This window comes from Triticum aestivum, chromosome 7A, assembly GCF_018294505.1.
Source record: "Triticum aestivum cultivar Chinese Spring chromosome 7A, IWGSC CS RefSeq v2.1, whole genome shotgun sequence".
NCBI lineage: Eukaryota > Viridiplantae > Streptophyta > Magnoliopsida > Poales > Poaceae > Triticum > Triticum aestivum.
The window spans coordinates 697,309,117-697,381,205 of NC_057812.1; the positions used below are offsets into that span (position 1 = coordinate 697,309,117).

Here is a 72,089-nt window from a genome sequence, read left to right on the forward strand (position 1 = left end):
GACATGGTTTAGTTGATTTGGATCACGTAATCACTTAGAGGATTAGAGGGATGTCTATCTAAGTGGGAGTTCTTAAGTAATATGATTAAATTGAACTTAAATTTATCATGAACTTAGTCCTGGTAGTATTTTGCAAATTATGTTATAGATCAATAGCTCGCGTTGTTGCTTCCCTGTGTTTATTTTGATATGTTCCTAGAGAAAATTGTGTTGAAAGATGTTAGTAGCAATGATGCGGATTGGATCCGTGATCTGAGGTTTATCCTCATTGCTGCACAGAAGAATTATGTCCTTGATGCACCGCTAGGTGACAGACCTATTGCAGGAGCAGATGCAGACGTTATGAACGTTTGGCTAGCTCAATATGATGACTACTTGATAGTTTAGTGCACCATACTTAAATGGCTTAGAATCGGGACTTCAAAGACGTTTTGAACGTCATGGACCATATGAGATGTTCCAGGAGTTGAAGTTAATATTTCAAGCAAATACCCGAGTTGAGAGATATGAAGTCTCCAACAAGTTCTATAGCTAAAAGATGGAGGAGAATCGCTCAACTAGTGAGCATGTGCTCAGATTGTCTGGGTACTACAATCGCTTGAATCAAGTGGGAGTTAATCTTCCAGATAAGATAGTGATTGACAGAATTCTCTAGTCACCATCACCAAGTTAGTAGAACTTCGTGATGAACTATAATATGCAAGGGATAACGGAAACAACTCCCAAGCTCTTCGTGATGCTGAAATCAACGAAGGTAGAAATCAAGAAAAACATCAAGTGTTGATGGTTGACAAGACCACTAGTTTCAAGAAAAGGGCAAAGGGAAGAAGGGGAACTTCAAGAAGAACGGCAAGCAAGTTGCTGCTCAAGTGAAGAAGCCCAAGTCTGATCCTAAGCCTGAGACTAAGTGCTTCTACTGCAAAGGGACTGGTCACTGGAAGCAGAACTACCCCAAGTGATTGGCGGATAAGAAGGATGGCAAAGTGAACATAAGTATATTTGATATACATGTTATTGATGTGTACTTTACTAGTGTTTATAGCAACCCCTCAGTAATAGATACTAGTTCAGTTGCTAAGATTAGTAACTCGAAACGGGAGTTGCAGAATAAACAGAGACTAGTTAAGGGTGAAGTGACGATGTGTGTTGGAAGTGGTTCCAAGATTGATATGATCATCATCGCACACTCCCTATACTTTTGGGATTAGTGTTGAACCTAAATAAGTGTTATTTGGTGTTTGCGTTGAGCATGAATATGATTTGATCATGTTTATTGTAATACGGTTATTCATTTAAGTAAGAGAATAAATTGTTGTTATGTTTACATGAATAAAACCTTATATGGTTACACACCCAATGAAAATAGTTCGTTGGATCTCGATCGTAGTAATACACATAATCATAATATTGAAACCAAAAGATGCAAAGTTAATAATGATAGTGCAACTTATTTGTGGCACTGCTGTTTAGGTCATATTGGTGTAAAGCGCATGAAGAAACTCCATGCTGATGGGCTTTTGGAATCACTTGATTATGAATCAGTTGATGCTTGCGAACCATGCCTCATGGGCAAGATGACTAAGACTCCGTTCTTCGGAAAAATGGAGCGAGCAACAAATTTGTTGGAAATCATACATACTAATGTATGTGGTCCGATGAATATTGAGACTCGCGACAGGTATCATTATTTTCTGATTTTCACAGATGATTTCAGCAGATATGAGTATATCTACTTGATGAAACATAAGTATGAAACATTTGAAAAGTTCAAACAATTTCAGAGTAAAGTGGAAAATCATCGTAACAAGAAAATAAAGTTTCTACAATGTGATCGTGGAGAAGAGTATTTGAGTTATGAGTTTGGTCTTCAGTTAAAATAATGTGAAATAGTTTCACTACTCACGCCACCTGGAACACCACAGCATAATGGTGTGTCCGAACGTCATAACCGTACTTTATTAGATATGGTGCGACCTATGATGTCTCTTACCGATCTACCACTATCGTTTTGGGGTTATGCATTAAAGACAGCTGCATTCACGTTTAAAAGGGCACCATCTAAGTCCGTTGAGACGACACAATCTGAACTGTGGTTTGGCAAGAAACCAAAGTTGTCGTTTCTTAAAGTTTGGGATTGTGATGCTTATATGAAAAAGTTTCATCCTGATAAGCTCAAACCCAAATTGGAGAAATATGTCTTCATAGGATACCCAAAGGAGACTATTGGGTACACCTTCTATCACAGATCCGAAGGCAAGACATTCATTGCTAAGAATGGATCCTCCAGAGAAGGAGTTTCTCTCGAAAGAAGTGAGTGGGAGGAAAGTAGAAAACTTGATAAGGTAATTGTACCATCTCCCGTATTGGAAAGTAGTGCATCACAGAAATCTGTTCTTGTGACTACTACACCAATTAGTGAGGAAGCTAATGATGATGATCATGTAACTTCAGATCAAGTTACTACCAAATCTCGTAGGTAAACCAGAGTGAGATCCGCACTAGAGTGGTACGGTAATCCTGTTCTAGAAGTCATGTTACTAGACCATGATGAACTTGTGAACTATGAAGAAGCGATGGTGAGCCCAGATTCCGCAAAATGGCTTGAAGCCATGAAATCTGAGATGGGGTCCATGTATGAGAACAAAGTATGGACTTTAGTTGACTTGCCTGATGATCGGAAGCAATAGAAAATAAATGGATCTTCAAGAAGAAGACTGACGCTGACGGTAATATTACTGTCTACAAAGCTAGAATTGTCGCAAAAGGTTTTCAACAAAGTTCAAGGTGTTGACTACGATGAGATTTTCTCACTCGTATCGATGCTTAAAAGTCTGTCCAAATCATGTTAGCAATTGCCGCATTTTATGAAATCTGGCAAATGGATAACAAAACTGCAATCCTTAATGGATTTCTTAAAGAAAGAGTTGTATATGATGCAACCAGAAGGTTTTGTCAATCCTAAAGGTGCTAACAAAATAAGCAAGCTCCAGCGATCCATCTATGGACTGGTGCAAGCATCTCGGAGTTGGAATAAATGCTTTGATAGTATGATCAAAGCATATAGATTTATACAGACTTGCGGTGAAGCATGTATTTACAAGAAAGTGAGCACTACAACATTTCTGATAAGTATATGTGAATGACATATTGTTGATCGGAAATAATGTAGAATTATTCTGCAAAGCATAAAGGAGTGTTTGAAAGGAGTTTTTCAAAGAAAGACCTCGGTGAAGCTGCTTACATATTGAGCATCAAGATCTATAGAGATAGATCAAGATGCTTGATAAGTTTTTTTCAATGAGTACATACCTTGACAAGATTTTGAAGTAGTTCAAAATGGAACAGTCATAGAAAGGGTTCTTACCTATGTTACAAGGTATGTAATTGAGTAAGACTCAAAGCCCGACCACGGCAGAAGATAGAAAGAGAATGAAAGTCATTCCCTATGCCTCAGCCATAGGTTCTGTAAAGTATGCCATGTTGTGTACCAGATCTATTGTATACCCTACACTGATTTTGGCAAGGGAGTACAATAGTGATCTAGGAGTAGATCACTGGACAGCGGTCAAAATTATCCTTAGTGGAATAAGGATATGTTTCTCGATTATGGAGGTGACAAAAGGTTCGTCGTAAAGAGTTACATCGATGCAAGTTTTGACACTGATCTAGATAACTTTAAGTCTCAATCTGGATACATATTGAAAGTGGGAGCAATTAGCTAGAGTAGCTCTGTGCAGAGCATTGTTGACATAGATATTTGCAAAATACATACGGATCTGAATATGGCAGACCCGTTGACTAAAATTCTCTCACAAGCAAAACATGATCACACCTTAAGTACTCTTTGGGTGTTAATCACATAGCGATGTGAACTATATTACTGAATCTAGTAAACCCTTTGGGTGTTGGTCACATGGCGATGTGAACAATGGGTGTTAATCACATGATGATGTGAACTATCGATGTTAATCACATGGTGATGTAATCTAGATTATTGACTCTAGTGCAAGTGGGAGACTGAAGGAAATATGCCCTAGAGGCAATAATAAAGTTATTATTTATTTCCTTATATCATGATAAAAGTTTATTATTCATGCTAGAATTGTATTAACCGGAAACATAATACATGTGTGAATACATAGACAAACAGAGTGTCACTAGTATGCCTCTACTTGACTAGCTCGTTAATCAAAGATGGTTATGTTTCCTAACCATGGACAAAGAGTTGTCATTTGATTAACGGGATCACATCATTAGTTGAATGATCTGATTGACATGACCCATTCCATTAGCTTAGCACCTGATCGTTTAGTATGTTGCTATTGCTTTCTTCATGACTTATACATGTTCCTATGACTATGAGATTATGCAACTCGCGTTTGCCGGAGGAACACTTTGTGTGCTACCAAACGTCACAACATAACTGGGTGATTATAAAGGAGCTCTACAGGTGTCTCCAAAGGTACATGTTGGGTTGGCGTATTTCGAGATTAGGATTTGTCACTCCGATTGTCGGAGAGGTATCTCTAGGCCCTCTCGGTAATGCACATCACTTAAGCCTTGCAAGCATTGCAACTAAATGAGTTAGTTGCGGGATGATGTATTACGGAACGAGTAAAGAGACTTGCCGGTAACGAGATTGAACTAGGTATGGGATACCGACGATCGAATCTCGGGCAAGTAACATACCGATGACAAAAGGAACAACGTATGTTGTTATGCGGTCTGACCGATAAAAGATCTTCGTAGAATATGTAGGAGCCAATATGAGCATCCAGGTTCCGCTATTGGTTATTGACCGGAGACGTGTCTCGGTCATGTCTACATTGTTCTCGAACCCGTAGGGTCCGCACGCTTATGGTTATGATGACAGTTATATTATGAGTTTATGCATTTTGATGTACCTAAGTTTGTTCGGAGTCCCGGATGTGATCACGGACATGACGAGGAGTCTCGAAATGGTCGAGACATAAAGATTGATATATTGGAAGCCTATGTTTGGATATTGAAAGTGTTCCGGGTGAAATCGGGATTTTACCGGAGTACCGGGAGGTTACCGGAACCCCCCGGAAGGTATATGGGCCTTAGTGGGCCTTAGTGGAAGAGAGGAGAGGTGGACATAGATGGGCCGCGCGCCCCTCCCCCCCCTTGGTCCGAATAGGACAAGGAGAGGGGGTCGGCTCCCCTTCCTCCTCTCTCTCCTCTTTTCCCCCTCCGTGAATCCTATTCCAACTAGGAAAGGGGGGAGTCCTACTCCCGGAAGGAGTAGGACTCCTCCTGGCGCGCCACCTCTTGGCCGGCCACCCCCCCCCCCTTTTGAGCCTTTATATACGGAGGCACGGGGCACCCCTAGAGACACAAGTTGATCCACGTGATCATATTCTTAGCCGTGTGCGGTGCCCCCTTCCACCATAGTCCTCGATAATATTATAGCGGTGCTTAGGCGAAGCCCTGCGACGGTAGAACATCAAGATCGTCACCACGCCGTCGTGCTGACAGAACTCTTCCCTGACACTTTGCTGGATCGGAGTCCGGGGATCGTCATCGAGCTGAACGTGTGCTAGAACTCGGAGGTGCTGTAGTTTCGGTGCTTGATCGGTCGAGCCGTGGAGACGTACGACTACATCAACCAAGTTAACACTTCCGTTGTCGATCTACAAGGGTACGTAGATCACACTCTCCCCCTCTCGTTGCTATGCATCACCATGATCTTGCGTGTGCGTAGGAAATTTTTTGAAATTACTACGAAACCCAACACATTACTACCATCAGAAAGTTGTGTCCGTTGAATATTCAGAACTATTTCAGTTATACAATCAAGACGCACTCGACAAATCTATCGTCAGTTGCTATTGTCTGTAAGTGATTTCTTTCTGTAATTTAAGTCTCAAGCTAGCTGTAGTGATCATTTTGATCGATCATTACCTGTAATTATCCTCACTATATTCTTTTCCGTGGTATTATGCAGGATGAAGATTTATGAAATGAAAAAAGGTGAACGCTATGGCATTGGGTTCATTGACCCAAATACCATTAATGAATACACATGGAAATTAGATCCATATTATGAAAAAAGTGTAGAGGAAAGCATGCTAGAGTTCTTCAAGCGCCTTAATACCGATGAAGATATACTACTTCCTTACAACTTCGAGTGAGTCACACTGTCTTGTACTACAAATTCTGTTTTTGCCTACTAGCTAGCTACATGTTTTTGCTTACATATGCCCGCTTAATTAAGACATGCAAACGTGTGTGCATGCAGATTTCACTGGATCTTGTTAATCATTAAAGTTGAGGAAGAAACAGTTGAAATACTGGGCTCACTACTTAAAAAAGCAAGTGACTACACCATCTTGTCTGGGATAGTCAACAGGTAATTTCAATCATTATTAACTATATCTTGGCCTATTTAGTTCGTCATTTCCTTATATGAACTATTTAATAACCCCTTTATTCATTTTATTTGTCGGCGGGCAGGGCTTGGTCAAAGTTCATTAGCGTCACTCCAGGCCAATGGAACCAAAAGCTGAAATGTTATTGATCCAAGGTAAGTAATTAAGTAGTACTAGCTAGCTAGCTAGCTGCCATCTCTTTAATTATCATGCTTGATTAATTATTCTGATCAAATTCCATTCTCGTAAAGGCCCTGAAGCAGGCGCCGGGGAATAATCTGTGTGCATACTACGTTTGCGAGAACATTCGTATGATGGCGTCCGAAAGGAGCAGATCTCAAAGACAGGAGTGGGTACGTTTGTCAGAACACTATTCACAATTTTTACACCATTATCGATATCTAGTCACACAACTAATACACATGCATATTGATCTCCTTCTTAACAGTTCAAAGAGGTGCGGGAGCAGCTCCTAGCAACGGAGCGCATACAAGCAATTCAAGAGGAAATAACGGGATTTTTGCTCGACCAGGTCATAGATCCCAAAGGAGTATACTATTACCCGCTACCGCCCCCATGAACCACTTCCAATTGTTATCGTGCTCCAAAGGCACCAATTAGGCTAATGCCGCTGGCTCCAAAGGCACCAATTATGAGAAATTGTATATAGCTAGCTAATTGTATATATATATATATATATATATATATATATATATATATATATATATAGTGTTACTATTCATCACCTAGGGTGCAGAATAAGTTATTCTTCACCCGAGGTAATCTTACAATCATTTCATAATTAAATTACATTTCGAATTCAAATAGTTACATTCCTATTGATTCACAACGTAAAATTTGACATAAGAAAATAAAAATATAGGTAATAAGACAAGAAAATTTGCAGTTATGTGTATTTTAGACTATATTTTTACGTTTCTAATTTTACATAACATAAAATATTTTTTACGGTGATTATATATTTTCTTACGGTCCCTTTTTGCGTCGGAAATAAGACAAAACTTACGGAACGTAAAATTACGGTGCATTGATGGTAAAATAGAGAGGGGTGAAGAATAACTATTCCTCACTCAGGGTGAAGAATAGCGCGACCCTAGCAAGTCACCATATGTCTTATTATGTGTGTATATATGTGTGAATTAATTAATATATATATGATCGGTTCTACTAGAAATTCTATTTATATATATGCATAACATGTACAATATGTAGTATCGTAAAATACCAGCAAACGAAAAAGAATTAAATGGAAAACACAAAATTAAATGAAAAAGAAATCATAAACCCAAAACCACCCAACCTTTTAATACCGGTTGGTGTCACCAACCGGCCGGTACTAAAGGGCTCCCTGCCCCCGGAGCTGGCTCGTGCCACGTGGTTGCCCTTTAGTACCGGTTCATGCTAAACTGGTACTAATGGGGGGGGCTTTAGTGCCGGTTACCGAACCGAGACTAAAGGCCTTACGAACCGGTGCTATTGCCCGGTTCTGCACTAGTGATAGATGGTTCCCAAAAGTACCACTTCTAAATCAAAATGCAAAATGCAACATACATTGTATAACATCAACAAGTCACCATATGTCTTATTATTGTCGGTACATTTGGTACAACCGACGTAGTGAGTTTCTTACATGCAAGGATTACTCCTACAATGATGATTATCCATGCATGATCGTCATATACAAGGATTACTCCTGCAATAACGAATCGTGTGATCATCTAAATGACGGAATTTGAGATGAAGGATTTGGTTATACCTCGAGCACCTTCACTCATGCATTATAGTACACCATGTTGTCTATATCCAGAATATTGGAGAAACTGACTGTGGAGAAGTCTTATCCATCCATAATTTCCATGGTTATTTGTTCTCTAGACGTAGAGAAAGATTCATCTAGACAATGAGGAGATGGAAATAAGATGTTGGGACCTAAGGTTCCATATCAGAGTGCATGTATTGGATCCGGCAAGCACAATTGGTTGAGACTCAAAAATATCTTTCGATATCTCCAATGGATCAAATATCTTGTCCTAATCTTTCATTTTCAGAGAAATCTGGAAACCAATATCATTGGATACACCAATCAGATCCCTAGTATGTCAAATCATAGACAAGCTTTGTGTTCCTGTTAGGTGTGGTAGCCATCCCATGAGAGTCTTCAAAACAGGCCTCATGGTTATATAATAAGCAATATCACTATATTGCATATCTTGCAAGTCAAATCATGTGACTGATTTCCTCACGAAGTCCCTACCAACTTCTTTGTTCCAGAAATATGTTCATGGAATTGGTATGTAACGGCTTCTAGTTTTGCAAGAACCAGGGGGTGTATCTTCCTGAATTGTTCCTCCTCAATGCATCATATTACACTCTTTTTCCCTTCATGAAATCACTATACATGTTCTTATAAAAACATTTAGTGAGGTAATATCAAGTTATCAACACAAGATTATATGTCATACTTTCCATTTTCCCCACCGGGGTTTTTAGGAAAGTATATACGACATATTTATTGTCCTCTTGATTCTATGAGTTTTCATATATTGAGTTGAAAGAGACAATAATCATTATATGTTGCATAATTTTCTCCTTATTTTTCCACTAGGTTTGTCGGAGTTTTAGCAACATATCAAACACATATATCCTCACTTTTTCCCACAGGGTTTTAGAGGAGTTTTCAAGATGATAATACTTACACTAAAAAGCATGGATTAGGAGGAGTGCTAGGATTTAATTAATCCTATTAATTGCCCGCAAAAAATAATAATTAATCCTATTAATCCCTGCTTTTCCTGACAAAGACGGTTGCCTCATGTCCCTTTGGACACATCCCTTCGGGGGCTATATATATGTGTGTAATCCCATCATCAATGAGAATAATTGTTCACTTTTACATCTCTGTCTCTTGTCTCTCTTGTTTTACATCTAACATTTTTTTCCATGCATCACCGCGCGTGCACGGTGCTTTCCTGCGCTGCCATCATCAGGTCGATGACGCGCACGGTGCCCGCCCGACCCTCTCTCCTTGAATTCAACCTCTTCAGTCACACTGAACCACTTGCACTGATTTTCGCCGGCGACCGGAGAGCACGAGTCATACGATGTCCGTGAGCCTTTTTCCTTTTGATGAACAACTCCGTGAGGCGTGACCGCATCCATCCAACCATTTAAAGCCACTGCACCATCCGGGCTGCAGGTGCAACATCTAGAAACCTTTTGTAAAGCCAAGGGATATCCGGTCTTCCTAGGTCGGAGGTAGAGCGGGACCATGCCGATCATGCAAGCGCCGGGACAAAGCACCGGGCCAGTGAACGTGCCGCGGCGTGGGCTGAGCAGCCGCGCGTGGTTGCTGACATCGCCCGCCACCCCGCAGCCGCGCTACGGGAGCATCATCACCGTGCTCAGCATCGACGGTGGCGGCGTCCATGGGGTCATCCCTGGCACCATCCTTGCTTTCCTCGAAGAAAAGCTCCAGATGACTAAGTAGAGACAGGCCTTTTAGGACCCGGTTGTCCCGGCACCCTTTTATCGCCATCGTCAATGCAGAACAGGAGTCCTGGAGATATGTGCCACGCACTTTTTGTTTAGCAGACTTACTGAAACAGTAACAAGTAACAGCGGGAGCTGGGCCTCGTAGGCACTATAGCAGATTCCACTGCACCTGTCACTTCCCGGTCGGGCCGATTGATTTGTCTTGTCGATCGACATAGCGAGGTTGACTGCACGATTAAGAGGGTGTAATTCTTACTCCTTCGTTCCATAATGTATAGATTTTTTTAAAAGTTAAACCTCACAAACTTTGATCAAGTTTGTGGAGAAAAATATTTACATATAGAGTGCGAAACATATATCACTAGATTCATTATAAGATGTAGTTTCACATTATATATTTTTGGTATTATAAATATAAATATTTTTCTCTATAAACTTGATCAAAATTTGTAAAGTTTGACTTCTCAAAAAATTCATAGGCACTATATTATGAAACGGAGGAAGTACAATTGAAACTTTGTCTGACCACTTTGACGGCAGACTCATAGCTAGCAATGGGCCAATGGCATTAAACAGACTCATCTTACCACTGCCAGGAATGCCCTTTTCCCACCGTTCAAAGGCCATACAGCTGACATGGATTGATTTGACAACACTTCTTTACTGCATTAGCTCCGTCTGTAGCAAAATTAAATTGCAGTGCATGCCCCTGCCTCCTCACACCACACTTGTACGAAGGCATGGCCGGTCACATGGCAAAAACAGTGACCTCCTCATACCTGTCGGGTACAGGCTAGTCACAGATACTAGGTGCCTATCGCTTATAGCCACTGACCAGTCCAACGCAATTAGACGAGGGAAATGATCTGACAAAGCTGGCTCTTGCTGTAAATGGTCTGATCCTAGTCAGACCTCAGCACGAATCTCAGCACTACTGGACGGGGCTGATAATGGGGTGCCGGGACTCCCGGGTGCCATCACACCTTTTCTAATTAAGTTTTCCATATAATTTAGGCAACCATCCTGCTTGCACTTCCACGTATCCACCATCGGCACAAATCGGCAAATGAATTCTTGGGTGTGCCTAGGAGCTTGATGGGCCAGACGCGAGGATCGCGGACTACTTCGACGTGGTCGCCGGGACGAGCATGGGGGGCCTCACCGCGCCCAACGCCCAAGGCCGCCCACTCTTCGCCGCCAAGGATGTCAACACGTTCTACCTCGAACACTGCCCGAATATCTTCCCTGCCGTCTAGTAAGGATTACATTCGTGGAATCAAATCTTAAACGAGAGTACTCATGAACTATGTACTCTCTGTCGTGCAGCAAAGGACCTCTGGGCTGGCTCAAGAGCATGATGGGGCCCAAGTACAACGGCCAGCACCTGCACAAGGTCGTCAAGGAACTGCTTGGCGACACGCGAGTCGATCAGACGCTCAAGAACATCGTCATCCCCACCTTCGATATGAAGCTCCACCAGCCTACAATCTTCTCCACCTATGACGTACGTGCGTAGAAGAGCAGAAAAAAGATTCATGTGCATCCATGTAAAGAGGAACAAGTTGTTTCATGCAATAGAGTTGAACTACAAGGAAGGAAACCTAGAGTAATAAGGAAATCTTTATAGGCCATGAGGGATGTCTCCAAGAATGCTCTTCTGTCGGATGTCTGTATCAGCACGTCCGCAGCACCGACCTACCTCCCTGGCCACCATTTCGAGACCAAGGAGACAAAGATGGCAAGACCCGGGCTTTCAACCTCATCGATGGAGGCGTCGTTGCTAACAATCCGGTAACTCGTGCTAACCTTGATGGCGTCTTGCTAAAGCTAAATTAGGCTTATATGATCTGTACTAGTTGACTTATGTGATGCTGATGTGCGCCTCACTAACTTACATGGACGTGCATGCGCAAACGCTGCTGGCAATGACCCATGTAAGCAAGCAGATCCTGATGGGAAACCCGGACTACTTCCCTATCAAGCCTGCGGACTACGGCAAGTTCATGATGCTTTCGCTGGGCACCGGCACCGCCAAGATGGAAGAGAAGTTTGACGTAGCCGAGTGCAGTAAGTGGGGCCTTCTCGGGTGGCTCTACAAGAGGGGTGCCACGCCGATCATTGACAGCTTCAGCGAGGCCAGTGCCGACCTTGTCGACATCCAGGCGTCTGTGCTCTTTCAAGCACTACACTGCAACAAGCATTACCTCCGGATCCAGGAGGACAAGCTTACCGGCGACATGGCCTCCGTTGATGTGTCCACATCAAAGCACCTCAACGGGCTCATTGCTGTTGGCGAGGTGCTGCTAAAGAGGTAGGTGTGCATGGTGAACGTCGAGACTGGCAAGAACGAGCCCAATCTAAAGAGGGGCACTAACAAGGAGGAACTGGCCCGTTTCGCACGCATGCTATCGGAAGAGCGCAAAGCCAGATTTCAGAAGTTGGCCAACGAACTTGGTGGATAGTTTGAATATTTGCCCTTGTTTGAATTTGATGCTGTATGTATGCCTGTTGGATATTTATATGGCTTTCAGCATTTCTTCATATAGTTATTGTCCAATGTGGCATTATTCATATTATTAACATATGTAATGTGGAATTCTTCATATTATTAACTCGAGGAAAAGAAGGCGGAATCGTAAGTAGTACTCAAGGTGCCTAGGATGGTTATGCTGGAATACAATACAGAATAAACACATGCAAATTGAGTATTTTATATGTAAGTATGTGTACTTTCATAGCAGTATAGGGCCAAAGACTTGGTTTTGTTTTGCAAGATCAGCTCTACAGGCTGTTAACCCACGTGATTAGAATGGAAATGATCTCACATGCACAATTCAATTGTGTGTGCTAGAAACTAGTACATAGACTCAAAACCAACACATTTTATCATGGTTAGTTAAGTTGCTTGGTGTTACATGTTTTTTCGGAAACAGTGAAATAATCAAACACACGGAAATTGAGTCCACAAATAGGTCTCTATAGTCTAGTCTCAACATTGTGAGTGGCACCACAAAAAAGGCAGTTGGATATTGTAAGTAGCATCACCAAAAAGGCAGTTGAATAGAGGGTATTGGTATCACAAGCTCAACTCTGGCATGAGTCTTATCATAGTCGCAAGCTCACACAAAAGCATGACTAAAATCCGGGCCGAATCAACCTATTTGTTTCAAAATAAACAATAATATTTTGTTTCTGGTAGGGGCCAGAAAATCCGGTTTCCAAAAATTTCAAAAATTTCAGGAGCGTTTGTTCCTAAAGTGTCCAAAAGAATTTCAGGAGCGTTTGTTTCCGCCATGTACTGCTCTGAAAAGCACAACCGTCCTCAAAACCACGAGTATTATTTTCTTGAGTAATATTCCACCTTTTTTTTGTCAAGTTAATTATATGAATAATTCCACATTAGACAATAACCATCTGAACAAATCTCGAAAGCCACATAGATATCCAACATGCAAGGGTCATCAAATACAGACAGAAGCAAATATTCATACTATCCATGTTTGTAGCCCACCTTCCGAGTGTCGCGCTCTTCCGACAACATACGGGCAAAATGGACTAGTTCCTCCTCGTTGGCGCCCCTCTTTAGATCGGGCTCATTCGTGCCTGTCTCGACGTTCATCTTGCACACCTGTCCCTTTAGCAGCGCTTTGCCAACGCCAACAAGCCCGTTGAGGTTCTTCGATGTGGACACGTCAACGGAGGCCATTTCGCTGGTGAGCTCGTTGTACTGGATCCGGAGATAGCACTTGTTGCAGTGCAGGGTCTGAAAGAGCACGGATGCTTGGATGTCAACGAGGTCGACACTAGCCTCGCTGAAGCTATCAATGATCGGCGTGGCACCTCTCTTGTAGAGCCACCCGAGAAGGGCCCACTTGCCGCACTCAATTGCGTCAAACTTCTCTACGATCTTAGCGGTGCCGGTGCCCAGCGAAAGGATCATGAACTTGCCGTAACCCGCAGGCTTGTTGGGGAAGAAGTCCAGGTTTCCCAGCAGGATCTGCTTGCTTATGTGGGTCATCGCCAACAGCGTCTGCGCATGCAAGTCCATATAAGTTAGTGAGGCGCACATCAGCATCACAGGAGTTAGCTAGTACATATCATAATTATGTTAGCAAGCTCATATCAAGCTGGCTTGTCGTGTTAGTGCTCACGAGTTACCGGATTGTTAGCCACGACGCCTCCGTCGATTAGGTTGAAGGCCCGGGTCTTGCCGTCTTTGTCCTTGGTCTCGAAATGGTGGCCGGGGAGATAGGTCGGCGTGGCGGACGTGCTAATGCAGACGTCCGACAGAAGAGCATTCTTGGAGACATCTCTCATGGCCTGTACAAATTTCGTTTCATATATATGTTATTAATTTTATATTTTTACTTTGAAAGACAGATAAACCTTCGGTCACTGCATCGCTTGATGTACACAATCATACTTTATTAGTTATGTAAAAACAATGGCAACCAAAATAATTCAATTTGAATGACATGCCACTATGGATTTGTTTGTGTTCTTCTACGTACGTACATCGTAGGTTGAAAAGATGGTAGGCTGGAGGAGCTTGATGTCAAAAGTGGGAATGACAATGTTCTTGAGGGTCTGATGGACTCGCGTGTCGCCGAGCAGCTCCTTCACGACCGCTTGGGCCCCATCATGCTCCTGAGCCAAACCATAGGCCCTTTGCTGCAAAACAGATTGTAAATAGCTCATGAGTACTTTCATTGAGCGTAGTTGCACGAGGCAGCTAGTCATATACTCCCTGTGTAAACAAATATAAGCCGTCTTATATGTGTTCACAGAGTAGTAGTTCAACTTTTAAATAGAAGGGCGAATAGCGACCGGAGTATGCGCGATAAGTTGACACTATAGCATGACAAATGATGTGAAATGACGCTAAATAGATTAGCATGATGCTCCTCCAAATGCTATAGCACCGCGAGCACTAGTTTGTATTTCTGCGTGACAGCGCGCTATTTAAAAGTATGCATACAGTAATCATCTCCTCACCAGATGGCAGGGAAGATATTCGGGCAGTGCTCGAGGTAAAACTTGTTGACGTCCTTGGCGGCAAAGAGCGGGCGGCCCTTGGGGTTGGGCGCGTTGAGCATGGCGGCCACCAGGCCTCCGGTGCTCGTCCCTGCGACCACGTCGAAGTAGTCCGCGATCCTTGCGTCCGGCCCATCGAGCTCCTACGCACGCAGCCACGACAACTGCTCAAACACACCATATATATATACCGATGGATGCGTGCAAGTGCAAGCAGCATGATTGCCTAAATTATATGGAGAACTCCGTTTCAAGAAAAAAAATCATATGGAGAACTTAGTTATTAGTAACCTGGAGCTTCTCTTCGAGTAAAGCAAGGATGGTGCCGGGGATGATCCCACGGACGCCGCCGCCGTCGATGCTCAGCACGGTGATGATGCTCCGGTAGCGTGGCTGCGGGGAGGCCGGCGACGACAGGGACCACGCGCGGCTACTCATCAAGCGCCGCGCCATGTTCACCGGCCCCGTGCTCCGCCCCAGCGCTTGCGTGACCAGCATGGTTCCGCTCTAGCTCGGAACTTTTAAAACCCGAGATCCCTTGGCTTTACAAAAGGTTTCTAGCTGTTGCACTTGCACCCGATGATGCAGTAGCTTTAAATGGTCGTATGGATGCGCTCGCGGACACTGTACGAGTCGTGCTCTCCGGTCGCCGGCGGAGCATCGTGCTAGTACAACTACAAGTGGGTCACTTTCTCCTTTTATTTTATGTTGTAGTTTGTTCTTAGGTCTAACCAAAAGGTTTCTTTAATAGACAGAGATAATACCCATGCATTGCAACAGATATAAATAGTCCAATACGTTAGTTTGTGATTTACCTACTCATGTTAATGTGATTACAGAAATAAATGTTTATCAAATTATGGCGGTGATTTATCTTATACTCCCTTCGTCTCAAAATAAATGTCTTAAGTTTAATACAACTTTGTACTAAAGTTGGTATAAAGTTGAGACACTTATTTTGGGATAATGAAAATAATTCACAAGAAATTTGGAAAGTAAATTAGAGTGAAATTGATTCCAAAGATAAGTAAATTAACATGTTTGATTATCATACGAAGAATGTTGGACGAATGTATGTTGGGTAATAAAATAAAACATGAAACTTTACATTCTTTTTAAGTAGTAGTAGAGAAATCGGAAAGGTAGTCTCTTCTTATGCTGAAAAGAAAGTACAAGTGGGTATGAAGAAGTTGAATTCAAGGAGCGACGGATGTCAGGCACCGCTTGCATCATCGGCCTGACGATGGCCGCAGAAAGCACCGGCACGCACGATGATGTTGATGCATGGAAGGAAACACGCGTGGCGGCCCGTTATAATTTCAATCTTCTTCCCCCTTTTCCATGTCATGTACTACCCGCCACTAGCTTTCTTCAGTCTTTGTGTTTACTCCACGGGACACACACGTTTTAAGAAGCGACACGTTATCACATCAAAAAAAAAAAGAAGCGACACGTTATCTTTTCCTCATTGGTACTCGAACCCATAGCCGTCGCGGTTGGAATATCGGATGAGCGCGCCCTCCTATTTGCACAGTTTTGGTTCTTTTTGAAAGCAAAATTCAGTGAGGTCACGTCTATGATCTAAATTTGTAGGTGTCGTAGCACCTTTTATGCTATATCATACGTAGGATCGAGTATATATATATATATGTATATATATATATATATATATATATATATATATATATATATATATATATATATATACATACATATATATATATATAGTGTTACTCCCTCCGTCCGCGAATAAGTGTATATATAGTTTTTGGTCTTAATCAAAATTTTAAAATTTTGACCAACTTTATAGAAATAATAGTAATACATATGATATCAAATTGGTATATTATGAAAGTACATTTCAAAACGGATCTAGTGATATTAATTTAGTGCTATAAATGCTTTTACTTTTCCTTAGAAAGTTGGTCGAAATTTTAACACGTTAACTTAAGACAAAAGCTAGATGTACACTTATTCGCGGACGGAGGGAGTACTATTCATCACCCAGGATGCAAAATAAGTTATTCTTCACCCGAGGTAATCTTACGATTATTTCGTAATTAAATTACGTTTGCAATTTAAATAGTTACATCCCTATAGATTCATTATGTAAAATTTGGCATAAGAAAATAAAAATATAAGTCATAAGACAAGAAAATTTGCACTTTATGTGTATTTTACATTATGTTTTGACGTTTGTAATTTTACATAACATAAAATATTTTTTACAACGATTATATATTTTCTTACGGTCTCTTTTTACGTCGGAAATAAGATAAAACTTACGGAACGTAAAAATACGGAGCATTGATGGTAAAATAGAGGGGGATGAAGAATAACTCTTCCTCGCCCAGGGTGATGAATAGCATGACCCTATAGTGTTACTATTCATCATACAGGGTGCAGAATAAGTTATTCTTCACTCGAGGTAATCTTACGATCATTTCATAATTAAATTACGTTTAGAATTCAAATAGTTACATTCATATTGATTCACTACATAAAATTTGACATACGAAAATAAAAATACAGGTCATAAGACAAGAAAAATTGTAGTTTATGTCTATTTTAGACTATGTTTTTACGTTTGTAATTTTACATAACATAAAATATTTTTTACGGTGATTATATATTTTCTTACGGTCTTTTTTTACGTCGGAAATAAGACAAAACTTACGGAATGTAAAATTACGGTGCATTGATGGTAAAATAGAGGGGGCTGAAGAATAACTATTCCTCAACCAGGGTGACGAATAGCGCGACCCTTATATAAAGTCTATTTGGGGCCCAGGGCGAAGAATTAGTAATTCTTCACCCCGGTCGGACGAACCACGCCACAACCCACTGGAGTTTACTCCTCCCCTTGCCGAAAGGCAAGCCACGTACACACTTCCGTGCCTGTCCAACATAATTTTTATTTTCAGTCAAAAATAAAATTATACCGATGGTTCGTTCCTAATTCCCACATCCCACAGCTCTCGCCCCGATCTTCCTCGGAGAACCTTCTCTCTCCCCATGGCTGAATGCGAGCGGCTGCTTCGATCAACATCGCGACGGTTTCACGGCGAGTTGATTCGGCTGCGGGAGGATTCGCGGCGTGGTGGGTGGCCTTGGTGGCGTGCAACACTTGGTGGCCTAGTCAACGGTAGGCTACACGGCAGGCGGAGGGAGAGGAACGGCTCGCACACCTGCAACCTTGGCTCCAGCAGGAATCGAGTAGGGCCATCGCTCCGTCACATCACTCTCCACCAGCAGGCTGCTTGTACTTGATGATTGCCACTCGTACGTGAGTACCACCAGCCACCTGCAACGAGATCCCCTATCTCCAGATCCAAGTTACCTGAACTTCATATGCCTCCCAAGGTTAGAGAGATTTTGATTTCGGTCCAATTTCCTCAACATGTGACCCTGTTTTTAAAATAGGTAGAGAATTGTGACCCATCTTTGTGACTGTAAGCAGTCTTGATTGTGAGTATCCCCAATTGCGTCAATTTTTTCTTTCTTGCATTGAATTGTCTGAACCAGTCCAATTTTTGTTATGGTGGGTTAATACTGGGTTAGATTCTATGATTCTGTGATGGACTTAAACTCAATGTGAATGATCTGATGTAGGTAGATTCAGTTGTAGGAGCTCAAGTTTTTGTTCTTGGTTGGATCAATCAAAATCTTGTTTATGTGATGGTATTATGAAAATAACAAGTGGAGGCTTCATATTGCAGGCAACAAGAATAGTACACATTAATTATATTCTTATAATGCTGGTCTTGTTTGCTTACAAAGTAGGCCGCCCATGCGTTTTTACAACACATACTCATGACAAATTGTTCGAGGTTCATTCACCCATTCATCTTTTTCCTACTAGCTTTTTCTCATCATTGTGTGTGAGGGAGGTAGTTCTCTTTGTCTTCATGTGCTTGACGCATGGGGTGATCTTGAGCCTGAGTCCAGCGATCTTTTTTTTAGTTGGTTGTGCTACAGATTTTTGTTTCAGGTTTTGTGGTCTAGTACTGTTTTTCATCGCAGAAAGGCCTGCTAGTCGTCCATACAAACTACGGGCTTGCTTTATTTGCAGTTGCTCTTTTCTATGCAATTTCTATCAATGCTGCCTTTTCTTCTTCAAGAATTATGAAATTGATACTAAAATCCTACTTGTTTAATCAGATGCCTAGTTGTTTATTTTGATTTCAGTTGACTGTCTCATATATTATTTTTGAAGGTATCGCCACGAGAAGGAGAAGAAGCAAGGGGAACTACATTTCCAAGCAGATGCCAACCGTTGCAATTGGAGTCTATAACTTGTTCTCATGGTATGCACACTCGTTTATGTACTTTCCTGGGTTTACATGCCATATATTCTATGCTAGTTCATCATAGCTGTAACCATGGTTTGACTGTTCGTTTCTATTTACCAGCAGTCATGTATTAACCATTTTTTTTTACTCCATCCTAGTTGATCTTGCACTTATTGACTAAATAGGTGAATGGATATTTTATCTTGTATGCTCTGTATACAAGTACTATGTACTTCAATAAATACTAATGAAAGTACAAAATTGATATGCAAAAAAATTGGCTCACCTTCTGTGTGTTGCCAATGAATAATTTCTCATCCCTCATGTGATGAGTTCTCAATTTTTCTTTTCTTATCATGCTCATTGTTGCTACCAAAATATAATAGTACATAAAATTTGGCACATTTACTGAAACAAAAATTCTATCTGTTTTAGCTTGCAGACTTAGCATGTATTTTGGCATACCTTCGGATCTCATTCTTTCTGTCTCGGCACTTGGTATTTCTTCCATGCGGGGTGTTTGTGTTAATGCCTGAGTGGGAATTGCTGCAACAGCAGTGATACACTTTAGGAGAAATCTGGGATAAAGGAAGATGCAGGCTCAAAATTTCATTCGCTAGTTAGTTTTGAAAATAGTCCCTGACCGTAGTTTTTCCAGAATCCTGTTTTGTGGCATTTATTACTAATATAAGCAATCAGATTTGTGGGTTCCTACTCTATATTGGAGCTTGAATATGTAGCACCTCTTTTGGCACATTCTGTAAACAAACATAAAAAACATGACTTATGTTTACCGCATAACAATTAATCCCATAGGGAAGGTCCATGTCATATTTTTTGCTTCAGATTATTATTGCCGTAAGGCATTGATCTTGTTCATCTTTAACCTATTTACATGTCTCTCAGAGCTACCCTTTAAAATATGATTAATTACTTGTAAGATGTGTATTCCTCAGGTGATTTACTATTTTAGTGATTATTTGTGTGCTTGTCCATTAAATGATTATCCAGTCTGCTGTTGATAGCCCATTGTTTACAAAGACAGTTTATGGGCTCCAGATTTATTTAAGTTTATCTTGTGCTTTTAGGAATTGGTGGTGGCAGTCGTCTCAAAAAGACAGTGAGTGCAAGGCGCTGGTTTCGTATGATGTTTTGTTATGCAACACCATTTTGCCTTTCATTCGTCGTCCAACAGATCAAAAGTAGTCTCGGAAGTAATGAAGGTTGTGCTTGATGCCTGTAAATTATCTGATTGACAAATTCTGAACCATGTGGTCCTGTGGAGACATTTTTGCAAGTTCCCTTGATATACTATTAAACCTGGTAGGTATAATTGTATAAGTACACCTATAAGCGTCATCTGATATAGTGGATGCTCTCAGTCAATGACTATACTTATTGTTCCCTTTGTTATATGCTCTTCCCTTTCTTTGCAACCAGTGGCATTGTTTTAGTTCTGGATCTTTCTTAAAAGAGCAAGTTGTATATGTCTCTTAGTAGAGAAAAGGCAAAGCCGTTACCTTTATACCGAAATGCTTGTCGTTGAGGAAAACCAGTACAAGTTCCCCAGCAACAAGTACTCCCTCCGTCCTAAATTTAGTACAAACTTGAGTCACTTATTTTAAGACGGAGGAAGTATTGTGGTACAGAGCGAGTATTACACTGAATTTATCAAGCAAGCATGCAGTTCTTCTATGACTACAAATGTTTTGTAATAATATATAGGAAGGAATCTACGCATTACCACTACATTAGTCCATGACTATGATGCATGGGAAAGAAACTATGGTGGTACTGTTTATGCCATTTATTACATGTAATTATCAGCAAATTAGAAAACATTGGCAATCTCAAAAAACAAAACATTGGAATTCCTGTACGTTCAAGTTTTGCAAAAATGCCTCTGTAATCTTAAGTTGGCTAGAGTGGTGGGGACTGGTGAGGTAATCTTACAACTCATGCACTGTTTCTACGTTAGCTAGTGGAGAGGTAATACGTTAGCTAGCTAGTGGGGAAGTAATCTTACGTCTCGTGTAAGTGATTACCGGAGGCTGGTTGGTTTGCGGTAGCGCACCATCTGGCTACGGTGAGGAATAACAATTCATCACCCTGGGTGACGAATATCACCCTGGGTCGCGCTATTCATCACCTTGGATGAGGAATAGTTATTCTTCACTCTCCCTCTATTTTACCATCAATGCACCGTAATTTTATGTTCCGTAAGTTTTGTCTTATTTTCGACGCAAAAAGGGACCGTAAGAAAATATATAATCGCCGTAAAAAATATTTTATGTTATGTAAAATTACAAACATAAAAACATAGTCTAAAATACACATAAACTTTAAATTTTCTTGTCTTATGACCTATATTTTTATTTTCTTATATCAAATTTTACGTAGTGAATCAATAGGAATGTAACTATTTGAATTCGAAATGTAATTTAATTATGAAATGATCATAAAATTACCTCGGATGAAGAATAACTTATTCTGCAGTCTGGGTGATGAATAGTATATATATATATATATATATATATATATATATATATATATATATATATATATATATATATATATATATATATATATATATATATATATATATATATATAAGCATCTCATAGTGCACTGCACGCATGAACTTTGTAAATGTACAAGTTATAAGATGAGGCACATAATGCATATCCGCATAATAATTGGATTCCATCATGAGTTAACGACACATGGCAACAAGATCTGCTTCATGTGGATGACTCTACTCAACTCTCCAACCATAAGAAACAACGTGCTCCCCTCAACAAGTCATAATTCATTACCCACTTTTGATTCTCTCAAACTAAAACTGACCTACTTTCTTTTGTCTGAGAATAAAAATGACCTACTTTGGTTACATAAAGATTTGACCAGAATCAGCACTCACGCAACATGATATGATACTTTGTACATTCTCCTGTTTCCACAACAAATGGTATTTTAATGAAAAGAAGACATTTAAGCCATGTTCGGTAATGATCCGCTTCCAGAATCTGCGGAGCGGGTAAATGGCAACTCCATCATTTTGACGTACAGTTCCGCCAACTCCACTCCGGGAGTTGTGGAGTGGAGCGATGCCGAACAGCCCCTTAGAAGCTCACACGAACAATACTGAATGAAACCAACGATCTAGCCTAATGAATAGCATTTGCACATGGCGCACTTGTCCGAATATGGCGATGCTCGTCTAACTAGGTAGTTTCAGAACAACATACTAGACTTCCTCTCGTCTTCCTCCCCTAACCCTAGAAGGGTAGGACAAACTCTTTCCTCCAGGCTCCACTGGTGAGTCCATGGATTCACCTTCCCTTTGCCTGCCACTCTAGTGGCCGGTGGCAGGGAGGGGAATTCCGGTGCCTCCGCTCAGATTATCGTTTTAGGTTAGGTTTTTTTAGTCCTCGCAGGTGCAGCACTCGGGTGGATGGCCGCCTTCTTATTCGAGTTAGTCTTTCATGCTCCGGTCCTCCTCAAATTTGTCCATTTGGACGTAGTCAACGGAGCTCAGACGTATATTCCCGTCGTCTCTTTGGGGCGATGAGGGTAGGATCACTTACCATGTGGCAAGATTTGGTCCGCTTCAGATATACAAGGATTCAACGGTGATGACAACGGCTCCAGGGCGCTGGTCCTTAGCCACACGTGTACGAAGACTCTTGATTGTCATACAAGGTCAAGCCGGCTCGGGGAGCGACGACAGTGGCGCGTTGGCAACTCGTTTTGGCGGCTGTAGTGGTTGTCCGATGGTTTCGGAATCTCGATATAATTTTTATTATATTTGAAATACTTTGTACTTCCGATGAACTTTTATAATAGATCTGATCCTTTTAGCCAAAAAAAAACATGCTATACATACTATAAGATGTATGTTACAACTTGCAAGTATCCAGGGGTTTACTCAAGCTCGGCACGGTAATTTTCATATTTGATACAACGGGTAACATGATGAAAAATATGTGTGATCTTATGCTGTTACATTAAGACATCCGGTAATTTTCTCTTTGGTACCAGCCTCGAAGTAACACTTGTCGCCACAAGACTTGGCTACACCGTACCTATCCTGGTTGGTTTTTTTTCACCACTTTGATCATCTACAAAATAATGTCACCCGCTTTGTGTGAAAAGGACTTGGATAAGAATCAGCACTCACGCATGACATTATTGGCAATGAACCTACCTGGGTCCTGAACTCGAGATGGCTCTGGTAACATGTTAAATTACACACAATAGCCAATTCATACAAGGTCCAAACTCATGAAGAAAGGTCGTCAACATATTTCAACCCTTCATGTTTAGGCTTCAGCAAATCCTTAGACACGGGATTGATATAACTATTTTTTATGAATAGTGTGTTGGCTAGAGTCTTTAATCAAGACATATTGACACTAATGCCATATTGAATTTGCATGTACAAAACATTTCACCTAAATCCAAATTAGTGGAAGAAAGGTTATAGCACACTTCTAATTCAGCGGGTTGGCTGGACATCACGTCTTTGATGGAGCCTATCCTAGTGATTAGACGACTGGTAAAACCCAGCTCCAGTAGTTGTGCTTGAGGACTACGGCGTAGCACCAGTCATGAAGGAACTCGGTCCTCCACCGCCAGGGTGTGTTGCTCCGTTGAAACCCATGACGTGGAACCAACAGGGGCCAAACGCAAACAGCGGAGCAACACTTCATGTTTAGCCTAAAACGACTTTGGTTTCTCTAAATGAAATCGGAGGGGGAACCCTCTTTTGTTAAAAAAAACAGCTGATGCGGATGCACGCTTGGTGAACGCATGATCGCGCCTCTTGTCCCACCAACGTTGCATATGGGCTGTAATATGGAGCCACGTCGAAACTCGAAATTGACAAAATGGACCATTTTTTGAAAATCCTTTGGTTTGGAGGATTTTTGTAGGAATTTCATAGGATAGGATTTTTATAGGAAAAATTTCTTCAGAGCCATTTGGTTTGTAGGAATGGAATCCTATTCCTATGGAGGAATTCTTCCTATCCTCCATATTTTATAGGAAAATAAACATTAGGCTAGACTCAATGGAAAAAATCCTATGAAGTAAATTAAAGGGCATCTTCTTTTCTATTCCTATTTATAGGATTTGAGATGCATGTCATCTCATTTCCTATGACTTTCCTATTCCTATGATTTCCCTACCCTATGAACCAAAGGAGGCCAATCCTTTTGCTTAACGTCAGTCTTTCCGGCGCTGAACTTGTCTATGCTACCGCCATATGTCTTGGCGTTGGAATTTTGTTAATGTTTTTTAAGTCAAAAGTAATTTGCACTGTCAAAGCAAGAGGATACGGCTAGACCCCGCCACCAAGGTTTGTGACTAGGTGCATTTCATCCGTAGCAACTAGTACCAAGTAGCGACCCGCCACTCTCTATCTGTACATAAACTAAATTATTTTGCTCCAGCCAAGCCGATTTCGACACACCACGAAAAACTTTACGTCGCTCGATCGACAACCAATGGAGTTCACCAAGGATGGCTCCGTCAACCTCCGCGGCCAACCGATCATCGCCTCCCGGACCGGCCGGTGGAAGGCGTGCTCCTTTTTACTAGGTACGAAGCTGCTACCCATACATGCACGCCGGAGTCCGTCCGCCGGCCGGAGACCTTCCCTCGACCGATCTGACTTCCTGGTGAACGCACGCGCGCAGGGTACGAGGCGTTCGAGCGGATGGCGTTCTACGGGGTGGCGTCGAACCTGGTGGTGTACCTGACGACGCAGATGCGGCAGGAGACGGTGTCGTCGGTGCGCAGCGTCAACAACTGGACGGGGGCGGTGTGGATGACGCCCATCGCCGGAGCCTACGTCGCCGACGCCTTCCTCGGCCGCTTCTGGACTTTCACCGTAGCCTCGCTCATATACCTCGCGGTCAGTAACTCCAGCCACAAAATCATCTCATCTTCAGCCCAGTCCAATTCATAGATCAGGACATCATGTGTAGCACGTACGTATAATTTTGTTGCAGGGCATGGTTATGATAAGCCTGGCCGTCTCCCTGAAGCCACTGCACCCGCACTGCACGGCGGACGGTGACTGCGCCCCGGCGACCCGGCAGCAGGTGGCCTTCTTCTACGCGGCGCTTTACACAGTGGCCATCGGCGCGGGCGGGACCAAGCCCAACGTCTCGACGTTCGGCGCGGACCAGTTCGATGATTTCGACGCGCGGGAGCGTGAGATCAAGGCTTCCTTCTTCAACTGGTGGACGTTCAGCACCTTCACCGGCGGCCTCGTCGCCATGCTCGTCCTCGTTTACGTGCAGGAGGAGGTCGGCTGGGCCGTCGGGTACGCGATTCCAACGGTCGGCCTTGCCCTGTCTCTTGTGCTGTTCTATGTGGGCATGCCGTTCTACCGGCACAAGCCTGTCAGACGGAGCACGGCGGCAGGCCCGGCAAGACTGATCGGCAAGGTGCTCCGGGCAGCCTATTCGAACCGAGGTTGTCAGCTCACCGGGGAGCTGAACGAGCATGACACGGCTGCTGCCGGGAGAGGGAACGGGAAGCGGCTTCTACTCCACACGCGGGAAAATTTCAGGTTCTTGGACAAGGCGGCCATGGTGTCAGACAGTGAGACGGCGAGGCATGCGCCATGCACCGTGACCGAGGTCGAGGAGGTGAAGCTCATAGCCGGAATGATGGTGGTATGGCTGGTTACTCTGGTGCCCTGCACCATCCCGGCGCAGGTGAACACCCTCTTCGTGAAGCAAGGGACCACCCTGGACCGCTCCCTCGGGGCGGTCCGCATCCCGGCCGCGTCCCTCGGCAGCTTCATCACCATCTCCATGCTGATCTCGATCCCGATCTACGACCGCGTGCTGGTGCCGCTCCTCCGGCGGCGCACCGGCGACCCGCGCGGCATCACCCTCCTTCAGCGCCTCGGCGTCGGCTGCATGCTGCAGGCTCTAGTCGTGGCCTGCGCCTGCCTTGTCGAGGTCAGGCGCATGCGCGTGATCCGGGAGCGCTCCATCCACGGCCCCCACGACACGGTGCCGATGAGCGTCTTCTGGATGCTGCCGCAGTACGTGCTCCTGGGCGTCGGCGACGTGTTCAACACCATCGGCGTCCTCGAGTTCTTCTACGACCAGTCGCCGGAGGGGATGCAGAGCCTCGGAACCACCTTCTACACCAGCGGACTCGGCGTCGGGAACTTCCTCAACAGCTTGCTCGTGACGCTCGTGGACCGGACCACCAGGGCGAGCGTCGGCAAGAGCTGGATCGGCGACAACCTCAACGACTCACACCTCGACTACTACTACGTGTTCCTGCTGGTGCTCTCCGTGGCCAACATGGCGCTCTTCGTGTGGGTGGCGATGCGGTACAAATACAAGAAAGAGTTCTTGGAGGACAGTGGCACGATGCGGGCGCCCCAAGCCGAGATCGAGATGGTGGCCGGCGGCAAGGTAACGGCGGACTCTTCACTGGTGGTGGAGCGTGATAAGGTGGAGGGCGTACATGTTGCGTGAACAAATGTATCTTGGGTGCGTTTGTAGCATCGGGCTGTGCTCCCACTTTTTGTAGGTGGTTGTTTGGGGATTTCAGTGACTGTTGGTCTAGTATTGTTGCTAGGGCAAACAGTTTAGTTCTTAACTAGTGGTTGGAGGCCATCATCGTGGACCGTTTGAGAGGAAGCCGTACGCACCTTATCTTTGTCTCAAAATTAAAAAAAAACTCGCGTCATGTGAACATCACATCCATCTCAAAAAGAAAAAATGAAGACCTAAAAAACTTTTCTTAAAAAAAATTCTCACTGACATTTAAAAAACCTTTCTCACCGTGACCAACCAACATACGCCATGTGACGTAGTTGCTTGGCCACCATTCTACCGCACCTTAAAAAAAATCCGAGGTAATACCACACCTTAATGGGTTTAATGGTTCTCCTAATAAAGTTTCACAGGCTCTCCGATAAAGTTTCATGGGCTTTAACGGGTATTAACTATTAAGGCGGTTTACGAATGGCTGAAAAAAGATTTTTTTCAGGGCCCAATAATAAGTGGATTTGGAAAGCCAGTGTTCCCTTGAAGATTAAAATCTTCTTGTGACAATTATTTCAAAATGCAATCCTTACCCGAGATAACTTGCGCAAACGAAACTGGTTTAGTAATCCTATTTGTTCTTTCTGTAAGGAAGTTGGAACTGCTGAGCATCTTTATTTCACGTGTTCCTTTGCTCCGTCGATCTGGACGTTAAATACAAATCCCATGTCATACATATATAAAAATAGAAACAACTTCTAAATATGGACTGAATGGTAGTATTATTTTGTAGCACACAAAGCACGTTTTGCTGGTTAAAATTGAATCTCAAAATACATCGACACTAGTAAATAAGAGCATCTCCAATAGATGATATAGATGTAAAAATAAGTAAATAACATATTTTTACATCACCAAGGCACAAAAATGATGCTCCAACATATGATGTAGATGTAAACTTTTTTACTTGAGTTTTATTCGTGATGTAGGCCTCTCAACAAAACACGTGCAACCCCAACTGCCGCGTGGAACATTCCCGCCGCGCACCCGCTCCTCTAATCGACCACCGCCGTCGCCGATTTTGGCCGACAAGGCTGCGTCCACCACTCGTCCATCCTCCCCTGGGCCAGTCACAACCCTTCCGTCTCACTCCCGTCACCTCGGACGACCGCCAGAGGTCTTGCCGCCGCGCTGAATTTGATCCGCCTTATTAGAGTTTGGACCGATTCGGCTGTTCGCCGGAGCGCCCAAGCCCGTAATGGCTACCGGAGCTCGTGGCCGTCGGAGCTATCGCGGGCAGGTGCGCAACCGCCGTGACCGAGCCGAGCGGCCGCTGCTTCAGTCGGTGTTGCCGGCACCGCCTCGCCGAAATTACGGTCAGCCCCCTACCGGCACGCATCAACGAGGCGGAGGAGAGGTCTCTGTGACCGGCGCGGTTACCATCTTTGAATATTTGATGATGGTTTGTTTGAGATGATTTTGATATTATTTAGTATTTATTTGAGATGATTTAGGATTTATTTTGAGATGATTTAGGATTTATTTGAGATGATTTTGATGCTATTTGGTTCAAATATGCATGAAATTGTGGAGCGGTTGTTGTACAGTGCCCCATTTTATATCACCTATTGGGGCACTAGTGCTCTATTTTACATCATCTATTGGAGTCGGAGGTTTTTGTGATGTAAAAATTAATTTTTTTGTGATGTAAATTTTACTTGAAGCACAATTTGATGATGTATTTTATATTATCTATTGCAAATGCTCTAAAGACAAAGATAATAAACATTTTTCTCAAAACTGTCTGAATGCACTCTGTACTAAAAAGATATACCACACCAGTTGGCCCTTAAAGCCATTCAATAATAATCATTAATCGATGTGACTCAGCATTGGATTACACTACTTGTCCAGGTCACATTTTAACTGTGATCAGAATCCTGAACTTCCCACCAGAGTTCGTCGATTCAAATGGAGACCAGAACAAAGTTCAGTAAACTGTTTGTTTCAGTTTTTAACATCGACGCATCTGAAACTGAGAACGTGATTCACACTCACTCTGTGCATTTTAAAACCGAATCGAAAAACCATACCGAAAATAAACCGAACCGAACCGATTTTTTTGTTTTTATGGTTTCTGGTTTCGGTATGGTATGAACTTTTCATACCGATTTGAACTTTGGTTTTTATGGTATATACCGAAAAACCAAATGGTTAACCGAATAAACCGAAGTAAAAGATAATTTATATTTCTTAAGATGAACAACCGTACAAGTTGTCATTTTTCTTGTACATGAGTCAAATTCACTATTAAGCACCAACATTTTTCTTGTAACATTGTCATTTTTCTCTTTTTAAAATGCTAAGCACGTCCATAACCATCAACAGATGAATCAATGCATGCATATATACTTATATATATAGTCATATACTATTTGTGTAAAATAGAATGTGTTTTGAGTCATAAATTTGCAAACTATTATTATGTCATTTTCAAATTCGCGTCAACTTTGGTTTTTATGGTATATACCGAAACCATACCGAAATAATTTGGTATATACCGAAACCGAACCGTATTTTAATTTCATACCGTATTTACCGAAGTATTAATACCGTACATACCGAAAAACCGTATAAACCAAACCATGTAAACCGAATAAACCGAACGCACAGGGCTAATTCACACCCATCCATTGCAAACTATATATATATATATATATATATATATATATAGGATGGCCATTTGGGACACCTAGGTGCCCAGGCACCTTGCCTAGAAACCGTCGGATTACATTAAGATGTGTGCAATTGTATTAGTACTAGAACAAATTGGTTAAACTTTGGCTCTTTAATTAGGAAAGAATTATTGCTTGATCTGGACACTTAATACCCTCATTAAATAAGAAAAAGAAAATCAGCAATTAATGGTTCATGCATGCTACGCATATTTAATTGATGGTTATACTTTTTTTGTACATACCTTGTCACGTACTAATTCATATACCTATAAAAATTCACGTACTAATTCATGTACTTATAAAAACTCATATATTTCATCACGTACTAATTTGTATATCTATAAAAATCATATACCTAGTCACGTACTAATTTATATATCTATAAAAATCATATACCTAGTCGCGTACTAATTCATATACCTAGTCACGTACTAATTTATATACCTATAAAAATCATATACCTAGTCACGTACTAACTTTTTCATATACCTAATCAATATCTGCCGTATATGTAAATTGTACTATTTTTGGGTATATCTCTAATATCATTTACGAGTATGTCTCAAAATATTTTACGTGTATTAAAAAATGGTGTATCATTTTTTGGGTTATGTACCGTTCACTTACTATAACGGGCATCTAGGTGCCCAGGCACCTAGGTGTCCTATATATATATATATAATATAGTACTCCCTCATAGAGAAATATAAGAGCGTTTAGAACATTACCTGTTAATTTCGAGCATTCAAGAGTACGCTAATCAACAGCCGGATCAATTATACAGCATGTTGGAAATATTAGCATTTTTCAACTAATCTAATCCACGAGTAAATAGTAAACATGATAAATATGGTATGCATCTCATACCGATACCTCAGCATATGAGCACATACGGTGTTATAATAAGTCTGAGGCTACCGTCGATCATCCGAGGACCAAGCAACCACACGAGCACGACACCGAGATTTGTTAACGAGGTTCACCGATATGGCTACATCCCCGGGGCTTGGTTACGGGCGCTCCTGTAACACCCTCAATGCGGCTATATCTCCCACGTGTCGAAGCACGACTTAGAGGCATAACCGCATTGAAAGCAATGTCGCAAGTGAGGTAATCTTCACACAACCCATGTAATACATAAGGGAAAGAGATACATAGTTGGCTTACAATCGCCACTTCACACAATTACATGAATAAAGCATTACAACATCCAAATACAATTAAGGTCCGACTACGGAACCAAAATAAAAGAAGAACCCCAAATGCGACAAGGTCCCCGATCGACCCCAACTGGGCTCCACTAGTGATCAACTAGAATGAGACAACACAAAGGACAAGATCTTCATCGAGCTCCTCCTGAGCTTGGTTGCGTCATCGGCACGGACTCATCGGCACCTGCAAGCTGGTTTTGGAAGTATCTGTGAGTCACGGGGACTCAGCAATCTCGCACGCTCGCGATCAAGACTATTTAAGCTTATGGGTAAGGTAAAGGTATGAGGTGGAGCTGCAGCAAGCGACTAGCATATATGGTGGCTAACATACGCAAATGAGAGCGAGAAGAGAAGGCAAAGCGCGTTCAAGAAAGTATGATCAAGAATTGATCCTAAAACAACCTAAGTCAAGCATAGCTCCAACACCGTGTTCACTTCCCGGACACCGCCAGAAAAAGACCATCACGGTTACACACGCGGTTGATGCATTTTAAATGAGTTAAGGTTCAAGTTATCTACAACCGGACATTAACAAATTCCCATCTGCCCATAACCGCGGGCACGGCTTTCGAAAGTTCAAATCCCTGCAGGGGTGTCCCAACTTAGCCTATGACAAGCTCTCACGGTCAACGAAGGAATAGACCTTCTCCCGAGACTGTTGGAAATATGCCCTAGAGGCAATAATAAAAGTATTATTATTATATTTCCTTGTTCATGATAATTGTCTTTTATTCATGCTATAACTGTATTATCCGGAAATCGTAATACACGTGTGAATACATAGACCACAATATGTCCCTAGTGAGCCTCTAGTTGACTAGCTCGTTGTGATCAACAGATAGTCATGGTTTCCTGGCTATGGACATTGGATGTCGTTGATAACGGGATCACATCAATAGGAGAATGATGTGATGGACAAGACCCAATCCTAAGACTAGCACAAAAGATCGTGTAGTTCATTTGCTAGAGCTTTGCCAATGTCAAGTATCTCTTCCTTCGACCATGAGAGCGTGTAACTCCTGGATACCGTAGGAGTGCTTTGGGTGTATCAAACGTCACAACGTAACTGGGTGACTATAAAGGTGCACTACAGGTATCTCCGAAAGTATCTATTGTTTTATGCGGATCGAGACTGGGATTTGTCACTCCGTGTAAACGGAGAGGTATCTCTGGGCCCACTCGGTAGGACATCATCATATGCGCAATGTGACCAAGGAGTTGATCACGGGATGATGTGTTACGGAACGAGTAAAGTGACTTGCCGGTAACGAGATTGAACAAGGTATTTGTGACGCCCCCGATTTAATCGTACACTAATCATGCACGCAAATGTGTACGATCAAGATCAGGGACTCACGGGAAGATATCACAACACAACTCTACAAATAAAATAAGTCATACAAGCATCATAATACAAGCCAGGGGCCTCGAGGGCTCGAATACAAGTGCTCGATCATAGACGAGTCAGCGGAAGCAACAATATCTGAGTACAGACATAAGTTAAACAGGGTGCCATAAGATGGCTAGCACAAACTGGGATACAGATCGAAAGAGGAGCAGGCCTCCTGCCTGGGATCCTCCTAGGTCACTCCTGGTCGTCATCAGCGGGCAACACGTAGTAGTAGGCACCTCCGGTGTAGTAGGGGTCGTCGTCGACGGTGGCGTCTGGCTCCTGGACTCCAGCATCTGGTTGCGACAACCAGGAAGAAAGGAAAGGGGAAAAAGGGGGGAGAAAGCAACCGTGAGTACTCATCCAAAGTACTCGCAAGCAAGGAACTACACTACATATGCATGGGTATATGTGTAAGGAGGCCATATCGGTGGACTGAACTGCAAAATGCCAGAATAAAAGGGGGATAGCTAGTCCTATCGAAGACTACGCTTCTGGCAGCCTCCGTCTTGCAGCATGTAGAAGAGAGTAGACTGAAGTCATCCAAGTAGCATCTCCAAGTAGCATCTCCAAATAGCATCTCATAGCATAATCCTACCCGGCGATCCCCTCCTCATATCCCTGAGGTAGAGCGACCACCGGTTGTATCTGGCACTTGGAAGGGTGTGTTTTATTAAGTATCCGGTTCTAGTTGTCATAAGGTCAAGGTACAACTCCAAGTCGTCCTGTTACCGAAGATCACGGCTATTCGAATAGATTAACTTCCCTGCAGGGGTGCACCACATAACCCAACACGCTCGATCCCATTTGGCCGGACACACTTTCCGGGGTCATGCCCGGCCGCGGAAGATCAACACGTCGCAGCCCCACCTAGGCTCAACAGAGAGGCCAGCACGCCGGTCTAAACCTAAGCGCACAGGGGTCTGGGCCCATCACCCATAGCACACCTGCACGTTGCGTACGCGGCCGAAAGCGGAACTAGCCCCCTTAATACAAGAGCAGGCTTACGTTCCAATCCGGCGCGCGCCGCTCCGTCGCTGACGTCTGAAGTGCTTCGGCTGATACCACGACGTCGGGATACCCATAACTACTCCCACGTAGATGGTTAGTGCGTATAGGCTCGTAGCCGACTCAGATCAAATACCAAGATCTCGTTAAGCGTGTTAAGTATCCGCGAACGCCGAACAGGGCCAGACCCACCTGTCTCCTAGGTGGTCTCAACCTGCCCTGTCGCTCCGCCACAAGTAACAGTCGGGGGCCGTCGGGAACCCAGGCCCACCTCTACCGGGATGGATCCACCTGTCCTTTCAGCCCCCTCGTCAGAATCACTTGCGGGTACTCAATGAGCTGACCCGACTTTAGTCACCATCTGTATAGTATGTATGTATGTATAGTATATACCCGTGATCACCTCCCAAGTGATCACGGCCCGATAGTATAGCAAGGCAGACTGACAAGAATGTAGGGCCAATGATGATAAACTAGCATCCTATACTAAGCATTTAGGATTGCAGGTAAGGTATCAACAGATGTAGCGACAATGTCAGGCTATGCATCGGAATAGGATTAATGAAAGCAGTAACATGCTACACTAATCTAATGCAAGCAGTATAGAGTAGAATAGGCGATATCTGGTGATCAAGGGGGGGGGCTTGCCTGGTTGCTCTGGCAAGAGAGAGGGGTCGTCAACTCCGTAGTCGAACTGGGCAGCAGCAGCGTCGGTCTCGTAGTCTACCGGAGAGAAGAGGGGGAAGGAATAATGAATACAGAGCAAACAAAGCATCACAAAATATAACAAGGCAATACGCGGTGTTCGGTGTGCCCTAACGTGGTATGAGGTGGTACTGGTTAAGGGGGGAATCATCCGGGAACGTATTCCCGATGTTTCGTGTTTTCGGGCAGAGGAGCCGGAGGGGGAAAGTTGCGGGTTCGATAGGTTAGGGGGGTGTGGCGGACGAACGGACCGCGTATCCGGATTCGTCTCGTCGTTCTGAGCAACTTTCATGTTGAAAATATTTTCATCCGAGTTACGGATTAAAAGATATGATTTTCTAAAGATTTTATTAATTTCTGGAATTTAATTAATTATTTAATCCAACATTATCCAGAATAGTAAATGCTGACGTCAGCATGATGTATGTGTGATGTCAGCAGGCAACAGTGCGGTTGACCTGGGTCAAACTGACATGTGGGTCCCGTGGGACCCACCTGTCATACACTGTTAGGTTAATTAGGGTTTAGGTTAATCTAATTACAGTTTAATTAAACTAACAGGTTAATTAGTTTAGTTAATTGATCAGGTTAATTAAACTCAATTAATTTAGTTAATTAATTTAGTTAATTAAATAATCAATATTATTATTATTTATTTATTTAATATATTTTATATATATATTTTTTTTTCTAATTCCTTTTCTTTTCTTTCTTTCTTTTTTTTTAACCGTTCTGGGGCGGGGCCCCCTAGTCAGTGGCCTGGGGGGGCCTAGCGGTGGCTACGGGCGCAGGCACCCGGCCCGATTGGGCAATGCCCAGATCGACAGGGGGAGGCGCCGGCCACGGGCACGGCAAGCCCGGACGACGCGGGCGGCCGGTGGGCGAGCACGGCGCGCGCGGAGCCTCAGCACGGGGCGTCGGCGAGTGTGCACGGGAAGGCGAGCACGGGCGGACGGGCGAGGCGCGACGGACGTCGTGATCGGTGCAGGGAGGCAGCGCAGGGCGAGGATGACTCGGGCACGAGGGGGGGCTCGGCGCAAAGGGCGTGCGGGGCATGGTGAGAGCGTGCTCACCGCGGGCGCGCGTGTGGGGGCGTCTACCGTGCGGTGACCGCGAGCAAGACGGGAAGCAGAGAAGGGGAGAGGCCCAGGGCCTCACCAGCGTTGATGGGGAGAGGGGGCGCCGAGGCTTGCTGGCGGCCGGCGGGGAAGAGGCCGAGGACGCTAGGTCCGGCGAGGAGGGGTCGAAGAGGAGGACGGCATGGCCGCTCCGCGAGGCAGCTCCGACGATGGCGGGGTCCAGCGGCGTCGAGGTCGTGCCGGGGCTCGGGGAAGACGGGCGCGATGCCGGAGGGTGAGGAAGAAGGCCGGGAGGGGGCGGCGAGGACGAGGCGTTCGGGGCCGGGCGGCACCGGTGAGGTGGCGTCGCGGGGGAGGACGGAGGCGGGGGGATCGGGCTCTGGGGCCCCGATCCAGACGGGATCGGGAGAGATGGGGGGGGAGTCGGGATCGTGGAGGCGGCGCTGGGGCGAAGGGATCGGGGCGGCGAGCGATTGGGCGCGGCCGTGCGGGAGGAAGGGATCGAGCAGGGGCGCCCCTCCCCCAGGCACGATGCGTGCATGAGTGTGTGTGCGTGTGTTGCGTGTGGTGGCGGCGGGTGAGGGGACGAGGGGAAAGGTGGGGGGAGTGGGACGACGGGGGCAACGGGTTAGGGTTTCTGGGGGGTTAGTGGCCTTGTAGGCCAGAGATGGGGGGGCGGCTGGGCCGGCCGGTCGGCCAGCTGGGCCGGGGCCCAACTGGAGGGGAGGTTTTCTCCCCTTTTTTTTCTGGTTTTGTGTTTTCTCTTTTTCTTTTAGTTTTTCTTTTTTATATATATATCGATTCGCATTAAGTAGAGCCATCAGTTGATTTTTGTAAAAAGTGTAACTTGCCTCATAACTCAAATTGCATTGAATGGCACTGCCACAAAAAGTTTTACTCCAGAATAAATTAGTTTAATATTTTATAAAATTACCAAAGGCATTTTATTAATTGTTTTGTTGCTGTTTTATCCACTTATAGTATTTAAACATTTTATGAAAGTGTGGTTCCTCCACCGTAGTTACTTCTGCACCGTTGGGCACAACCCGAACATTTTAGTTTTAAAGTTCGAAAATCTTGATGTTTGCCTTTTATTAAATTTTGAATTTGAATTGGTTTTTGAACTAACGCGGGATTAACAACAATAACTGCGGTGACGTGGCATCATTAACGGGGGATTACTGTAGCTAAATACCCGGGCGTCACAACTCTCCTCCACTACAAGAAATCTCGTCCCGAGATTTAAGAGGGGAGTAAGGGGGGTTCTGGTTATTCTAAGGGATCTTCTTGAAGAAGTTAATCCCTTTCATTGATGCCTTCATTTCACTGCTTCAAGTCACCATGATCAATTTGTCATCCTTTCTTCGGGATCTCCATCGTACTTACGAATAGGTAAGGGGCAGCTCTACAACGATAGGATGTTACAAGGGAAAATCTTCTGGGGGTTTCCCAAGTATGAACATATGAGTATCTCTCGAGTTGAACAAATCGAATACATCAAGAGTAAGGTACGAAGGTACAATAAGAGGTTCCAAGTGGATAGATGGTTGCTCGAAGTCTGAACCAGAGTGAGAAAGGGTTTCAGAGCAGCGAGAGTAAGTATTGCGTCTGATACCAGAATAGATCAACAGGTAAGTGGCCCGTGAATTACATACATAGTCAAGCACGAGGAATAACTCTGACAACAGGGTGTACAGGAGAGTCAGGTTTCGATCCTGTGGAACTGTGGGTTATGGGCCCACCATGTGGGTTAAAAATAGGAGCGGTGACATCTCGCACGGTCACAATAGCAAGGCATGTCAGAGGGTAGCCTATCAGTTATGTCGGCACAATGTCGGTACCAGGGGCGAGGGACGAAGAGAACCATTTTCCTGCTCGTTGAACGAGGCGGACCAATAGGCAAAGTTCTCGTCCATCGGTGGTGACCGGAATGCTATCGACAATTTCAACAGGGTCTTACTGACAGAGTTGTACAACGAGGTGTTTACATAAGCAGGAGAATTACCACTGCTCGATTAAGTAGTTTACAAGAAAGTTTGAACAAAACAACGGGAAGGAAAATGTGCTTAAACACGTATAACAGGGGTATATCCTTCCCAAGGACAAGCAAAGCATGATATCCATGACAGGATATTATGTAGAAAACTCCTTAGGTAGGGGAGAGAAATTTCATGACATTACCCATACAACGGTGTTAGGATAAATGATAAATAAAATTTAGCATCGTGCTTCAAATGTTCCTGTTGAAAATCGGAGTACCATTGACATGCTTCGAGATAGCATTGACATGGTCTTCAGGTGAAGATCAGACTTTGGAAACACGAAGGATCCATCAGGAATAACTTGTAGAATAAGTCTTACAATTTCCTCATGGATGAATGGATAACCTTGCTGAAAAGGAATTTATAATGATAGGTCCTCCAGCCGGGGGGGGGGGGTGCTAGGCATGACATCATGTTACCGGGTCATCAAAGGACCAACATCATAATTCCTGGAAAGTTGTCCCAACCATCATATCTGACCGAGATTCAGGTCCAATTGGTGTCATGGTACCTCAGACTCAGGATACCTGGGAAGAAAAGGTGCAACGCAAATTGACGAGATGACATTGTAAGATTCTCAGGGAAATGAACTATGAAGTGTTTTCCGTTATCAAGAGTTCATCATTAACCCAAGGAGAGGATGATGAGGTGGCTGATGGACTCAGCGATAATTCAACGAGGTATCCAAAAGATGGATCTCCACAATTATGTGGATAAGGGGATAACATCCGTCAGATTAAACGATATAATGGGATATGCTCGAGGAAAACATACATAATTAAACATTGGTTGAACGGTGCGCCCGCAATACGGGTTGGGTTGCACGACCAATGTTGGAATGGTGATTCAATAATCAATAGACTAAGAATGAACGGCCGACTATTAACTTCAAAGCAATAGGGTTGCTAGAAGGGCAGAATCCAAACAGCACCGCTCACTTGTTGGTACCCCGGTTGGAATCAACACGAGGACCCAAGAAGAATGGTGATGGTGAAAAGTTTCACCATACCAAGAATTCTTAAGAGGTGGTGAAATTCTCATAACATTGATGACATAAAAGGTGGTAATATTCCAAGGTAAAGAAGAACAATGCTGGGTAGCAGTGATCTCAAAGTTTACACAAAACACGAACAAGTTGTGTTGAACGGAAGGAAATAAAGTGGTCGATGAGAACAGGAATCATCGAGGGGCAAGGATGGTATTACCCATCATGAATTCAATTGAATTCCTGGAAGAGCTCATAAGGTTGATGATGATCACGACACAATTGTCGAGAGATTTCATGCAGATGTAGTCAATCAGCGACGACATCAAGTCAAGGGAATGATGAAGCAAGAGGTTATTGGAACCACAGTTACGACATAAACTCGAACTCAAGCTTGTTGTTTAAGGTGAAAGGGAATGACGAGGAAAATCGACGTAAGCTTAATTCATCATCGAAAATTGTGCTCCGAGAAGAAGGACCGGGTAGCACAGTTAAAATCATCACGACAATGATATAGCCAAACAGGCTAGGAATGGCGTGATCGGGTACAACTCGTACTTATAGAAGCTTACTGAAGAGTTGTTGAACCGTAGAGCGGACTCGGTTCAGTTATCGATGTCTTTGAGTGTTCAATAACTCAGAGCCCGCGAAAAATTGGAATCAGTGGGAAGGTAGCACTTGATGAAGAACTCATAAAAAGTTATGCAGTTCCATGATAATCTCGAGATACCAGGGGGGTTAATACTCGATGACAGACCAAAGTAGAGGTTGGACTGGGGGTATTGCTCTACAGAAGACAAGTGCTTAATCTTGCACGAGAAATGGTATTTAAAAGAGAACATGGTCGGAACCACGATTGCAAAAGGCCAGATCCTAGATATAGGATGAACTTCTACCAAAGGAATAATTTATTTAAGAGAAGCTTCTAATGATAAGATCTACATCGTGTCCATGGGCATGAACACAAGTTCAAGGTCGACTCCCACTTCTCCAATGCACAACCTTTCATTCACTTCTCGCGTTCGATGGAGTTGCAGTGTTGAAATTTTATCTGGTGAAGCACCGGAAGAGTATGACTCGTGAAAACTTTCGGGTTCACACGGTTTAGAGAAGGCATATGTTCAACCCATAGGGGCTTCTTAGAAACATATACCACAAGTTTCAAGAGTAAATAACACAAGCCCGAAAGCAGAGCATGGTTGGCCAAGCAGAGGATACAACTTAACAAAGGCATTATGTATCAGGGGAAGAACTCATAAAGTGATCAAATGTGAAGGACACTGTCGGATAACAATCCAACAAAGGACCTGGTGGTCCACAAGGGATCTGACGTGAGCATCGGTACTCAACTACAGGAAGCAAATTATAGAAACAACTGACTAACTCAATTGTCAAATGCAAAGGAATTATGATTTCCAAATCAAGGGATCAGAAGCAATGCTCTGATTAGGGGTGGATAAGTTGGATAGACCAGAGGCACAATTGACGACAAATAGTTTGGTCCAGAACCAGCTCATGTTCAGAATGACGTCTGAGCCGGAAAGATAATTTAGAAGGGTCGATTGATGATTGTGTGCATTCGCACACATGTTGAATCAATAGGATTAAAATGACAGTGTCTAAGGATACTAACGAATATTGCCAGACATATGGAAAGCATCCATAATGCAAGCAGACAAGTATTGCAGAGCAATAAGCTACTGAGGAATTTTGGAGGATCGAATAGTATTTCAAAGACCATTGTGAAACACATGAACAACTGGGGATGAGTGGATAGTCGATAAGGGCGAGAAATTATCCGTAGGGGTATTCAGGTGGAAAGGAACTGCAAGGCAGTAGGCACAAAGTATTCTCGGATCAATAGAGAGAATTTCAGGGTATCTTCCAATGACAAGATCAACTGGGAACAAAAGTAAGAACGACAGATGTATGTATTTATCCATAGGGATATTTTGGTGGTAGGGTATTGCAAAAGCAACGGACACAAATTCTCGGGTTACAGCGGAGAGTATCTTCAGGGTCTTCACGTGCAGCAGACGATCATCAATAATAAGGGGCTCTCCGGGTGAAAGTGATAACGAGATCCTAATGTTAGATTTAGCAAAATCCATTTAACCCGAATAGAAGAGAGATCAGAGTCCCAGAGTATAGACAAGGAGTAAAAGATCCTATTACCACCCAATGGCGACGTGGGCCCATAAGACACACAGCCATGTTAGTAAAAGTTTTGCAATGTCTAGACTCGACTTCGGCCAAGGAGTTGGAAGGGGGATTCCTACAGGCAGTCGGCTCTGATACCAACTTGTGACGCCTCCGATTTAATCGTACACTAATCATGCACGCAAATGTGTACGATCAAGATCAGGGACTCACGGGAAGATATCACAACACAACTCTACAAATAAAATAAGTCATACAAGCATCATAATACAAGCCAGGGGCCTCGAGGGCTCGAATACAAGTGCTCGATCATAGACGAGTCAGCGGAAGCAACAATATCTGAGTACAGACATAAGTTAAACAGGGTGCCATAAGATGGCTAGCACAAACTGGGATACAGATCGAAAGAGGAGCAGGCCTCCTGCCTGGGATCCTCCTAGGTCACTCCTGGTCGTCATCAGCGGGCAGCACGTAGTAGTAGGCACCTCCGGTGTAGTAGGGGTCGTCGTCGACGGTGGCGTCTGGCTCCTGGACTCCAGCATCTGGTTGCGACAACCAGGAAGAAAGGAAAGGGGAAAAAGGGGGGAGAAAGCAACCGTGAGTACTCATCCAAAGTACTCGCAAGCAAGGAACTACACTACATATGCATGGGTATATGTGTAAGGAGGCCATATCGGTGGACTGAACTGCAGAATGCCAGAATAAAAGGGGGATAGCTAGTCCTATCGAAGACTACGCTTCTGGCAGCCTCCGTCTTGCAGCATGTAGAAGAGAGTAGACTGAAGTCATCCAAGTAGCATCTCCAAGTAGCATCTCCAAATAGCATCTCATAGCATAATCCTACCCGGCGATCCCCTCCTCATATCCCTGAGGTAGAGCGACCACTGGTTGTATCTGGCACTTGGAAGGGTGTGTTTTATTAAGTATCCGGTTCTAGTTGTCATAAGGTCAAGGTACAACTCCAAGTCGTCCTGTTACCGAAGATCACGGCTATTCGAATAGATTAACTTCCCTGCAGGGGTGCACCACATAACCCAACACGCTCGATCCCATTTGGCCGGACACACTTTCCGGGGTCATGCCCGGCCGCGGAAGATCAACACGTCGCAGCCCCACCTAGGCTCAACAGAGAGGCCAGCACGCCGGTCTAAACCTAAGCGCACAGGGGTCTGGGCCCATCGCCCATAGCACACCTGCACGTTGCGTACGCGGCCGAAAGCGGAACTAGCCCCCTTAATACAAGAGCAGGCTTACGTTCCAATCCGGCGCGCGCTGCTCCGTCGCTGACGTCTGAAGTGCTTCGGCTGATACCACGACGTCGGGATACCCATAACTACTCCCACGTAGATGGTTAGTGCGTATAGGCTCGTAGCCGACTCAGATCAAATACCAAGATCTTGTTAAGCGTGTTAAGTATCCGCGAACGCCGAACAGGGCCAGGCCCACCTGTCTCCTAGGTGGTCTCAACCTGCCCTGTCGCTTCGCCACAAGTAACAGTCGGGGGCCGTCGGGATCCCAGGCCCACCTCTACCGGGATGGAGCCACCTGTCCTTTCAGCCCCCTCGTCAGAATCACTTGCGGGTACTCAATGAGCTGACCCGACTTTAGTCACCATCTGTATAGTATGTATGTATGTATAGTATATACCCGTGATCACCTCCCAAGTGATCACGGCCCGATAGTATAGCAAGGCAGACTGACAAGAATGTAGGGCCAATGATGATAAACTAGCATCCTATACTAAGCATTTAGGATTACAGGTAAGGTATCAACAGATGTAGCGACAATGTCAGGCTATGCATCGGAATAGGATTAATGAAAGCAGTAACATGCTACACTAATCTAATGCAAGCAGTATAGAGTAGAATAGACGATATCTGGTGATCAAGGGGGGGGCTTGCCTGGTTGCTCTGGCAAGAGAGAGGGGTCGTCAACTCCGTAGTCGAACTGGGCAGCAGCAGCGTCGGTCTCGTAGTCTACCGGAGAGAAGAGGGGGAAGGAATAATGAATACAGAGCAAACAAAGCATCACAAAATATAACAAGGCAATACGCGGTGTTCGGTGTGCCCTAACGTGGTATGAGGTGGTACTGGTTAAGGGGGGAATCATCCGGGAACGTATTCCCGGTGTTTCGTGTTTTCGGGCAGAGGAGCCGGAGGGGGAAAGTTGTGGGTTCGATAGGTTAGGGGGGTGTGGCGGACGAACGGACCGCGTAGCCGGATTCGTCTCGTCGTTCTGAGCAACTTTCATGTTGAAAATATTTTCATCCGAGTTACGGATTAAAAGATATGATTTTCTAAAGATTTTATTAATTTCTGGAATTTAATTAATTATTTAATCCAACATTATCCAGAATAGTAAATGCTGACGTCAGCATGACGTATGTGTGATGTCAGCAGGCAACAGTGCGGTTGACCTGGGTCAAACTGACATGTGGGTCCCGTGGGACCCACCTGTCATACACTGTTAGGTTAATTAGGGTTTAGGTTAATCTAATTACAGTTTAATTAAACTAACAGGTTAATTAGTTTAGTTAATTGATCAGGTTAATTAAACTCAATTAATTTAGTTAATTAATTTAGTTAATTAAATAATCAATATTATTATTATTATTTATTTATTTAATATATTTTATATATATATTTTTTTTTCTAATTCCTTTTCTTTTCTTTCTTTCTTTTTTTTAACCGTTCTGGGGCGGGGCCCCCTAGTCAGTGGCCTGGGGGGGCCTAGCGGTGGCTACGGGCGCAGGCACCCGGCCCGATTGGGCAATGCCCAGATCGACAGGGGGAGGCGCCGGCCACGGGCACGGCAAGCCCGGACGACGCGGGCGGCCGGTGGGCGAGCACGGCGCGCGCGGAGCCTCAGCACGGGGCGTCGGCGAGTGTGCACGGGAAGGCGAGCACGGGCGGACGGGCGAGGCGCGACGGACGTCGTGATCGGTGCAGGGAGGCAGCGCAGGGCGAGGATGACTCGGGCACGAGGGGGGGGCTCGGCGCAAAGGGCGTGCGGGGCATGGTGAGAGCGTGCTCACCGCGGGCGCGCGTGTGGGGGCGTCTACCGTGCGGTGACCGCGAGCAAGACGGGAAGCAGAGAAGGGGAGAGGCCCAGGGCCTCACCAGCGTTGATGGGGAGAGGGGGCGCCGAGGCTTGCTGGCGGCCGGCGGGGAAGAGGCCGAGGACGCTAGGTCCGGCGAGGAGGGGTCGAAGAGGAGGACGGCATGGCCGCTCCGCGAGGCAGCTCCGACGATGGCGGGGTCCAGCGGCGTCGAGGTCGTGCCGGGGCTCGGGGAAGACGGGCGCGATGCCGGAGGGTGAGGAAGAAGGCCGGGAGGGGGCGGCGAGGACGAGGCGTTCGGGGCCGGGCGGCACCGGTGAGGTGGCGTCGCGGGGGAGGACGGAGGCGGGGGGATCGGGCTCTGGGGCCCCGATCCAGACGGGATCGGGAGAGATGGGGGGGGGGAGTGGGGATCCTGGAGGCGGCGCTGGGGCGAAGGGATCGGGGCGGCGAGCGATTGGGCGCGGCCATGCGGGAGGAAGGGATCGAGCAGGGGCGCCCCTCCCCCAGGCACGATGCGTGCATGAGTGTGTGTGCGTGTGTTGCGTGTGGTGGCGGCGGGTGAGGGGACGAGGGGAAAGGTGGGGGGAGTGGGACGACGGGGGCAACGGGTTAGGGTTTCTGGGGGGTTAGTGACCTTGTAGGCCAGAGATGGGGGGGCGGCTGGGCCGGCCGGTCGGCCAGCTGGGCCGGGGCCCAACGGGAGGGGAGGTTTTCTCCCCTTTTTTCTGGTTTTGTGTTTTCTCTTTTTCTTTTAGTTTTTCTTTTTTTTATATATATCGATTCGCATTAAGTAGAGCCATCAGTTGATTTTTGTAAAAAGTGTAACTTGCCTCATAACTCAAATTGCATTGAATGGCACTGCCACAAAAAGTTTTACTCCAGAATAAATTAGTTTAATATTTTATAAAATTACCAAAGGCATTTTATTAATTGTTTTGTTGCTGTTTTATCCACTTATAGTATTTAAACATTTTATGAAAGTGTGGTTCCTCCACCGTAGTTACTTCTACACCGTTGGGCACAACCCGAACATTTTAGTTTTAAAGTTCGAAAATCTTGATGTTTGCCTTTTATTAAATTTTGAATTTGAATTGGTTTTTGAACTAACGCGGGATTAACAACAATAACTGCGGTGACGTGGCATCATTAACGGGGGATTACTGTAGCTAAATACCCGGGCGTCATAGTATTGGATACCGACGATCGAATCTCGGGCAAGTAACATACCGATAGACAAAGGGAATTGAATACGGGATTGATTAAGTCCTTGACATCGTGGTTCATCCGATGAGATCATCGTGGAACATGTGGGAGCCATCATGGGTATCCAGATCCCGCTGTTGGTTATTGACCGGAGAACGTCTCGGTCATGTCTACATGTCTCCCGAACCCGTAGGGTCTACACACTTAAGGTTCGATGACGCTAGGGTTATAAAGGAAGTTTGTATGTGGTTACCGAATGTTGTTCGGAGTCCCGGATGAGATCCCAGACGTCACGAGGAGTTCCGGAATGGTCCGGAGGTAAAGATTTATATAGGGGAAGTCCTATTTTGGCCACCGGAAAATGTTCGGGATTTTTCGGTATTGTACCGGGAAGGTTCTAGAAGGTTCCGGAGTGGGGCCCACCTGCATGGGGGGACCCACATGGACGTGGGTAGTGGGGGCAAGGCCCCACACCCCTGGTCAAGGCGCACCAAGATCCCCCCTTAGAAGGAATAAGATCATATCCCGAAGGGATAAGATCAAGATCCCTAAAAAGGGGGGATAACAATCGGTGGGGAAGGAAATAATGAGATTTCTTTCCTCCCACCTTGGCCAACGCCCCAATGGACTTGGAGGGCAAGAAACCAGCCCCTCCACCCCTATATATAGTGGGGAGGCGCATGGGAGCTATAGACGAAGTTCTGGCGCAGCCCTCCCCCTCTCACAAGTACTCCTCCTCTCCCGCGGTGCTTGGCGAAGCCCTGCAGGATTGTCACGCTCCTTCACCACCACCACGCCGTTGTGCTGCTGCTGGATGGAGTCTTCCTCAACCTCTCCCTCTCTCCTTGCTGGATCAAGGCTTGGGAGACGTCACCGGGCTGTATGTGTGTTGAACGCGGAGGTGCCCTGCGTTCGGCACTTGATCATCGGTGATTTCAATCACGACGAGTACGACTCCATCAACCCCATTCACTTGAACGCTTCCGCTTAGCGATCTACAAGGGTATGTAGATGCACTCTCTTTCTACTCGTTGCTGGTCTCTCCATAGATAGATCTTGGTGACACGTAGGAAAATTTTGAATTTCTGCTACGTTCCCCAACAGAGACATTCCGATCAGACTCGGTATCCCGGTTCTACAAGACATCCTCGATAATGGTAAAACAAGTCCAGCAAAGCCGCCCGATGTGCCGACATCCTAATGGGAGCTGCACATATATCGTTCTCAGGGCAACACCGGATAGGTCAAGCTACGAGTAAAACCAGCCCTCAAGATTCCCCGAGGTGGCCCCGCAGGCTGCCCATTTTGGACCAACACTTAGACAAGCACTGGCCCGGGGGGTTAAAATAAAGATGACCCTTGGGCTGGCCTAACCCAAGGGAAAAAGAGGATAGGTGGCGAATGGTAAAACCAAGGTTGGGCCTTGCTGGAGGAGTTTTATTCAAAGCAAACTGTCAAGGGGTTCCCATTATAACTCAACCGCATAAGGCACGCAAAATCCGGGAACATAACACCGATATGACGGAAACTAGGGCGGCAAGAGTGGAACAAAACACCAGGCATAAGGCCGAGCCTTCCACTCTTTACCAAGTATATAGATGCATTAATTAAATAAGATATATCGTGATATCCCAACAAAATATCCATGTTCCAACATGGAACAAGCTCCAATCTTCACCTGCAACTAACAACGCTATAAGAGAGGCTGAGCAAAGCGGTAACATAGCCAAACAACGGTTTGCTAGGACAAGGTGGGTTAGAGGCTTGGTTCAACAATATAGGAGGCATGATAAGCAAGTGGTAGGTATCACGGCATAGGCATAGCAAAAGAGCGAGCAACTAGCAAGCAAAGATAGAAGTGATTTCGAGGGTATGGTCATCTTGCCTGAGATCCCGCAAGGAAGAAGAACGAGTCCATGAAGAAGACAAACGGGCGTAGTCGAACGAATCCTCACAACACGACGTTGTCGGAACCAATCCGAAGAAGCAACACCGGAAAGGAGCAAACAACATAGTAAAACAAACATCACATAAACATGGCAAGATGCACAATCAAGTATGATGCATGTCCGGATTAATGAGGCATGGCATGGCAAAGTGCACAAACAACACTACAAGTTAAGTGGAGCTGAATATGCAACGAGTTGCATATTGACGGACACCACAATAATTATTTAGTTTTCTCTCGTTTAGGTACCCAACAATATTAAATGTTGTTAAACATGGCAAGAGGTGAAACATGAGTAAAATACACAGTCTAAGCTATTTAAATGGGGCCGGATATAACCAACAACAAATCCGGTAAATCCCCATATGCATTAACAATTTAATGCAACAACAATTTTAAACATCTTAAAGTTGTTAACATGATGCGGATGACATGAACAAGTTTATGCAATTTTTATTAAAACTTGACAAGAGCACCTCGTGGTGGAAAGGAAAGGGGGCCACGACGATGAATCCGAAAATGGTGCCACGGCACCATATCGGTTCCGGTAGCTCATGGAGATACCGGTGAAAAGGATAGGGCGTGAGAGAGTCATGCAAGAATGGTGGGGGTGCTCCCGGATTCCAGGTTCCCACATGTCGACGGCAAGGCAACGAGGAACTCGCAAAGAACAACTAGGACACAGTGCAACCACGATCATCTCCTACAACACATGCATTCGTTCACGGGCGTCGTCTCGGTGGTTATACCTTCGAAGCGAGCAAACGGGACGATTCTCGTTCGGTGCAAAGTAGAGGAAGTAGACGTTCTCGGAACGTTCGTAGCGGAAGTAGTCGTACACGGCGACGGTAGTTGTACATGGGTCTTCGGCCACGGAAGTAGTCGTACAACGTTTTCGTAGATGTTCGGGGTCACGACATGGAACTTGACGTCCACGGGGTCTTCGAGGGTCGACGGTAGTGTTACTCGAGTCATCGGCGACGGTAGTTGTACACTTTCGAAAAGGGACTTGACGCATCAAATGTCTTCGGTGCCACGGTACTTGTCGGTCCGAGTCTTGGCATATCCGGGTTCTCTCAGCGTAGTAGCACAGTACATTGGCCTGGAACGGCACGGATCTAGTCAACGCAGCGGGTCTTGGTGATGACCGACGGGTCTCGTTTGTGGCCATGGTACAGTGGCTTCGTGAAAACAACATCACCAGATGGATGCAAGGACATGGCAGTGACGGGTTAGAGCGCTTGACAGGATCCGAAGCCAACAGGTGCTCGAGGACAGGGGCGCTTGGGGCAGCGGCGAGAGCTTGCAGGATGTAGGTGGAGAGGTTGATGGCGACGGGCGGTGAGGTGTTGAAGGTGCTGCAACAGCGCAGGTCAGGCGGCACGCGAGAAGAGCAGCGGCAGCAGGGCGCGGTTGCGCTTGGGGCGCCGGCAGCGGCCTTAGTAAGGAGAAGCGGGGCGCGATGGAGAATGGAGGAACGCCGGGATGACGACAGCGCCATGGAGACGAAGCAGAAGGAAAGAAGAGGGGCGCGTCAGGGATGGCCGAGGACGGCTTGCGGTGGCCATGGTGAGGTCGAGATGGTGGCGGGGCTTAGGCGCCTGCGCGGGGTAGACTTGGAGGCAGGGCAGCGGCGTGATCCTGGTGGAGCTCGCGGCAGGAGGCGCTCGGGCTTCAGGCCATGGTGATGGGAAGGCGATGCAGAAGGGGGTCGGAGGTGCCGGCAGCGGACGATGGAGGGCGAGGGGCGTGCGGCTCCGCAGGCACCAGGCGGAGGAGGAGAAGGGCGCCATGGATCAGGCGAGCGCTCAGGCTCCTGGACCTGCGTGCGCCCGAGCGAGAGGAGAGAGAGCGTGGGCGTGGAGACCGGGAAGGGGAGTGGCGGCGCTGGAGCAAGATGAGATCGAGGGAGAGATGCGCTCGCGCGAGGGAGAGGGGAACGAGCTCCTGGCGGCGCTGGAGGTCGAGCAGGGGAGCGAGGGGTTTTTTGATCGGGCTAGGGTTAGGATAGGAGTGGCCTGCTGGGCCTTGCTGGACAGTTGGGCTCCTTTCACCCTCTCTCTCTCCCTTAACTCCTTTTATTTCCCAGAACAGAAAATATCAAAGAAGAAAAGGAGAAGAAAGAAAGAGTTAGGGATTGAATTTGGACACATGGATAATCTTCCTGGACTCACAAAAATGTGCTCATTCCACAAAAAATAGAAAAAGTCAGATCGAACAAAAGATTTTGAACTCATTTGAATTTAATTTAAATAGGCTTGAACTGGGACGAGGTTTTTGGAGTGACCAAAAATGATGAAATTCTAGGTGAAGCTCCGGAAAATGACAAAAGGATATAAGGCAAGGTTAGAGAGTCAACACTTGAAGAAGAAAAGGCCAAAGGAATTAATATGCAAGTGTGTTTGCGTTAACTCCAAACGAATGAAATATTTTTATTTAGCTCCCTAATATTGGGAGGATATGTTATAAAGAGAATCATCATGTGAATTCCCTCGATTTAAATGGACCGAAGATCCATGCAATTTATTTAGTTGAGTTGCAAAAGATTTATGAGATGAAGGCATGATGACATGATGCAATGCACATGATGCAACGAATCAAACAAATCACACGACGAAACCCGGAAACATGTAAGGCATCTGAAGCTCCGGTCTTGGGGCATTACAGCTCCTCCCCGTGACACCGTCACAATACCGCACACTGGCCACCCGGGCGCCGGCACACGCCGCCGGCTCCCCCTTGCACGCCTGTGCTATTATGTTGGCATAGGTTACATCGTGTGTCTACCCTCGCTATATAAAAGAGGCCTAGGATACAAGTGTCCTACTTGGACACGACTCCATATCCTATCTAAACACAATACAACTACAAGTCCAACTGTAACCTACCTTGTACATTATATTTGACACAACTCTAACAAAATTCACCTTGGCGAATATTCTCCACCACCTTGAATTCGTCAATGCGTCAAACTTTCATGTACATTGGACTTGAGCTTATCCCATAGCACCGCTGCTACTCCAAAGACTCCATATGACTCTACCTGCAACTTATAGTCCCTCCTTTCTTGATCACAGTCAAAACTCGAGCAAAATTAAGTTCCTTGTTACTCTAGTTTGTGCTCCCAACTTCCAGAGTATCGTCCAACATCATCACACACTGATCACTGACCTGCGTGAAAGTGCACAACTCATATATTGGGTGTCACACATAAGAGTTACCTGAACTCAACATCACCGCTCATTTCTTGACTGCCTGTCTGAAACTTGAAGAAATTTCACCATTGCTTGTAGTCATCCCGAGTCAAATTCGCAGTTGTTTCACCACATGTATGACCACCAGAGCCCTGGCCCGTCTCCATGTCCCGTGTGTACCGCACGCCTCGCCACTATTACCGCGTCGAGCCTCTGCTGTCCCGGTCGAGTCTCAAGGGTAACGAAACCACACCACTCAACCCCCACTGCAGTGTACCACCGATCATCACCGACCGATGACGAATTTCACGCTTCCATCAGACCATTGGGCTCCAGTCCGAACTGCATGTCACTCGCTTTTCCCCCTTGCTGAATAGGCTTCGATTATCTGGATCCTTACACCGTAGCCCCTCAATCCAGCTCCACCTTCAACATGACTCCATAGTAGATGATCAGTCCACCTCTACGCCTCATCGACTTCAAGCTCCGTGTATATGTTGGGGAACGTAGCAGAAATTCAAAAAAATTCCTACGTAACACCAAGATCTATCTATGGAGAGACCAGCAACGAGTAGAAAGGGGAGTGCATCTACATACCCTTGTAGATCGCTAAGCGGAAGCGTTCAAGTGAACGGGGTAGATGGAGTCGTACTCGTCGTGATTCAGATCACCGATGATCAAGTACCGAACGGACGGCACCTCCGCGTTCAACACACGTACAGCCCGGTGACGTCTCCCACGCCTTGATCCAGCAAGGAGAGAGGGAGAGGTTGAGGAAGACTCCATCCAGCAGCAGCACAACGGCGTGGTGGTGGTGGAGGAGCGTGGCAATCCCGCAGGGCTTCGCCAAGCACCATGGGAGAAGAGGAGGAGGGAGAGGGGCAGGGCTGCACCAACGAGAGATCAAATTGCGTGTTATGGGCAGCCCCTAGGCCTCATATATATAGGGGAAGGGGAGGGCTGCGCCCCCTTTAGGGTTTCCCACCCCCTAGGGGCGGCGGCCAGCCTCCAGATGGCATCTGGTGCGGCGGCCAAGAGGGGGGGAGGAGTCCATCCTCCCCAAGGCACCTCGGAGGTGCCTTCCCCCTTGAGGACTCTTCCCTCTAGGGTTCCCTAGGCGCATGGGCCTCTTGGGGCTGGTGCCCTTGGCCCATGTAGGCCAAGGCGCACCCCCTACAGCCCATGTGGCCCCCCGGGGCAGGTGGCCCCACCCGGTGGGCCCCCGGGACCCTTCCGGTGGTCCCGGTACAATACCGATGACCCCGAAACTTGTCCCGATGGCCGAAACAGGACTTCCTATATATAAATCTTTACCTCCGGACCATTCCGGAACTCCTCGTGACGTCCGGGATCTCATCCGGGACTCCGAACAACATTCGGTAACCACATACAAGCTTCCTTTATAACCCTAGCGTCATCGAACCTTAAGTGTGTAGACCCTACGGGTTCGGGAGACATGCAGACATGACCGAGACGTTCTCCGGTCAATAACCAACAGCGGGATCTGGATACCCATGTTGGCTCCCACATGTTCCACGATGATCTCATCGGATGAACCACGATGTCAAGGACTTAATCAATCCCGTATTCAATTCCCTTTGTCTATCGGTATGTTACTTGCCCGAGATTCGATCGTCGGTATCCAATACCTTGTTCAATCTCGTTACCGGCAAGTCACTTTACTCGTTCCGTAACACATCATCCCGTGATCAACTCCTTGGTCACATTGCGCATATGATGATGTCCTACCGAGTGGGCCCAGAGATACCTCTCCGTTTACACGGAGTGACAAATCCCAGTCTCGATCCGCATAAAACAATAGATACTTTCGGAGATACCTGTAGTGCACCTTTATAGTCACCCAGTTACGTTGTGACGTTTGATACACCCAAAGCACTCCTACGGTATCCAGGAGTTACACGATCTCATGGTCAAAGGAAGAGATACTTGACATTGGCAAAGCTCTAGCAAATGAACTACACGATCTTTTGTGCTAGTCTTAGGATTGGGTCTTGTCCATCACATCATTCTCCTAATGATGTGATCCCGTTATCAACGACATCCAATGTCCATAGCCAGGAAACCATGACTATCTGTTGATCACAACGAGCTAGTCAACTAGAGGCTCACTAGGGACATATTGTGGTCTATGTATTCACACGTGTATTACGATTTCCGGATAATACAGTTATAGCATGAATAAAAGACAATTATCATGAACAAGGAAATATAATAATAATACTTTTATTATTGCCTCTAGGGCATATTTCCAACAGTCTCCCACTTGCACTAGAGTCAATAATCTAGTTCACATCGCCATGTGATTAACACTCACAGGTCACATCGCCATGTGACTAATACCCAAGAGTTTACTAGAGTCAGTAGTCTAGTTCACATCACTATGTGATTAACACTCAATGAGTTTTATGTTTGATCATGTTGCTTGTGAGAGAGGTTTTAGTCAACGGGTCTGAACCTTTCAGATCCGTGTGTGCTTTACAAATCTCTATGTCATCTCCTAGATGCAGCTACCACGCTCTATTTGGAGCTATTCCAAACAACTGTTCTACTTGGAGCTATTCTAAATTATTGCTCCATTATATGTATCCGGTCTCTCTACTCAGAGCTATCCGGATAGGTGTCAAGCTTGCATCGTCGTAACCTTTACGACGAACTCTTTTACCACCTCCATAATCGAGAAAATTCCTTAGTCCACTAGTTACTAAGGATAACTTTGACCGCTGTCCTGTGAGCCATTCTTGGATCACTCTTGTACCCCTTGACTGACTCATGGCAAGGCACACTTCAGGTGCGGTACACAGCATAGCATACTGAAGAGCCTACGTCTTAAGCATAGGGGACGACCTTCGTCCTTTCTCTCTATTCTGCCGTGGTCGAGCTTTAAGTCTTAACTTCGTACCTTACAACTCAGGCAAGAACTCCTTCTTTGACTGGTCCATCTTGAACACCTTCAAGATCATGTCAAGGTATGTGCTCATTTGAAAGTACTATTAAGCGTTTTGATCTATCCTTATAGATCTTGATGCTCAATGTTCAAGTAGCTTAATCCAGGCTTTCCATTGAAAAACACTTTCAAAATAACCCTATATGCTTTCCAGAAATTCTACGTCATTTCTGATCAACAATATGTCAACAACATATACTCATCAGAAATTCTATAGTGCTCCCACTCACTTCTTTGGAAATACAAGTTTCTCATAAACTTTGTACAAACCCAAAATCTTTGATCATCATCAAAGCATACATTCCAACTCCGAGATGCTCACTCCAGTCCTTAGAAGGATCGCTGGAGCTAGCATACCTTTTAGCATCCTTAGGATCGACAAAAACTTTCTGATTGTATTACATACAACCTTTCCTCACGAAAACTGGTAAGGAAACTCGTTTTGACATCCATCTGCCAGATTTCATAAATACAGCTAATGCTAACATGAATCCGACGGACTTAAGCATCGCTACGGATGAGAAAATCTCATCGTAGTCAACTCCTTGAACTTGTGAAAAACTTTTCGCCACAAGTCGAGCTTCATGGATGGTGACATTACCATCCACGTCCGTCTTCTTCTTAAAGATCCATTTATCTTAATGGCTTGCCGATCATCGGGCAAGTCCACCAAAGTCCATGGATCCGTTCTCGGATTTTATGGCCTCGAGCCATTTATCGGAATCCGGGCCCACCATCGCTTCTCCATAGCTCGTAGGTTCATTGTTGTCCAGCAACATGACTTCCAAGACAGGATTACGTACCACTCTGAAGTAGTACGCATCCTTGTCATCCCACGAGGTTTGGTAGTGACTTGATCCTAAGTTTCATGATCAATATCATAAGCTTCCACTTCAATTGGTGTAGGTGCCACAGGAACAACTTCCTGTGCCCTGCCACACACTAGTTGAAGAGACGGTTTAATAACCTCATCAAGTCTCCACCATCCTCCCACTCAATTCTTTCGAGAGAAACCTTTCCTCGAGAAAGGACCCGATTCTATAAACAATTCATATTGCTTTCGGATCTGAAATTAGGAGGTATACCCAACTGTTTTGGGTTTCCTATGAAGATGCATTTTATCCGCTTTGGGTTCGAGCTTATCAACCTGAAACTTTTTCACATAAGCGTCGCAGCCCCAAACCTTTAAGAAACGACAACTTAGGTTTCTCTAAACCATAATTCATACGGTGTCATCTCAACGGAATTACGTGGTGCCCTATTTAAAGTGAATGTGGTTGTCTCTAATGCCTAACCCATGAACGATAGTGGTAATTTGATAAGAGACATCATGGTACGCACCATATCCAATAGGGTGCAACTATGATGTTCGGACACACCATCACACTATGGTGTTCCAGGCGGTATTAATTGCGAAACAATTTCCACAATGTCTTAATTGTGTGCCAAAACTCGTAACTCAGATATTCATCTCTATGATCATATCATAGACATTTTATCCTCTTGTCACAATGATCTTCTACTTCACTCTGAAATTACTTGAACCATTCAATAATTCAGACTTGTGTTTCATCAAGTAAATATTCTCAACATCTACTCGAATCATCTGTGAAGTAAGAACATAACGATATTCACTGCATGCCTCAGCACTTATTGGACTGCACACATCAAAATGTGTTACTTCCAACAAGTTGCTATCTTGTTCCATCTTATTGAAACCGAGGCTTTTCAGTCATCTTGCCTATGTGGTATGATTTGCATATCTCAAGTGATTCAAAATCAAGTGAGTCCAAACGGTCCATTTGCTTGGAGTTTCTTCATGCATATACACCAATAGACATGGTTCGCATGTCTCAAACTTTTCAAAATGAGTGAGTCCAAAGATCCATCAACATGGAGCTTCTTCATGCGTTTTATACCATTATGACTTACATGGCAGTGCCACAAGTAAGTGGTACTATCATTACTATCTTATATCTTTTGGCATGAAAATGTGTATCCCTATGATCAAGATTCAATAAACCATTCCTTTAGGTGCAAGAGCACTTATTCAGGTTTAATACTAATCTTGATGGTAGAGGGAGCGTGCGATGTTAGATCACATCAAACTTGGAAACACTTCCAACACATATCGTCAGCTCACCTTTAGCTAGTCTCCGTTTATTCCGTAGCTTTTATTTCGAGTTACTAACACTTAGCAACCGAACCGGTATCTAATACCCTGGTGCTACTAGGAGTACTAGTAAAGTACACATTAACATAATGTATATCCAATATACTTCTATCGACCTTGCCAGCCTTCTCATCTACCAAGTATCTAGGGTAATCCTGCTCCAGTGGTTGTTCCCCTTATTACAGAAGCACTTAGTCTCGGGTTTGGGTTCAACCTCGGGTTTCTTCATTGGTGCAGCAGCTGATTTGCCGTTTCATGAAGTATCCCTTCTTTCCCTTGCCCTTCTTGAAACTAGTGGTTTCATCAACCATCAACAATTGATGCTCCTTCTTGATTTCTACTTTCGCGGTGTCAAACATCGCGAATACCTCAAGGATCATCATATCTATCCCTGATATGTTATAGTTCATCACGAAGCTCTAGCAGCTTGGTGGCAATGACTTTGGAGAAACATCACTATCTCATCTGGAAGATCAACTCCCACTCGATTCAAGTGATTGTTGCACTCAGACAATCTGAGCACAAGCTCAACGATTGAGCTTTTCTCCCTTAGTTTGCAGGCTAAGAAAATCGTCGGAGGTCTTATACCTCTTGACGTGGGCACGAGCCTGAAATCCCAATTTCAGCCCTCGAAACATCTCATATGTTCCGCGACGTTTCGAAAACGTCTTTGGTGCCTCTACTTAAACCATTTAACTGAACTATCACGTAGTTATCAAAACGTGTATGTCCGATGTTCGCAACATCCACAAACGACGTTTGGGGTTCAGCACACTGAGCGGTGCATTAAGGACATAAGCTTTCTACTGTCGCATAATCGCTACTATCAACTTTCAACTATATTTTCTCTAGGAACATATCTAAAACAGTAGAACTAAAGCGCGAGCTACGACATAATTTGCAAAAGGTCTTTTGACTATGTTCAGGATAATTAAGTTCATCTTATGAACTCCCACTTAGATAGACATCCCTCTGGTCATCTAAGTGATCACATGATCCGAGTCAACTAGGCCGTGTCCGATCATCACGTGAGACGGACTAGTCATCATCGGTGAACATCTTCATGTTGATCGTATCTACTATACGACTCATGCTCGACCTTTCGGTCTCCGTGTTCCGAGGCCATGTCTGCACATGCTAGGCTCGTCAAGTTAACCCTAAGTGTTTTCGCTGTGTAAAACTGTCTTACACCCGTTGTATGTGAACGTAAGAATCCATCACACCCGATCATCACGTGGTGCTTAGAAGCGACGAACTGTAGCAACGGTGCACAGTTAGGGGAGAACACTTCTTGAAATTTTGTAAGGGATCATCTTATTTACTACCGTCGTCCTAAGTAAACAAGATGCATAAACATGATAAACATCACATGCAATCAATAGAGTAGTGACATGATATGGCCAATATCATATAGCTCCTTTGATCTTCATCTTCGGGGCTCCATGATCATCTTGTCACCGGCATGACACCATGATCTCCATCATCATGATCTCCATCATCGTGTCTTCATGAAGTTGTCACGCCAACGACTACTTCTACTTCTATGACTAACGCGTTTAGCAATAAAGTAAAGTAGTTTACATGGCGTTCTTCAATGACACGCAGGTCATACAAAAAATAAAGACAACTCCTATGGCTCCTGCCGGTTGTCATACTCATCGACATGCAAGTCGTGAATCCTATTACAAGAACATGATCAATCTCATACATCACATATCATTCATCACATTCTTCTTGGCCATATCACATCACATAGCATACCCTGCAAAAACAAGTTAGACGTCCTCTAATTGTTGTTGCATGTTTTACGTGGCTGCTATGGGTTTCTAGCAAGAACGTTTCTTACCTACGCAAACCACAACGTGATATGCCAATTGCTATTTACCCTTCATAAGGACCCTTTTCATCGAATCCGTTCCGACTAAAGTGGGAGAGACTGGCACCCGCTAGCCACCTTATGCACCAAGTGCATGTCAATCGGTGGAACCTGTCTCACGTAAGAGTACGTGTAAGGTCGGTCCGGGCCGCTTCATCCCACAATACCGTCGAAACAAGATTGGACTAGTAACGGTAAGCATATTGAACAACATCAACGCCCACAACTACTTTGTGTTCTACTCGTGCAAAGAATCTACGCAATAGACCTAGCTCATGATGCCACTGTTGGGGAACGTAGCAGAAATTCAAAAATTTCCTACGTAACACCAAGATCTATCTATGGAGAGACCAGCAACGAGTAGAAAGGGGAGTGCATCTACATACCCTTGTAGATCGCTAAGCGGAAGCGTTCAAGTGAACGGGGTTGATGGAGTCGTACTCGTCGTGATTCAGATCACCGATGATCAAGTGCCGAACGGACGGCACCTCCGCGTTCAACACACGTACAGCCCGGTGACGTCTCCCACGCCTTGATCCAGCAAGGAGAGAGGGAGAGGTTGAGGAAGACTCCATCCAGCAGCAGCACAACGGCGTGGTGGTGGTGGAGGAGCGTGGCAATCCGCAGGGCTTCGCCAAGCACCATGGGAGAAGAGGAGGAGGGAGAGGGGCAGGGCTGCACCAACGAGAGATCAAATCGCGTGTTATGGGCAGCCCCTAGGCCTCATATATATAGGGGAAGGGGAGGGCTGCGCCCCCTTTAGGGTTTCCCACCCCAAGGGGCGGCGGCCAGCCTCCAGATGGCATCTGGTGCGGCGGCCAAGAGGGGGGGGAGGAGTCCATCCTCCCCAAGGCACCTCGGAGGTGCCTTCCCCCTTGAGGACTCTTCCCTCTAGGGTTCCCTAGGCGCATGGGCCTCTTGGGGCTGGTGCCCTTGGCCCATGTAGGCCAAGGCGCACCCCCTACAGCCCATGTGGCCCCCCGGGGCAGGTGGCCCCACCCGGTGGGCCCCCGGGACCCTTCCGGTGGTCCCGGTACAATACCGATGACCCCGAAACTTGTCCCGATGGCCGAAACAGGACTTCCTATATATAAATCTTTACCTCCGGACCATTCCGGAACTCCTCGTGACGTCCGGGATCTCATCCGGGACTCCGAACAACATTCGGTAACCACATACAAGCTTCCTTTATAACCCTAGCGTCATCGAACCTTAAGTGTGTAGACCCTACGGGTTCGGGAGACATGCAGACATGACCGAGACGTTCTCCGGTCAATAACCAACAGCGGGATCTGGATACCCATGTTGGCTCCCACATGTTCCACGATGATCTCATCGGATGAACCACGATGTCAAGGACTTAATCGATCCCGTATTCAATTCCCTTTGTCTATCGGTATGTTACTTGCCCGAGATTCGATCGTCGGTATCCAATACCTTGTTCAATCTCGTTACCGGCAAGTCACTTTACTCGTTCCGTAACACATCATCCCGTGATCAACTCCTTGGTCACATTGCGCATATGATGATGTCCTACCGAGTGGGCCCAGAGATACCTCTCCGTTTACACGGAGTGACAAATCCCAGTCTCGATCCGCATAAAACAATAGATACTTTCGGAGATACCTGTAGTGCACCTTTATAGTCACCCAGTTACGTTGTGACGTTTGATACACCCAAAGCACTCCTACGGTATCCAGGAGTTACACGATCTCATGGTCAAAGGAAGAGATACTTGACATTGGCAAAGCTCTAGCAAATGAACTACACGATCTTTGTGCTAGTCTTAGGATTGGGTCTTGTCCATCACATCATTCTCCTAATGATGTGATCCCGTTATCAACGACATCCAATGTCCATAGCCAGGAAACCATGACTATCTGTTGATCACAACGAGCTAGTCAACTAGAGGCTCACTAGGGACATATTGTGGTCTATGTATTCACACGTGTATTACGATTTCCGGATAATACAGTTATAGCATGAATAAAAGACAATTATCATGAACAAGGAAATATAATAATAATACTTTTATTATTGCCTCTAGGGCATATTTCCAACAGTCTCCCACTTGCACTAGAGTCAATAATCTAGTTCACATCGCCATGTGATTAACACTCACAGGTCACATCGCCATGTGACTAATACCCAAGAGTTTACTAGAGTCAGTAGTCTAGTTCACATCACTATGTGATTAACACTCAATGAGTTTTATGTTTGATCATGTTGCTTGTGAGAGAGGTTTTAGTCAACGGGTCTGAACCTTTCAGATCCGTGTGTGCTTTACAAATCTCTATGTCATCTCCTAGATGCAGCTACCACGCTCTATTTGGAGCTATTCCAAACAACTGTTCTACTTGGAGCTATTCTAAATTATTGCTCCATTATATGTATCCGGTCTCTCTACTCAGAGCTATCCGGATAGGTGTCAAGCTTGCATCGTCGTAACCTTTACGACGAACTCTTTTACCACCTCCATAATCGAGAAAATTCCTTAGTCCACTAGTTACTAAGGATAACTTTGACCGCTGTCCTGTGAGCCATTCTTGGATCACTCTTGTACCCCTTGACTGACTCATGGCAAGGCACACTTCAGGTGCGGTACACAGCATAGCATACTGAAGAGCCTACGTCTTAAGCATAGGGGACGACCTTCGTCCTTTCTCTCTATTCTGCCGTGGTCGAGCTTTAAGTCTTAACTTCGTACCTTACAACTCAGGCAAGAACTCCTTCTTTGACTGGTCCATCTTGAACACCTTCAAGATCATGTCAAGGTATGTGCTCATTTGAAAGTATTATTAAGCATTTTGATCTATCCTTATAGATCTTGATGCTCAATGTTCAAGTAGCTTAATCCAGGCTTTCCATTGAAAAACACTTTCAAAATAACCCTATATGCTTTCTAGAAATTCTACATCATTTCTGATCAACAATATGTCAACAACATATACTCATCAGAAATTCTATAGTGCTCCCACTCACTTCTTTGGAAATACAAGTTTCTCATAAACTTTGTACAAACCCAAAATCTTTGATCATCATCAAAGCATACATTCCAACTCCGAGATGCTCACTCCAGTCCTTAGAAGGATCGCTGGAGCTAGCATACCTTTTAGCATCCTTAGGATCGACAAAAACTTTCTGATTGTATTACATACAACCTTTCCTCACGAAAACTGGTAAGGAAACTCGTTTTGACATCCGTCTGCCAGATTTCATAAATACAGCTAATGCTAACATGAATCCGACGGACTTAAGCATCGCTACGGATGAGAAAATCTCATCGTAGTCAACTCCTTGAACTTGTGAAAAACTTTTCGCCACAAGTCGAGCTTCATGGATGGTGACATTACCATCCACGTCCGTCTTCTTCTTAAAGATCCATTTATCTTAATGGCTTGCCGATCATCGGGCAAGTCCACCAAAGTCCATGGATCCGTTCTCGGATTTTATGGCCTCGAGCCATTTATCGGAATCCGGGCCCACCATCGCTTCTCCATAGCTCGTAGGTTCATTGTTGTCTAGCAACATGACTTCCAAGACAGGATTACGTACCACTCTGAAGTAGTACGCATCCTTGTCATCCTACGAGGTTTGGTAGTGACTTGATCCGAAGTTTCATGATCAATATCATAAGCTTCCACTTCAATTGGTGTAGGTGCCACAGGAACAACTTCCTGTGCCCTGCCACACACTAGTTGAAGAGACGGTTCAATAACCTCATCAAGTCTCCACCATCCTCCCACTCAATTCTTTCGAGAGAAACCTTTCCTCGAGAAAGGACCCGATTCTAGAAACAATTCATATTGCTTTCGGATCTGAATTAGGAGGTATACCCAACTGTTTTGGGTTTCCTATGAAGATGCATTTTATCCGCTTTGGGTTCGAGCTTATCAACCTGAAACTTTTTCACATAAGCGTCGCAGCCCCAAACCTTTAAGAAACGACAACTTAGGTTTCTCTAAACCATAATTCATACGGTGTCATCTCAACGGAATTACGTGGTGCCCTATTTAAAGTGAATGTGGTTGTCTCTAATGCCTAACCCATGAACGATAGTGGTAATTCGATAAGAGACATCATGGTACGCACCATATCCAATAGGGTGCAACTATGATGTTCGGACACACCATCACACTATGGTGTTCCAGGCGGTATTAATTGCGAAACAATTTCCACAATGTCTTAATTGTGTGCCAAAACTCGTAACTCAGATATTCATCTCTATGATCATATCATAGACATTTTATCCTCTTGTCACAATGATCTTCTACTTCACTCTGAAATTACTTGAACCATTCAATAATTCAGACTTGTGTTTCATCAAGTAAATATTCTCAACATCTACTCGAATCATCTGTGAAGTAAGAACATAACGATATTCACTGCATGCCTCAGCACTCATTGGACTGCACACATCAAAATGTGTTACTTCCAACAAGTTGCTATCTTGTTCCATCTTACTGAAAACGAGGCTTTTCAGTCATCTTGCCTATGTGGTATGATTTGCATATCTCAAGTGATTCAAAATCAAGTGAGTCCAAACGGTCCATTTGCATGGAGTTTCTTCATGCATATACACCAATAGACATGGTTCGCATGTCTCAAACTTTTCAAAAATGAGTGAGTCCAAAGATCCATCAACATGGAGCTTCTTCATGCGTTTTATACCATTATGACTTACATGGCAGTGCCACAAGTAAGTGGTACTATCATTACTATCTTATATCTTTTGGCATGAAAATGTGTATCACTACGATCAAGATTCAATAAACCATTCCTTTAGGTGCAAGAGCACTTATTCAGGTTTAATACTAATCTTGATGGTAGAGGGAGCGTGCGATGTTAGATCACATCAAACTTGGAAACACTTCCAACACATATCGTCAGCTCACCTTTAGCTAGTCTCCGTTTATTCCGTAGCTTTTATTTCGAGTTACTAACACTTAGCAACCGAACCGGTATCTAATACCCTGGTGCTACTAGGAGTACTAGTAAAGTACACATTAACATAATGTATATCCAATATACTTCTATCGACCTTGCCAGCCTTCTCATCTACCAAGTATCTAGGGTAATCTGCTCCAGTGGTTGTTCCCCTTATTACAGAAGCACTTAGTCTCGGGTTTGGGTTCAACCTCGGGTTTCTTCATTGGTGCAGCAGCTGATTTGCCGTTTCATGAAGTATCCCTTCTTTCCCTTGCCCTTCTTGAAACTAGTGGTTTCATCAACCATCAACAATTGATGCTCCTTCTTGATTTCTACTTTCGCGGTGTCAAACAACGCGAATACCTCAAGGATCATCATATCTATCCCTGATATGTTATAGTTCATCACGAAGCTCTAGCAGCTTGGTGGCAATGACTTCGGAGAAACATCACTATCTCATCTGGAAGATCAACTCCCACTCGATTCAAGTGATTGTTGCACTCAGACAATCTGAGCACAAGCTCAACGATTGAGCTTTTCTCCCTTAGTTTGCAGGCTAAGAAAATCGTCGGAGGTCTCATACCTCTTGACGTGGGCACGAGCCTGAAATCCCAATTTCAGCCCTCGAAACATCTCATATGTTCCGCGACGTTTCGAAAACGTCTTTGGTGCCTCTACTTAAACCATTTAACTGAACTATCACGTAGTTATCAAAACGTGTATGTCCGATGTTCGAAACATCCACAAACGACGTTTGGGGTTCAGCACACTGAGCGGTGCATTAAGGACATAAGCTTTCTACTGATCGCATAATCGCTACTATCAACTTTCAACTATATTTTCTCTAGGAACATATCTAAAACAGTAGAACTAAAGCGCGAGCTACGACATAATTTGCAAAAGGTCTTTTGACTATGTTCAGGATAATTAAGTTCATCTTATGAACTCCCACTTAGATAGACATCCCTCTGGTCATCTAAGTGATCACATGATCCGAGTCAACTAGGCCGTGTCCGATCATCACGTGAGACGGACTAGTCAACGTCGGTGAACATCTTCATGTTGATCGTATCTACTATACGACTCATGCTCGACCTTTCGGTCTCCGTGTTCCGAGGCCATGTCTGCACATGCTAGGCTCGTCAAGTTAACCCTAAGTGTTTTCGCTGTGTAAAACTGTCTTACACCCGTTGTATGTGAACGTAAGAATCCATCACACCCGATCATCACGTGGTGCTTAGAAGCGACGAACTGTAGCAACGGTGCACAGTTAGGGGAGAACACTTCTTGAAATTTTGTAAGGGATCATCTTATTTACTACCGTCGTCCTAAGTAAACAAGATGCATAAACATGATAAACATCACATGCAATCAAATAGAGTAGTGACATGATATGGCCAATATCATATAGCTCCTTTGATCTTCATCTTCGGGGCTCCATGATCATCTTGTCACCGGCATGACACCATGATCTCCATCATCATGATCTCCATCATCGTGTCTTCATGAAGTTGTCACGCCAACGACTACTTCTACTTCTATGACTAACGCGTTTAGCAATAAAGTAAAGTAGTTTACATGGCGTTCTTCAATGACACGCAGGTCATACAAAAAATAAAGACAACTCCTATGGCTCCTGCCGGTTGTCATACTCATCGACATGCAAGTCGTGAATCCTATTACAAGAACATGATCAATCTCATACATCACATATCATTCATCACATTCTTCTGGCCATATCACATCACATAGCATACCCTGCAAAAACAAGTTAGACGTCCTCTAATTGTTGTTTGCATGTTTTACGTGGCTGCTATGGGTTTCTAGCAAGAACGTTTCTTACCTACGCAAGACCACAACGTGATATGCCAATTGCTATTTACCCTTCATAAGGACCCTTTTCATCGAATCCGTTCCGACTAAAGTGGGAGAGACTGGCACCCGCTAGCCACCTTATGCACCAAGTGCATGTCAATCGGTGGAACCTGTCTCACGTAAGAGTACGTGTAAGGTCGGTCCGGGCCGCTTCATCCCACAATACCGTCGAAACAAGATTGGACTAGTAACGGTAAGCATATTGAACAACATCAACGCCCACAACTACTTTGTGTTCTACTCGTGCAAAGAATCTACGCAATAGACCTAGCTCATGATGCCACTGTTGGGGAACGTAGCAGAAATTCAAAAATTTTCCTACGTAACACCAAGATCTATCTATGGAGAGACCAGCAACGAGTAGAAAGGGGAGTGCATCTACATACCCTTGTAGATCGCTAAGCGGAAGCGTTCAAGTGAACGGGGTTGATGGAGTCGTACTCGTCGTGATTCAAATCACCGATGATCAAGTGCCGAACGGACGGCACCTCCGCGTTCAACACACGTACAGCCCGGTGACGTCTCCCACGCCTTGATCCAGCAAGGAGAGAGGGAGAGGTTGAGGAAGACTCCATCCAGCAGCAGCACAACGGCGTGGTGGTGGTGGAGGAGCGTGGCAATCCCGCAGGGCTTCGCCAAGCACCATGGGAGAGGAGGAGGAGGGAGAGGGGCAGGGCTGCACCAAAGAGAGATCAAATCGCGTGTTATGGGCAGCCCCTAGGCCTCATATATATAGGGGAAGGGGAGGGCTGCGCCCCCTTTAGGGTTTCCCACCCCCTAGGGGCGGCGGCCAGCCTCCAGATGGCATCTGGTGCGGCGGCCAAGAGGGGGGGAGGAGTCCATCCTCCCCAAGGCACCTCGGAGGTGCCTTCCCCCTTGAGGACTCTTCCCTCTAGGGTTCCCTAGGCGCATGGGCCTCTTGGGGCTGGTGCCCTTGGCCCATGTAGGCCAAGGCGCACCCCCTACAGCCCATGTGGCCCCCCGGGGCAGGTGGCCCCACCCGGTGGGCCCCCGGGACCCTTCCGGTGGTCCCGGTACAATACCGATGACCCCGAAACTTGTCCCGATGGCCGAAACAGGACTTCCTATATATAAATCTTTACCTCCGGACCATTCCGGAACTCCTCGTGACGTCCGGGATCTCATCCGGGACTCCGAACAACATTCGGTAACCACATACAAGCTTCCTTTATAACCCTAGCGTCATCGAACCTTAAGTGTGTAGACCCTACGGGTTCGGGAGACATGCAGACATGACCGAGACGTTCTCCGGTCAATAACCAACAGCGGGATCTGGATACCCATGTTGGCTCCCACATGTTCCACGATGATCTCATCGGATGAACCACGATGTCAAGGACTTAATCAATCCCGTATTCAATTCCCTTTGTCTATCGGTATGTTACTTGCCCGAGATTCGATCGTCGGTATCCAATACCTTGTTCAATCTCGTTACCGGCAAGTCACTTTACTCGTTCCGTAACACATCATCCCGTGATCAACTCCTTGGTCACATTGCGCATATGATGATGTCCTACCGAGTGGGCCCAGAGATACCTCTCCGTTTACACGGAGTGACAAATCCCAGTCTCGATCCGCATAAAACAATAGATACTTTCGGAGATACCTGTAGTGCACCTTTATAGTCACCCAGTTACGTTGTGACGTTTGATACACCCAAAGCACTCCTACGGTATCCAGGAGTTACACGATCTCATGGTCAAAGGAAGAGATACTTGACATTGGCAAAGCTCTAGCAAATGAACTACACGATCTTTTGTGCTAGTCTTAGGATTGGGTCTTGTCCATCACATCATTCTCCTAATGATGTGATCCCGTTATCAACGACATCCAATGTCCATAGCCAGGAAACCATGACTATCTGTTGATCACAACGAGCTAGTCAACTAGAGGCTCACTAGGGACATATTGTGGTCTATGTATTCACACGTGTATTACGATTTCCGGATAATACAGTTATAGCATGAATAAAAGACAATTATCATGAACAAGGAAATATAATAATAATACTTTTATTATTGCCTCTAGGGCATATTTCCAACAGTCTCCCACTTGCACTAGAGTCAATAATCTAGTTCACATCGCCATGTGATTAACACTCACAGGTCACATCGCCATGTGACTAATACCCAAGAGTTTACTAGAGTCAGTAGTCTAGTTCACATCACTATGTGATTAACACTCAATGAGTTTTATGTTTGATCATGTTGCTTGTGAGAGAGGTTTTAGTCAACGGGTCTGAACCTTTCAGATCCGTGTGTTCTTTACAAATCTCTATGTCATCTCCTAGATGCAGCTACCACGCTCTATTTGGAGCTATTCCAAACAACTGTTCTACTTGGAGCTATCCTAAATTATTGCTCCATTAGATGCAGCCACCACCGTCTTCTGTAGCAACCGACATCCCCGTCGATCCATCAGACTATTTAGTCTGACTCAGTCGAACTTATCCGACTGCATGACATGCTCCACACTCCACGAGCCCTATAGCACGTCACTGTCTTGATTCTCGTTCAGCATCCATACCGAACGAACGCCACCACTGCCATCTACCATCTTAATACATGATCAACGTACAAAGCAAATAATTCCAAAAGAAATAGCTCCTCAGCATTAGACTTTCCAAGCCTATTCTTTTCTTCCTTTTGCACACGTACTTAATCAATCCAATTTGGTAGCCATCAAGTCAATGCTCTGGTGACAAGACAAACACCGAAGCAACACCTTTGACTGTAGCGGAACAGCGTCTTTTTTTTCAGCAAAACAAATCTCGTATCTAGCTCCTGTACAACAGGCACGTCTCAGCGGTCCCTTGTGACACGTGCACAACTGCCCGCTAGGCCTCTTTGACTAGCTTCAGGCTCCACCGCGTAAGCTCAGTCCGATCGTCGTACGACTCCTGCTGCTGTGATTCCGCGTGCAGCCGCTACAATCCGATCTCGCCGACCAGCCGATTCTGGGAGCTTCCAATCTGACGACGCTTGCACCTAATCACGCCTCAACGCCGAGTCGACGGACACCGCCGACCAGTACGCATCTATACCTGCGACCGATGCCATCGCCGTTGCTTCCGATCACTTCATGAAGATTTCAACTCGACCACATCTGTTTCTTATCATAACTCGCAGACGAACTTCGTCCCGTATTAGGATCGCTTCTGACAGTTCTGTGTCTGATGTTCTTTCTCCTCTAGATCAATAATCCAGCAACCTTCGAACAACCTAGCTCATAATACCACTTGTTATAATAAGTCCAAGGCTACCGTCGATCATCCGAGGACCAAGCAACCACACGAGCATGACACCGAGATTTGTTAACGAGGTTCACCGATATGGCTACATCCCCGGGGCTTGGTTACGGGCACTCCTTCCCGTGACACCATCACAATACCGCACTCTGGCCACCCGGGCGCCGGCACACGCCGCCGGCTCCCCCTTGCGCGCCTGTGCTATTATGTTGGCATAGGTTACATCATGTGTCTACCCTCGCTATATAAGAGAGGTCTAGGATACAAGTGTCCTACTTGGACACGACTCCATATACTATCTAAACACAATACAACTACAAGGCCAACTGTAACCTACCTTGTACATTATATTCGACACAACTCTAACATACAATACACAAAACCGAAACATCTATATGAAGGAAATATGCCCTAGAGGCAATATTAATGTTATTATTTTATTTCCTTATATCATGATAAATGTTTATTATTCATTCTAGAATTGTATTATCCGGAAACATAATGCTTGTGTGAATACATAGACAAATTAAACGTCACTAGTATGCCTCTACTTGACTAGCTCATTAATCAAAGATAGTTATGTTTCCTAACCGTAGACCTGTGTTGTCATTTGATTAACGGGATCACATTATTAGGAGAATGATGTGATTGACATGACCCATTCCATTAGCTTAGCACCCCGTTTAGTATGTTGCTATTGCTTTCTTCATGACTTATACATGTTCCTATGACTATGAGATTATGCAACTCCCGATTGCCGGAGAACACTTTGTGTGCTACCAAACGTCACAACGTAACTGGGTGATTATAAAGGAGCTCTACAGGTGTCTCCGGTAAATGTTGGGTTGGCGTATTTCGAGATTAGGATTTGTCACTCCGATTGTCGGAGAGATATCTCTGGGCCTTCTCGGTAATGCACATCACATAAGCCTTGCAAGCATTGCAACTAATGAGTTAGTTGCGACATGATGTATTACGAAATGAGTAAAGAGACTTGCCGGTAACGAGATTGAACTAGGTATTGAGATACCGACGATCAAATCTCGGGCAAGTAACATACCGATGACAAAGGGAACAACGTATGTTGTTATATGGTCTGACCGATAAAGATCTTCGTAGAATATGTAGGAGCCAATATGAGCACCCAGGTTCCGCTATTGGTTATTGACCGGAGACATGTCTCGGTCATGTCTACATTGTTCTCAAACCCATAGGGTCCGCGCGCTTAAGGTTTCGATGGCAGTTATATTACGAGTTTATGAGTTTTGATGTACCAAAGTTAGTTCGGAGTCCCGGATGTGATCATGGACATAACGAGGAGTCTCGAAATGGTCGAGACATAAAGATTGATATATTGGACGGCTATATTCGGACACCGGAAGTGTTCCGGGTGATTTTGGAGAAAACCGGAGTACCGGAGGGTTACCGGAACCCCCCCGGGAGAAGTAATGGGCCATATGGGCCTTAGTGGAGAAAGAGAAGGGCAGCCAGGATGGGCCGCGTGCCTCCTTCCCCCTGGTCCAAATTGGACTAGGAGAGGGGGCGGCGCCCCCCTTTCCTTCTCCCTCCCCACTTCCTTCCCCCTCCTAGTAGGAGTCCTACTCCTACTAGGAGGAGGACTCCTCCTTGGCACGCCTATAGGGCCGGCCAGCCTCCTCCCCTTGCTCCTTTATATATGGGGGCAGGGGGCACCCCTAGACACACAAGTTGATCCACGTGATCATTTTCTTAGCCGTGTGCGGTGCCCCCTTCCAGCATAATCCTTGATAATATTGTAGCGGTGCTTAGGCGAAGCCCTGCGACGGTAGAACATCAAGATCGTCACCACGCCGTCGTGCTGACGGAACTCTTCCCCGACACTTTGCTGGATCGGAGTCCGGGGATCGTCATCGAGCTGAACGTGTGCTAAAACTCGGAGGTGCCATAGTTTCGGTGCTTGATCGGTCGGGCCGTGAAGACGTACGACTACATCAACCGCGTTGTCATAACGCTTCCGCTGTCGGTCTACAAGGGTACGTAGATCACACTCTCCCCTCTCGTTGCTATGCATCACCATGATCTTGCGTGTGCGTAGGAATTTTTTTGAAATTACTACGTTCCCCAACAGTGGCATCCGAGCCTAAGTTTTATGTGTTGATGTTATATGCACGAGTAGAACACAAGTGAGTTGTGGGCGATATAAGTTATACTGCTTACCAGCATGTCATACTTTGGTTCGGCGGTATTGTTGGACGAAGCGGCCCGGACCGACATTACGCGTACGCTTACGCGAGATCGGTTCTCCCGACGTGCTTTGCACAAAGGTGGCTAGCGGGTGTCAGTTTCTCCAACTTTAGTTGAACCGAGTGTGGCTACGCCCGGTCCTTGCGAAGTTTAAAACAACACCAACTTGACAAACTATCGTTGTGGTTTTGATGCGTAGGTCAGATTGGTTCTTGCTTAAGCCCGTAGCAGCCACGTAAAACTTGCAACAACAAAGTAGAGGACGTCTAACTTGTTTTTGCAGGGCATGTTGTGATGTGATATGGTCAAGACATGATGCTAAATGTTATTGTATGAGATGATCATGTTTTGTAACCAAGTTATCGGCAACTGGCAGGAGCCATATGGTTGTCGCTTTATTGTATGCAATGCAATTGCGCTATAATGCTTTACTTTATCACTAAGCGGTAGCGATAGTCGTGGAAGCATAAGATTGGCGAGACGACAACGATGCTACGATGGTGATCAAGGTGTCGCGCCGGTGACGATGGTGATCACGATGGTGCTTCGAAGATGGAGATCACAAGCACAAGATGATGATGGCCATATCATATCACTTATATTGATTGCATGTGATGTTTATCTTTTATGCATCTTATCTTGCTTTGATTGACGGTAGCATTTTAAGATGATCTCTCACTAATTATCAAGAAGTGTTCTCCCTGAGTATGCACGTTGCCAAAGTTCGTCGTGCCCAGACACCACGTTGAATATCGTGTGTGATAAGCTCTACGTCCATCTACAACGGGTGCAAGCTAGTTTTGCACATGCAGAATACTCACATTTAAACTTGATGAACCTAGATATGCAGATATGGGCCTCGGAACAGTGAGACCGAAAGGATGTGAGCATGAATTCACTATAGTAGATATGATCAACATAGTGATATTCACATTGAAAACTACTCCATTTCACGTTGATGATCGGTTATGGTTTAGTTGATTTGGATCACGTGATCACTTAGATGATTAGAGGGATGTCTATCTAAGTGGGAGTTCTTAATTAATATAATTAATTGAACTTTAATTTATCATGAACTTAGTCCTGATAGTATTTTGCAAATTATGTTGTAGATCAATAGCTCGCGTTGTTGCTTTCCCTATGTTTTATATGTGTTCCTAGAGAAAACTAAGTTGAAAGATGATAGTAGCAATGATGTGGACTGGGTCCGTGATCTGAGGTTTATCCTCATTGCTGCGTAGAAGAATTATGTCCTTGATGCACCGCTAGGTGACAGGCCTATTGCAGGAGCAGATACAAACGTTATGAATGTTTGGCTAGCTCAATATGATGACTACTTGATAGTTTTGTGCAACATGCTTAACGGCTTAGAATCGGGACTTCAAAGACGTTTTGAACGTCATGGACCATATGAGATGTTCCAGGAGTTGAAGTTAATATTTCAAGCAAATACCCGAGTTGAGAGATATGAAGTCTCCAACAAGTTCTATAGCTAAAAGATGGAGGAGAATATCTCAAGCAGTGATCATATGCTCAGATTGTCTGGGTACTACAATCGCTTGAATCAAGTGGGAGTTAATCTTCCAGATAAGATAGTGATTGACAGAGTTCTCTAGTCACCATCACCAAGTTAGTACAACTTCATGATGAAGTATAGTATGCAAGGGATGACGAAAACGATTCCGAGCTTTTCATGATGATGAAATCGATGAAGGTAGAAATCAAGAAAGAGCATCAAAGTGTTGATGATTGACAAGACCACTAGGTTTCAAGAAAAGGGCAAAGGGAAATAAAGAGAACTTCAAGTAGAATGGCAAGCAAGTTGTCACTCCCATGAAGAAGCCCAAAGCTGGACCCAAAGCCTGAAACTGAGTGCTTTTACTGGCAAAGGAAATGGTCACTAGAAGAGAAATACCTGAATATTTGGTAGATAAGAAGGATGGCAAAGTGAACAAGGGTATATTTGATATACAGGTTTATTGATGTGTACCTTACTAGTGTTTATAGTAACCCCTGGGTATTTTGATACTTGTTCGGTTGCTAAGATTAGTAACTCGAAATAGGAGTTACAGAATAAACAGAGGCTAGTTGAGGGTGAAGTGATGATGTGTTGTTGGAAGTGGTTCCAAGATTGATATGATCATCATCGCACACTCCCTATACTTTAGAGATTAGTGTTGAACCTAAAATAAAATATTATTTGGCGTTTGCGTTGAGCATGAATATGATTTGATCATGTTTATTGCAATACTGTTATTTCATTTAAAGTCAGAGAATAATTGTTGTTCTGTTTACATGAATAAACCTTCGATGGTCATACAACCAATGAAAATAGTTTGCTAGATCTCGATCGTAGTGATACACATATTATAATATTGATTCCAAAAGATGCAAATTTGATAATGATAGTGCAACTTATTTGTGGCACTACCGTTTGGGTCATATCGTGTAAAGCACATGAAGAAACTCCATAAAGATGGACTTTTGGAATCACTTGATTATGAATCATTTGATGCTTGCAAACCGTGCCTTATTGGCAAGATGACTAAAACTCCGTTCTCCAGAGCAATGGAATGAGCTACTGACTTGTTGGAAATAATACATACCGATGTATGCGATCCAATGAGTGTTGATGCTCGTGGCGAGTATCATTATTTTCTGACCTTCACAGATGATTTGAGCAGATATGGGTATATCTACTTAATGAAACATAAGTCTGAAACATTTGAAAAGTTCAAAGAATTTCAGAGTGAAGTTGAAAATCATCGTAACAAGAAAATAAATTCCTACGATCTGATCGTGGAGGAGAATATTTGAGTTACGAGTTTGGTGTACATTTGAAACAATGCGGAATAGTTTCGCAACTCACGCCACCCGGAACACCACAGCGTAATGGTGTGTCCGAACGTCGTAATCGTACTTTACTAGATATGGTGCGATCTATGATGTCTCTTACTGATTTACCGCTATCGTTTTGGGGATATGCTCTAGAGACAGCCGCATTCACGTTAAATAGGGCACCATCAAAATCCGTTGAGACGACGCCTTATGAACTGTGGTTTAGCAAGAAACCAAAGTTGTCGTTTCTGAAAGTTTGGGGCTGCGATGCTTATGTGAAAAAGCTTCAACCTGATAAGCTCGAACCCAAATCGGAGAAATGTGTCTTCATAGGATATCCAAAGGAAACTATTGGATACACCTTCTATCACAGATCTGAAGGCAAGACTTTTGTTGCTAAATGGAACTTTCTAGAGAAGGAGTTTCTCTCGAAAGAAGTGAGTGGGAGGAAAGTAGAACTTGACGAG

General features: G+C 44.9%; 1 protein-coding gene and 2 pseudogenes across 1 annotated transcript; 2 read left to right on the forward strand and 1 right to left on the reverse strand.

Annotated features, from left to right (window-relative positions):
* The first annotated feature begins 9,681 nt into the window (after window positions 1-9,681).
* Window positions 9,682-12,367, forward strand: LOC123153764 (patatin-like protein 2; annotated as a pseudogene).
* A 1,028-nt stretch (window positions 12,368-13,395) lies between these two features.
* On the reverse strand, window positions 13,396-15,437 carry LOC123153765 (patatin-like protein 2; annotated as a pseudogene).
* Window positions 15,438-24,935: 9,498 nt separating this feature from the next.
* On the forward strand, window positions 24,936-26,739 carry LOC123147727 (protein NRT1/ PTR FAMILY 5.1). The gene is made up of 2 exons (XM_044567025.1): window positions 24,936-25,148; window positions 25,246-26,739. The coding sequence occupies exons 1-2, from the start codon at window positions 24,951-24,953 to the stop codon at window positions 26,737-26,739; spliced, it is 1,692 nt and encodes a 563-aa protein (XP_044422960.1). The 5' UTR covers window positions 24,936-24,950.
* Window positions 26,740-72,089: the final 45,350 nt, after the last annotated feature.

Bases quoted from the DNA above. Each gene is read 5' to 3' on its own strand.
- LOC123147727 (XM_044567025.1), top strand. From the start codon at position 24,951: ATGGCGTTCTACGGGGTGGCGTCGAACCTGGTGGTGTACCTGACGACG. The intron at 25,149-25,245 runs GTCAGTAACTCC...ATTTTGTTGCAG, and splicing joins CCTCGCTCATATACCTCGCG to GGCATGGTTATGATAAGCCT.